This window comes from Benincasa hispida, chromosome 12, assembly GCF_027475165.1.
Source record: "Benincasa hispida cultivar pf3 chromosome 12, pf3_genome.v1.1, whole genome shotgun sequence".
Taxonomy (NCBI): Eukaryota; Viridiplantae; Streptophyta; class Magnoliopsida; order Cucurbitales; family Cucurbitaceae; genus Benincasa; species Benincasa hispida.
Genome location: NC_143489.1, coordinates 32,803,325 through 32,875,413, shown reverse-complemented (window position 1 = coordinate 32,875,413; position 72,089 = coordinate 32,803,325). Strand labels below are relative to the sequence as shown.

The 72,089-nt window shown below is 32.0% G+C and overlaps 2 protein-coding genes and 1 pseudogene across 10 annotated transcripts; all 3 read left to right on the top strand.

The window, feature by feature from the left end:
- The first annotated feature begins 34,689 nt into the window (after positions 1 to 34,689).
- On the top strand, positions 34,690 to 42,418 carry LOC120092544 (glutaredoxin-like protein). The gene is made up of 6 exons (XM_039050661.2): positions 34,690 to 36,014; positions 37,248 to 37,303; positions 38,594 to 38,824; positions 39,897 to 40,188; positions 40,712 to 40,908; positions 41,959 to 42,418. The coding sequence occupies exons 1-6, from the start codon at positions 34,875 to 34,877 to the stop codon at positions 42,113 to 42,115; spliced, it is 2,073 nt and encodes a 690-aa protein (XP_038906589.1). The 5' UTR covers positions 34,690 to 34,874; the 3' UTR covers positions 42,116 to 42,418.
- A 3,167-nt stretch (positions 42,419 to 45,585) lies between these two features.
- Positions 45,586 to 51,102, top strand: LOC120068015 (uncharacterized). 8 transcript variants are annotated; one of them, XM_039019678.2, is made up of 10 exons: positions 45,586 to 46,137; positions 46,231 to 46,276; positions 46,703 to 47,098; positions 47,581 to 47,680; positions 48,089 to 48,142; positions 48,758 to 48,860; positions 48,978 to 49,066; positions 49,780 to 49,841; positions 49,924 to 50,019; positions 50,495 to 51,102. In XM_039019678.2, coding segments are annotated over exons 3-10 (840 nt in total). In that variant the 5' UTR covers positions 45,586 to 46,137; positions 46,231 to 46,276; positions 46,703 to 46,763; the 3' UTR covers positions 50,496 to 51,102. The 8 variants fall into 8 exon arrangements, with proteins under 8 accessions (XP_038875606.1, XP_038875607.1, XP_038875605.1 ...); XM_039019679.2 differs by having other exon boundaries at positions 45,631 to 46,137; positions 48,984 to 49,066; XM_039019677.2 differs by having other exon boundaries at positions 45,631 to 46,137; positions 48,758 to 48,875; positions 48,984 to 49,066.
- A 14,878-nt stretch (positions 51,103 to 65,980) lies between these two features.
- Positions 65,981 to 68,828, top strand: LOC120068154 (phytosulfokine receptor 1 pseudogene; annotated as a pseudogene). The gene has a single exon (XR_016525614.1). The product of XR_016525614.1 is annotated as a phytosulfokine receptor 1 pseudogene (transcript).
- Positions 68,829 to 72,089: the final 3,261 nt, after the last annotated feature.

Genomic DNA, 72,089 nt, shown 5'->3' with positions numbered 1-72,089 from the left:
TTGATAGTCACTTACAGTGATAATTGCTCATAGCATTCTATTACTGATAGCTTTACGTATTAATCTTTCATAGTTAATAACCACTTTTAGAATCATGAGTGATTGCCATGATATAAGATTATCAATGATTACCATTGATAGCTTTGTGTGTTGGTCTTTAAAGTTGATAGTCACTGATGAAAGTCTATCAATGATAGTCAAGGATAGCCACTGATAGCAATTATCAATGATTTGACTTAAGTAGATATCAGTGACATCAATGATATGAAAGGGTTCTACTTGCAGTTCATTAATCAGTTGTGGAAACAGAGTGTCAGATGAATAATAAACCTGGCAGAACGACGGCCCGACCACAATAGCCGTATTCATAAAATTTTCGGCTTTAAACTCTCAGGCAGTCAGGTCTAAACTTCTTTGAAGCTAGATTACACCAATTTCTCCCACGAGCGACTCGATGGCTTAAAATGAACATTAGCGGACAAAACTTGAGGTCAGTTAAGTTATTTTTCGACAAAAAGATTATCTTCGGAAGGAAAAGGAAGCCTAATTAATTTCAGTGGACAAAATCAAATGAAGAAGAAGAGTTTGGTTTGGTTGTTCGCTATTTTTGTGGAAATGCCCTTGAGAGGTGTCAAAAATAAAAGAGACTATACAAATGTTTGGAAAGGACAAAGAAAGAGACAAAAAGGTGGCCAGTGGCTATCATTGATAGAAGCTACCACCGATAGTATGTTATCGGTGATAAAAGCTAACACTAATAGCATGTTATCAATGATAGAAACTACCATTGATAGCACATTATCAGTGATAGAAGTTACCACCAATAGCACACTCTCGGTAATAGAGAGCTATCATTAATAGCATGATATCAATGAAGTCACTGATAGTATGATATTAGTTAGATCATTGATAGCATCTTATCAATGAAAAAAGTTATCACAGATAACCACGATATGAGTGATATTAGTGATATTAGTGATATCGATAGTAGAACTTAGGTGATATCTATATATTGAGTTTCTTTCAAAGTTGATAACCAATTATAGAAGTCTATTATTTATAGACTTAAGTATTAATATTTCAAGGTTGATTCTAATTGATGAAAATCTATCAGTAATAGCTACCGATAGCAACAATTAGTGATAGCTACTGTATTAATCTTTCAAAGTTTATAGTCATTTATGAAAGTCTATCATGATAGCCACTAATATTTTTTCATCACTGGTATAGCTTAATCTTTTAAAATTGTTGGTTTATTTCAAAGTTGATAACTACGTGTAAGTCTATCATTGATAGCCAGTATTAATATTTCAAGGTCGATTCTAATTGATAAAAGTGTATCGATGATAGCCATTGATGACTAAGCAAATTGAAGACTAATATTTCAAGATGGGCTAACGAGAAGAATAGTATATTTTAACTTTTCATTTGTAAAAATAGCAAATCAACATTTCATTCATAAAAGTAGTAAAACAAATTAAAAATAAAATATAAACAAGATTATAAAAGTCTAAACTACCATTAGCTATACAAATGAAATTGCAAATGGCTTATTAAGAAATATTCGTAATTACATTGTAATTAAAACAAATATCTTAGTCAAATTTTAGCACTACACCGACCTCTTTTCTAACCAAGTTGCCACCATTTTCCTCTCTGAAATCGGCTCCTCTGCCTACAATGGTGCGGTCATGGAATAGAATCCCAAAAGCAATCTATTTAATGCCAACATCTTCCACATGCTTTGCATACCTTTTCACAATGGCTCGATAAGAATCACTTTGGAAAGAAGAGACTTTGGGACTTGAACTCTTGGTAAGTTGAGTTTTTCATCTATGCACCATTGGATTTGATTGGTTAAATCAAGCCACTAAATTAGACTTATCGTCGATTGAGAAAAAAAATTAAAAATAGAATCAATAAGAAATAAATGAAAACTGAAAATTTAGATAAAATAAAGAATTTAAAATTGAAGATAACATCAAACATGATATTTGGAAAAAATATATATATATACTCGATTTTTAAAAAGATTACATTCAATTTTTAAAATTCGAAAGTGTAAGAGATAATTTAGGAGAAAATCAGGATTTATGTTAAAAAAAAAATTTGCAAATGGCAGAATTAGTTGCAGCACTGGAAATCCAGATTGGGGCATTTTAAGGTTAAAGAAAAATGAGTTACATTGTAATTCTGATTAGGGTTTTGTAATCATCAAATATCTTTTGAAAGTTTTTGGCGATACTTCTTATGAGATATTTAGGTGACCTACAAATATAGTGTAATTAGTTTCCAAACTATGGCCAATAAATACAATTGAAAATCACTTAACCAAATCATCTACATCGCTTTTGAACTTACCCAAAATTTTGTATCAATACTTTTTCTTGGTTATAGATCAAGATATTAGTTTAGTAAGTGAAGGCTGGATTGATAAAAACTTTATCTAGATAATTGCATTCATGAAGAAAGAAACTGATTTAGATTGGAGTATGAAAATTCCAATTAAAAATCATCAATTGAAATTACTAACCAATCATGATGTGACGTTGATGTCAATTGTAGAGATCTCATGAATAGAAGAGAAACAAACAGTCTTCGACAATGGTACATCATTCTTTGATCAAATCAAGGTGGATATAAGATACCCAAGGCAAATAGGTTAATACTAACACCGTCTATATGCTTGACCTACCTTTTTACAATGACTTGATAGGAATCACTTTGGAAAGAAGAGACTCTTCGACTTGAACTATTGGTTGTGATCGATTAAGTTGAGCCTTTCATCCTACACCAGTGGATTTGATCAGATAGATCAAGCCTCCAAAGTAGACTTGTCGTCGATTGAGAACAAAAAAATAAAATTAGTAAGAAAAAATTAAAATTGAAAAATTAGATAAAACAAAATTTGAAATTGAAGATAAAATCAAATATGATAATTGAAAAAAAAAAGTACATTCGATTTTTAAAAAGATTACATTCGATTTTTAAAATTCGAAAAGTAACAAAATCCGTGTGAGACTGTATTTGCTATAAATTTGATGAAATTTCTATTTTGCTATTCTTCCCAAGAAAATCTTTTTTAAAAAATAATATGATTCAAAATAAAAAAGACTAAGTAATAAAAATGAGATTTTTTTTTATATCCCATGTTAATTCTTATAAATAGAAAATTCCTAAAAATATTTATATTTCATAACAAAAAGTTTCAAAGTGCTTTGTACTTTTGAAACTTTTTGTTATAAAGTATAAATATTTTTAAATATTTTTTTATATTTAAAAAGACCCCTAAAACAAATTTATAATAAATATAATCACAAAAATAATTTCAAAGACGTATGATTTAATTATGATTAAGAGAAAATCTACTATAAATATAAAAAGTTAGTTAGAAAAACTAATATAATATAAGATTTTATAGAAACAATTTAAAAATAAGATAATAGGATATTTTAAATTTCAAACCAAGATTTGAAAATTAGTTGGTGTAGAAAATAGAATATTCAAACTAACTATTAAATTTGATACAGAAATTCAAAACAAACATTAAGTCACAAGATTTATAGAAAATTATCCGTTTGAAATAATGCATTTTAGGATTTTAAAAAGTTGGACTCACATGATATCATGCGTTTTGCTATAATTCAAGAGTACTCCACCTTTTGCTATTTTTCCAAATGATAGTGTAATTACTGCTATACCTGATTATTCATTTCAAGATTGTATTAAAATTTATCAAATTGAAAGCTACCACTGATAGCAATTATCAGTGATAACAATTGATAGCAGCTATCAATGACTACTATTGAAGCGAGAAAGGTTGGGCGTGAGTTTTTTAGTTTTTTACCATTTTTATTCTATATATGCAATTATTTTATCTTTGTACTACATACTCTATGATTTTGGGCTTGAATTTCATTTATCTTAAATTTAATAAGTACATATACATTATTTGAAATTTAAAAGTTTCTGGACTAAATTAGAGTAAGGGAAACAAATTTGTTACTATTATTCATGCCCTGCACCATTTTTTTAACCACCATTAAAAACTTAAAAGGTATTATCTTTTTAATTCAAATTACAAAATTTGGTTCCAAAAATCAAGTTAGAATTTAATTTGTATAGTTTAAAAAATTCGATTTTAATTTCTATGATTTGATCAAAACTCATAAATAATCCTACTATAAGGGCTAATTTATAACTAAATTCAAACTTTATTCAAATATTTTTTAAAATTTTTCATTCAAATTATAGGAATAATTTTCCAAATTAACCTTTATACGATGGTTAGATGATAAAGATTTTGACTATGGGTTGATTTGTTTAAGGGAATATAACTTTTCGGGGGAAAGGGAAAAGGTCGATATTTTATTTGTTAATATTTTTTTAACCTTTTGTTAGATATTCTGACATGCCTTTACGGGCTTTTAAATAAATAAAAAAAAAGATTATTAATTATTACAATAAATAAATAAATAATGTTGGAAATTCATAAGATGTTCGGTGGGTTTTTTTTTTTTTTTTTTTTTTTTTTTTTTTTTTTTACTTTCGTACCTTTTCACCATGGAAATTTTAAGAAATTCAAAAATTAGATAAATTATTCACACATGATAGCAAAATTTAATTATTTTAAATTTTAAATTTCTATAAGTTTCAATCACTAATAGATATTGGTAGTCTTCTATCAATCTCTATTAGTGATAGATTTTTATCCATTTCAATTATTGATAGATACTGATAAAAATTTATCGATGTCTATCAGTATTTTTTTTTCTATTTCTGTAAATAGTTTGATTTTTTTTATCTGTAGAAACCTTCTTAAATAATAAATAGAAATCTAGTAATGATTAAAAAAAATATCTCACACATAAATGATGGACGGATTGATTAATAGCTATTTATATTGGTTTGAATATTTAATGCTTGAATTTAGACCATACGAGTTTAGAAGGTTGTTTATTAAGATTATTTATTAACCTATATTGATTTAAAATTTGAGAGATTAAGTAGAGATGAAAGAGGTAAAAAAAAAATATATTTTACCATTTCTTTTTCTTTATTTTATTTCTTGTTTAAAGAAATATACTCCAAAAATAAAAAACCAAATCAAGGGGGCAACGGACACACAAAAAAAAAAAAAAAAAGTAAAAAAAAAAATATCATACATCTTTTTGTTTATTAATGTTACAGACTTAGTCAACTGATTATTAGTTATGTGGTTCCTACTTCATATATATGATGAAATCCATGGGAACATGTGGACATATTTATGATCCATGTACAATTTGTTTTAAAGTAAGTTTGAGTTCCAAAAAAAGAGCTTACTTAGATTCTTTTAATTGAATATTAAATTACTTTCAAAAAGTAATTTACTCGTCTCGAGAGAGACACGTGTATGATTAAAATAAGACCATGAAGATACTTAAAATAATGTCAGGTTGTTTGGTTCACCAACCTTTTAAGTTGATATGTAAACAACTCAGCTTTAATGGTAAATATTATTGAATTTTGTAAATTTATCTAAACGACCTTTGTTAGGACTTCAACAACCAAGAACTAGTCTTTGCATTTTGCATTTAATTTTAGAAAAAATAGAGTATGATGGTGCTAACATGATGTATAAATGGCACTATATTTCTTGATTTGCCCTTTTGGGTAGATTAAAGTTGTAAATTTACTAGTTTAGTTATTGTAGTATGTCTTTTTAAGTACCATAGGTTCAGTGTATTCAAATTACATATCTCATAGTCGCTAATACATATTATATGTAAGTTGAGTTATGCTTGTTCTGACAAGTTATTATAGTTTGTTAGAACAAAATATTACATAGAAATCATGCATATATGATTTTGAAAATGATTCTTATTGATTTGTACATCAATATATAATTTAATTAATGATTCTTTGATTACAATTAATCAATACCTGAATGAATAATCAAAAATAAAATTGAAAGTTTAATGGACTTAGTAGGCACTAATTTAAAAAATTGAGTTTAGACTTGTAATGTATTTTTCATTACATTTAATGCATTGATAAATAATATTTAGACTGAGTAATTATATATATTAATGCATTAAAAAAAATAATTGTTATGAATAGTTTTTAGGTTAAAGAATGAAACAGACACATAAAGAAAAGGAAGCTACAGGGCAAGAAAGCGATGATAAATGGACAAGTCACTGTACCAAGAGAATGAAATGAGTCAAAGAAAGAGGATTAATTTGGCCCAAAGCTAAATTAGTCAAGTTGACCTTGGCCAAGGTCAAGATGAAGGTCGAGCCCATCATATCATACCTCTCACGTATGATACGAGCATACATGAGTCATTAAAAAAGAGCTAATTTGGTCTAAAACAAATTTAGTCCGATTGATCTTGATCTCGGCAAGGGTCAATCCACCGAGTCAAGTCTATTTCGCATAATGTTGCCCTAAAAAGAAAGATAACATCTGGAGATCTAGAGAAGAATATTCAAGAAGGAAGAATTCAACCACTCAACCTTATAAATAAGGAAAGACGGAAATAGAGTATGTAAGTGAATTCTCTACTAACAATCTTGTTATACAGAAATCTTGTGGGGTGGTTCCAAAAGTAAAACCACGAAAATAGAAAACCATTTGACATTTGATCCTTAAACCCGTTTGAAAAGAAGTAATCTATAATATCCAATCAACTATCAATTTTGACATTTAATATTATAATGGATAGAAAACTACACATACATATTATATATCAAAAGTAAAAATTTGGCCCCCTAAATCAGCGCAAGTTGTTAGAGTTTTCTATGTTCTTTGAATTCATTTTAATTATTTAAATAGTAACTTTTGAAAGCAAAGTCCTTTTCTTCCCCAAAATTAATTTTGATCTTAGAAAGCAAGAATTGTAAATGTAATGAGTCTCAAATCAAAGAAAATTATAGCTAAAGAGAGTGAGGATGATCATAAGGGCACCACAAGTAGTATAATTGAGTTCATAATTTGTAGGGCTACAACCTTTAACATTCATTAATTAAAAGGAATAATATTGAACCATCACATGGCTTCCAATCACTCTAACAATATTCACACTATATCAATCTCACATTTTTAGATAATAATAACTCATCTCAAAGTTTTTGAAGTATTTTTTTTTCGGGAAATTACTCGAAGGAAAATCACTGACAAAAAAAAATATACTATGTGAAAAATTACTATGATCACATATAATAATTCTCTCTCTCGATCCTAATTACAATCACTTTCTCAAAACTTTTGGCTATTCACACATTTTTATCATTCTCAAACTAGGGAATACAAAAGAAATTTAATTAGAGTTAACACATTGAGCTTAAGTTATTTCTAATTAGGACAACTAGAAACTAAAGCCATGAACTCTTTTATAGTGCACCTCTAATATTTTGCTAAAAACTCAACAATTTGTTTAATTTTAGTCTCGAATAAATCTTAGATTTAGTCAAGTTAATTTTTATAAAAATTTGTTAACTAAAAATAATATTTTTTTTTCATGCAAGAAAATATAATATTTGAATATATTTTTAAATTTAAAAATGCTAATAAATAAAAAACAATAAAAAAAACAATAAACAAGTATAGGAACTAATCTGAATAAACTTGAAAGTACGAAGACGATGGAAATAATATTTGGACCTTAATATTACATTTAATCTTCAACTGTTCAGCATGATATTTTATTGCAATGCTATGTTTTAAAAATTAGGGGTGGCTGTATTATTAACGAAAAAGATAACCATAATTAAGCCCGTGTCATCCACTTTTTAAGTTTGCAAAAACAGCAATAAGATGAAGTCCATCCCAATTACCAATTTGGAAAAGTCCAAAAATTCCTCCAAGTAGTTAAAACACGTACTTACCATTCTGGACAACTTGGATTGATATTCGATGTACCATTTATATACTTAAAAGTTGTTAGATTTTTTTATATACATACTTGAAATTTGGTTGATGTACGATAAACTGTTGAAATGTTTGAAAAGTTGTTTGATAACTACTGTATGATTTATTTATTTGAAATTTGATTGATATCTGATATACTGTTGATATACTAACAATACAAAAGATAGATTTCTGATATACTATTGATATCTTATATATTGCCTATATATTTGAAATATAGTAATGGATGTTTGAACTAAAATTGATACACTAAATGATGTATGATATACTATTGATATATTGATGGATGTTTGATATATTATACATTGTTAATATATTTGAAATTTGTTTGATATCTGATATACATCTAATAATTTTTTTAATATTTTTTTATCCTTGATATACACTTAATACACTTAACTGATATACTTGATAATGATGCGTTTGACTAATATACTTGATATATTTGTCAATTATGCACTTGTTTATATTGCTAATAAACTCGATATACTTAACTAATATACTTGATATACTTGATAATGATGCACTTGACTAATCAACTGTTAATAAGCGAGTCAATCATTCACTCATTTATATTGCTGATAAACTTGATATATTTGGCTAACATACTGCTGATAAATTTGATAATTATACACTCTTTTATAATGTTGATACACTTAAATGATATACTACTAATACACTTGTTGATGTGAAGTTGATAAACTTGATAATGATGCATTTAACTGGATTGATATACTTTATCATACACTTAAATTTTTTTTAAAAAAAATGAACTTCTTCACATGCAACCAATATAAAATAGATTTAAGATTATCCACAAAATGCTCTTATACATTATAAACCGGAATTCATGTTAATTTTTTAGAGACTCAAATCAATTTTACATGCAGTGCATGGATGAGAAAAGAAAAAATTACAAGAAGAAGAGGAATAAAAAATAAAAGAAAAGAAACAAATGAAGTTAACTTCATTACTAATCTAAATAGAGTTAGAAAAGATTAAAGAAAAACTGTGCAAAATGTGTTGCCTGTGAAGTACTATGAGAAAGTAAAGTAAGATGATGAAGACGGTGTTGAGGATAGCAGCCTTTGGTAGAAGCTATCAACAATAGACCTCCTTCGGGGCACACGAGGGTAGTGATAAGCTTAATCCTACTTTTAATTATTTTTGTATTAAGCCTAATTTTTTTTCCTCTGTTTGTTATCCGGTTTGACTTTCTCCCTCTTTTCTATTATTATTTTGTCTATCAGTGTCTATCAGTATTTATTCTACATTCATTAAATATCATTGTTTTGGTCTCAGGTTATTCATTGAGCCTTTCCCAATTTAGTCTATTTTTCTTCTTCATCTTACTCTTTCATGGTATTAGAGATTTAGGTTAAAAAAAAATTATGGCGTCAAGCTCAAGCACCTCAAAGGAATAAACCATACAGCCGATAACGACTATTCTAAGTACCATTTCTACTATTTTGCCACCAATTTCACTTTCTGCGTCTTCACCTTCTTTTACCTCACCTGTAACCCAATGGATTCTCTCGCCGTCTATTCGAAATCCGCCTATACCCCCTCAAATATCTCCCTCTTTTCCTTTTAACTATGGTCTAACAACTTTTCCCTATCCTCCGTTGTACATTGGCTCACTCACAAATCTTCCCTATCCACCCCAAATGTCGTCATTTCCTTCCACTATTCCCCATGCTCAAGTGCCAAATCCACTTCAAGTTCTATCTACTCCTCATCACTGGTTGCTAACTTCTCTCACATGTCTCAGTCCCTTACTATTAAACTTACAAATTCGAACTATTTTCTATGGAAGAATCAGCTTCTTAATTTGATCATGAGTTATGGTCTAGAGAGTTTTATTGACGATACGTTTCCTCAGCCTCCCAAGTTCTTAGATTCCCAAAAGACATAGGTTAATCCTTACTTTTCGTTCTAGCAAAAATGCAATTGAACTATCAAGAGCTGGTACTATTCATCTCTTCATGAAGATAAAATGGGTGAGATAGTTGGCTACGAATCTATCTTTGAAATTTGGGAGGCTCTGCGGACTGTTAATGAGTCCTCGTCTACAACACGTATTATGGGTCTTCATTCTCAACTCAAAAGATCAAGAAGGATGGACTGATTGTGTCCCAGTATTTAACTCAAATCAAGGATGTTGTTGATAAGTTTTTAGCTATTGGCGAACCTCTATCTTATCGGGATCATCTTAGCTATATTCTCGAAGGTCTTGGCAACAAATATAAACATTTGTGACATCCATTTAGAATCAAACTAATCGCCCATAAATCGCCGATGTTTGTAGCCTTCTTATTGCATATGACTCTCGACTTAAAAAAACAGACAACACTCCACCTCATCCAGGCGAATGTTGCTAACCTCTTAGTTCATTCCCCCAATCAACGTCCACCATGGCAACAGAATAGCAAGTCCTATGTTCGATATTTTACACCTCAAGTGGGGTCTTCATCTCCAGGTATTTTTCTCAACCCTCATTCCATTTTTGTTAATCCCATGGATCCTGTTTCTGCTCATCCATCACCTCGGAACCAAAAATGGTCATCCAACCAATCCTACGCACCCCTGAATCTTCCCCAATGTCAGATTTGCAATAAATTTGACCACACTGCTTTGTCCTACTACAACATTGATAATTCAAGATACCGAACCTCTAATTCTCTTCAGGCTCACTTCACTCAAACCTCCCATGCCCCTAACCAATCCTTGACTTATATCAATCCCTCCCCTGTTCCAAAAATCACTCATTCAGATGAAGGTTGGTACATGAATTCCAGAGCTACTCATCATATAACTCCTAATCTATCCAACATTTAGCATCCCTCTCCATACTATGGTGGTGAACAAGTTGTGCTTGGCAATGGCAAGTCTCCTCCTATCTCTCATGTTAGCTCCTTCGAATTTTTGTCTCCTCTATCAAATACATTCGTTCATCTTCATTCTATCCTTCGCACACCTTCTCTTTATCATAATCTCATTAGTATTGGAAGGTTATGTTATGACAATCATGCTTACGTTGAATTCTTTCACGATTCCTTTGTTGTGAAGGACCTCCGAACTTAGAGTTCTCTTCTTCATGGCAGACTTGATGGTCGTCTCTACAAATTTTCTCTCCCTTTCGTTGCCACTTCTCCACCACAATCTCACATCCAACCTAATGCATTCCTTTTAACTTTCACAAATATCTCTTTGTGGCACCACCGCCTAGGTCATCTATCAATTCACATTGTTAAATTTGTTTTGTCGAGATGTAAATTGAAGTTTAAAAATAATGATGTCCTTAAATTTTGCAAGTCCTGTCAAATGACCAAGAACCATCGTTTATCTTTCCCTACTTCTATTTCTCGTGTATCCTCTCCTTTTGAACTTGTTTATTCTGATGTATGGGGTCCTTCCCCTGTGAATTCAATCAATGGAAACAAGTATTTTCTCTTGTTTGTATATGTTTTCTCTCGCTTTACATGGATTTATATACTTAAAATCAAATTCGAAGTGTTATCCTCATTTACTCACTTTCATGCCATGATTTCAAATCAATTCTCTACCACTATTAAATCTCTTCAAACTGATAGAGGGGGATAATTTTGCGCCCTTTTCCCCTTTTTGGAAATCTTCATAAAATGTCTTGTCCATATACTCCAATAAAAAATGGTAATGTTGAACGAAAAAATAGGTATTTCATTGAAGTTGGTTTATCCTTGCTTGCTCAATCTTCTATTCCTACAAAATTTTGGTCCTTCGTTTTTCAAACTGTTGTATATCTTATCAATCACACACCTACTTCTACTATTGAAAACAAGTCTCCTTATGAAGCCCTTTATGTCAAACTTCCTGACTATAATCTTCTTAGGGTTTTTAAGTGTGCGTGCTTCCCTTTCCTTTCCTTCGTCCCTTTGATGACAATAAACTCCAATGTAGATCTCATGAGTGTCTTCTTAGGATAAATTTTGCTTACAAAGGATATCTCTGCCTTCACCGATCGTATTTATGTATCTAGGCATGTTATTTTCAATGAAATTTCTTTTCCTTTTGCTACCCTACTTCTTCACCTCAACCTTTCTCCCTTCCTCCTTCCTCCGTCTCTTTTCCTATTCTTCTCACCCCTCCCCCTTCCTTCAATCCTACCTCCGGTTCAGGTCTTACCATTATCCTTCACAAGGATGTTCACCACCATTCCTCATCACCTTCTTCATCCAATTCTTTCACCTTTGACATTCACAATCCCGCCCCAATCACCAATCTTCCTCCAATCGGCAGTCAACCTTCAGCCTTGCACCCATAACCCTATCCCTAATAATCAACCTTCTTTTTCACCCTCAATATTCTCATCTTCCTCTTCCCTCGTCTTTATTCTGTTGGGTTTTATGTCTTAAAATTCATGGTATGTAAACAACGGAACTTATTCTGAAAATTCAATAAGGTGTTATTGAGTGGAGGTTTTGCTTGATAAAAGTCCGATAAACCTAAAAGTCCCTTGACTATTGGATGAGTACTTGAACTTTATATGGAGACATAAAAGTGGACCAGGTTTGAGTAAATAGTCAAAATGATCTATATTATATAAATAAGGTTGGGTACCTTATTTTGGTAACACTATTGGATGCGGTCTGCTCTGTAGTTGTTACAAAGAGTTGTAAAGTACTACAAATGAAGTGGTCCTAATTCGTTCATGTTGAAACATGAGGAGTGGGGGTGTCCTTGTGCAAAAGGGTTTGTACAAGATCGGACCATGAAATTAGTCACTCTTACTTTATAACGTTATTTACTGTTTAGGACTGACTATTTCAAAGCGATGACCTAGGTAACTTAACCTTAATCCTGAGCTAACTATGAACTCATATTTATTTGAAATTATCCTTAAATTTGCATAAGTGAGGGTTGGCTCAACAGTGTCGACTCAATAACCCCCTATTTCAGGGGTAAGACCGGATAGGTAGCTAGGGACATAGGGTGCAAGATGGAATTCGCTCTTAGCCGCTTTTAGGGATAGTAGAGAGGTTGTTCCCTTAAGTGCTAATTCTGGGTCTTGAACAAGGGCCCCGCCCTTTCATGGACCCGAGAGGGACTCAGTTTTTTTTTATTGGATCACAAAACAATTGTTTATTAGGGGATCAATGGGACTTAATGAACAAGAGGTAAATTCAGGGGTAAAACAGAGATTTAACCTAATCGTTATTACGAACAACCTGTGAAAAGTTAACTTACTAATCATGATTATATCGAGTGGATATAATATATCTACAGTGAGGGGAGTTCAACTATGGGCTTTAGTGAAGTGACCCATTAGTTAACGAATGGGGGTTAGTTCAGTCTAATGAATTTAGCCGATTAATCTCGATCGTTGGAGCCCATGATCTGTAGGTTCACGAGGTCTCCCTACTAGCTCGAAAATGGATTAGCTCTAAAGTAGCGTGATAAGTTAATTTGAAACGTTCAAATTAGAATTAAACGGAATTGGAGAATTTATATTTAAATATGATTTAAATATATGAAGATGGATTTGTGTAAAAATTAATTTAATATTGGATATTAAATTAATTAGAATTATTTAAATTATTTAAATATTTATTTATTGATTTTATTAGAAAATTAATTTATGAAATTAATTTTTAAAATTAAAAAATCTTGATTTTAGAATCAAATATAATTTTAAAATCAAATTTTAGATTTTGGAAATAGAAAAACACAAAATGGAAAATTTGGAATTTTTCACCTTCATCTTCAAGTAGCTCACACTAAACCCACCATCTTTATCTTCAATTACTCCAAGCATGAGCTACAACTCATGCAACTATCTTTATTACATGATGGTCTGCAATATATTGAAGAGATTGAAATGAATTTGAGGTAATGCAATCATAAGAATTTTTGCTGAAAAATTCAGTTGAAGAAGGAGTTCTTCATTTGGGTTGCTGTCGAGAGCATTCTCCAAGTTCCCTTGAGTCCAGCTTATTTTGAGTCCCAAACTCAATCTAGAGCACAAGAATAGTAGAGAAGATCTTGTGGTGGTCTGCACAAAGATTTGGAGAGGATTTGGAGCTGAAAATCGAGATTTCAAGAGTTCTTCAAAGGTATGTCTTGAAACCCATTAATTTTTGTTATAACATGCGTTCGTTTTTGCCAAAATTAATAAATTAGAGTGCTTATCGGTCCTTGTCGCTTCCATTGTGTGCTGGTACAATCCAATAATTGGTACCAGAGCATCATATAAGCATTCAATTCGATTTAATTTTGGTCTGGTGGGTGTTTTATATGAGTTATATGGAACTGCTGCACTGATATGGTTTTCTAAGTTTTGGCTTTTAATTTCTCTTTGATTTCTCAATTAAATTTGTAATTGGCTCTTGTTTGATGAGCTATATGTGTTCCTAAGAGTCTGTAATTTATTTGGAGTAATTAGAGTTGAAATTAAGCTGTAATTCGAAGAAACAAGCGAAGAAGCCAAGTTGCAGATTCTAGTTTTTCAGCCTCTGTAAATATCGTCGTTGAGCTTCAGTAGCTAGACAATCGCTTAGCTTCATGTGTTAGATGATGTGAAGAATGTAGGATTGTATCAGTAATAGTGGAAGCACAAGGATCATCTAAGCACTCTAATTCACTAATTTTGGCAAAATATAAAGCATGCTCTTGCAGAAAACAAGTGAGTTTCAAGACATACCTCTTGTAGAACTTTTTCAAAGCTTGTTCTCCAGCTGCAATCTTCTCTAAATCTTGTTGCAGACCACCTCAAAATCTTTTCCATTATTCTCTTGGTGCTCTAGATTGAGTTGTGGGATTCAAAACAAGCTTGAATCAAGGGATAAAAGAGAAAAGCTCACAACAGCAATCTTGATGAAGAACTCTTTCTTCAACCCAAATTTTCTCTTAAATTTTCTCTTGATTGCATGCCCGAATTTCATTCTAAACTCTTCATTATATTACAGATCAACATGCAAGGGAAAGAGTTGCATGAGTTGCAACTCATGCTTGGAGTAAGACAAGGCAAAGTGAATGCTTTTTGTGTGAGCAAGTTAGGAGATGGATAATGGAACAAGTTTTCTATTTTGTGCTTTGTTTTTCTATTTTCCAATTTTATCTCAAAAATCAAAACTTGATTTTAAAATCCATTTTGATTTAAAAACTGAAAAATAAAATTAATTTTTAAATAAAACTTAATTAATTTAATTTCAAATATTAAATTAATTTTTTACACACATCTATCCTTATATATTTAAATCATATTTAAATCTAAATTCTTCTATTCTGTTTAATTCTCAAATTAAACACGTAATTATATCTCATATAATTACTAATTCCCTTAATTCTAATTTGAACGTTTCAAATTAACTTATCACGCTATTCTAGAGCTGGTCCGTTACGAGCTAGCAGGGGGACCTTGCGGAACTACAGATCATTGGCTCGACCGATCCGAGATTAATTGGCTAAACTCATTAGATCAGATTAATCCCCATTCGTTAACTAATGGGTCACTCCACTAAAGCCCATAGTTGCATTCCCCTCACTGTAGATATATTATGTCCACATGATTTAACCATAATCAGCAAGTTGACCCTTCACAGGTTGTTCGTAATAACGGTTGTGTCAAATATCTGTTTTACCCCCAAGATTACGTCTTATTCCTCAAGTTCTTACTGATCCTCTAATGAACAACTGGTTTGTGATCCAATCAATAAACTAATCTCTCTCAGCCCAGTGAGATGGTGGAGCCCCTTATTCAAGACCTGGATTCAGTACTTGAGAGAACAAGCTTTCTCCTATCCCTAAATTGAGTAGGCATGAACTCCATCTTGCACCCTATGTCCCCAACTATCTATTAGGTCTTACCCCTGAAATGGGAGTCTTATTGAGCCGGCGCTGTTGAGCCAACCCTTATCTATGCAAATCTAAGGGTAATCCCGAATAATCAGGAGTTCATAGTTAGCTTAGGATTAAGATCGAGTTACCTAAGTCATCTAGGTGAAATGGTTAGTCTTATACAGTAAACATGCTTAAGTATGTCTTAAGTGATAAATCTCTGGTTGTCATTATGTAACTTAAGCACGTATGTGGTGACATACAAGTGAATCATGTCTTAAGTGATAACCAAAATGGTCTGTAGTATATAGATATAGGAGGAAAATCTAATCCTAGTAACGCTACAGATGCGACCCGCTTTGTGGAATGGTTACAAGTGTTGTGGCTTGTCACATATGGTGTGATCCTGATCATTCGTGTGAGGACATGCGAGTGGGGGCGTCCTATACAAAGAGTTTTTATAAGACCTGACCACGAAGTGTTAACATCTCATCATATAACGCCATTCATGACAGAGACTTCACTTCACTAAGATGACCATAAGTGACATGACCTCAATCGTGAGTGTTTTAGGAACTTCTGCCTTTGATGGCGGTTCTTTGATTTGCATGGGTGCTAGTAGCCAGGTCGCCGACTCAAACCTACCACTTTAGGGATTCATCTGATTTGGGAGCTGGGAACTTGGTTACACAAGATGGAATTCACTCTTTTCCCGAAGCAAGGGTAAATAGATAGATTGCTCCCTTAAGGGCTGATCTCGGGGTTTGAACAATGTGGCACCACACACCTTCTCATGGCCGGAGAGGTGTTCACATATAGTTGGACTATGTTGTGTTGTTCATTAGAGGGATTAGTGGTACTTAAGGGGTAAGATGTAACTACAGGGGAAAAACGGTAAATTGGCTCAGCTGTACTTACGAGCATCTGTGAAGGGTTATCGTACTGATGATTGGTTATATCTGATGGACATAGAAATATATCTGTGGTAAGAAGAGTTATGTTGTTGGTCTTTAGTAGAATGTCTAGCAGTTAACAGGTGGTGGATGGTGTGACTGAAGAGTTTAGTCAGCTATTCATGTACTGTTGGAACTTCGAACCATAGGTCCATAAGGTCCTCTGCTTAGAAAAAGTTGAGAATCAGTTTTTGGATCAGTTTGAAATGTTTAAATTGACAAGAGGAAGTTCGATTGTATATGATATAATTGAAATCGAGTATCAGAAACCTGTCTTTGATACCAATTGAAGGATCTCAAAACGAGAATTCCATGAGCGGGTTTAGATCGCTCCGATTTCACAGTGTCCAGAATATAAACGATATACATTCTATACTAACAGTTATGCATAATAAAACTCAACAACAGCATGCTCAGAATACGATAAAACATAGAGAAGGGGTTCATTACTAGAGAAAGACGATCTTCGATTATATATGAACCCACAACAGCGGAAAACTCCACTGATCTACTAGCACCCGGCGAGTCTCTCGTCTGTTACTGCAAGATCCAAACGTACACGAACAAGGATTCGGGGACAACACCACCACCAGGGAGACCCAAGTATCCTCGGCGTAAAAAACCAGAGAGTGGGCTCTGGTGAATTTGGTAGAAGACGGAGGAGAGTAAATTGTGCAGACAACAAGCGCGCATGGAAGGAACTTTACTATCGTTTAACGGGGATGCTTATCGTATAGTAAAACTACACGATCGTTTTAAAAAAAATGGACGATCGTTTAGGGAACGCATAAACTAGACGATCGTTTAGACGACTGAGAATCTATCGTATAGGCTCTCGGCGATCAATCTTTCACGGTTTCTTTAGGACGCGAGATTTCGATTGCACGAATGAATTATTATTTTTAATTGAAAACGATTTTCAACTTTTTATCCCGCCAGTTACCTTAACTCTTGCTACCCACGTTCCCACGTTCAAACGTGAAATTAGTTAATTATTAATAATTAATCAATTAATTTATTTAATAAATATAATCATATTATATTTATATCCTATAGTTTTATACCATATATCTACTATAGTATTTTTATTATACTTGATAGAAATTATATTTATATCTAATTTCCTCCAAAATAATGTATCTCATATATTTAGCCAATTATATCATATATAATTAGTCATTCCAATTATATCATATATAATTGTACTTTCTTTTGTCAATTTGAACATTTCAAATTAACCCAAACACTGGTTCTCGACTTTATCGAAGCTACCCAGGTGACCTAATGGACTTGTGGCTCGAAGCTCCAATGGTACGTGAATAGCTAACTAAATTTTTTAGCCACAAGATTCACCATCCATTAACTGTCAGTGATTCCACTAAAGACCAACAGCTGAACTCTTCTTACCACAGATATATTTCTATGTCCATTAGATATAACCAATCATGAGTACGATGACCTTCACAGATGCTCGTAAGTACAGCTGGGCTAATTTAAAGTTTTGTCCCTGTAGTTACACCTCACTTTTTAAGTACCACTGATTCCTCTAATAAAAAATACAACATAGTCCAACTATGTGTGAACACCTCTCGGGCCAAGAGAATGTGTGTGGTGCCACATTGTTCAATCCCCAAAATTAGCCCTTAAAAGAGCCATCTATCTACTTACCCCTGCCTCGGGGAAGGAGTAAATTCCATCTTGTGTAGTTGAGTTCCCAGCTCCCAAATCAGATGTATCCCCAAAATGGTAGGTTTGGATCGGCGACTTGGCCACTTGCACCCATACAAATCAAAGGACCGCCTTCAATGGCAGGAGTTCTCAACTCACTCAGGATTGAGGTCATGTTACCTATGGTCATCCTAGTGAAGTGAAGTCTCTGTCATGAACGGTGTTATATAATGAGACATTAACATTTCGTGGTCAGGTCTTATACAAACTCTTTGTATAGGACGCCCCCAGTCGCATGTCCCCAACACGAATGATCAGAATCAGATCATCTGTGGCAAGTCACAATACTTGTGACCATTCCACAAAGTGGGCCGCGTCCGTAGCGTTATTAGGATAAGGTTTCCCTCATTTATCCATTTACTACAGACCATTTTGGTTATCTCTCAAGACATGATCCATTTGTATGTCACCACATACATGCTTGAGTCATATACAGATAACCAGGGATTTTATGTTTATTGGTTCGTGGTAAAGCAAATAAAACATATAAATGAGTAAAACAACAAGATGTGAAGTAAATATCATATATTAACAATCACAGGTGTTCATATATACTATTTACAAACTACAGGACACGAGACTTTAGGGCATCAACCCCAACAAAATGTGAGTGGAATCATTGACATTTAAGATATATCTCTTCCTCCCACTGAATATTTTATAACCTAGAGTTTAGTTTACTTAGAAATAACATGGCTAATTTTATAACCTAGGGTTTAGTTTTCCCAAGAGTAACTTTTACCTTGGATAGTTAAACAACTTTTAATCATCATCCATTAAACTCTTTAACGGAGTCTTGACCAACTGTCGCATGCTTGCAGAAAATCTATCTAATCCACCTTTCTAGGTAGGTTCCCAAGTAGGGGTGTTTCGTTTCCATCAGCTTAATTACCCCAGCCTAGACAGAACCCGCCTTAGACAAAATGTCCCTTATAGATAGATTTAATACAATTTTAATATTGTATTCCAATCAATTTAATCCTATTAAATCGATTTTAAAAGATTAAACTAGGTTGCTAATCCCATTAGAACCTTTGAACTTAGGTTTATCTCAATCCAATTTTAAAACATTTTTAAAACATGAGTTCGCTTAAGTCCGCGTGCAACTCTTTCTTATCGGTTTTAGTTCTAATTTCTATTATAACGATTATAACATAAACAATCAAAACCATTCACAACGTAAAACAAACACATACAAGGCATTCATAACAATTACAAATAGCCTAAGTGTCATGCTCCATGCATTATTCATTTATTGCTACTTTTTATATAACTCTTATACAAAACAGTAATGAACCAAGGAAAATATGCTTCCATTCACCCTTATACTATAACACTTATAATATAAGATGATGCATGAATATGCTTACTGCATGCATAAATATAACTCTTATATTTTCATGATGCATGTGCATGTTCTCTTGTAATTTCATCATGCCATATTATAACACTTATAATACATGATGTATGAATAATTGCACAACCTAAAGTGGGTTTTAAATCTATATGTCATACATTATGCCATATAAACCACATATATCTCATGTATATTAAGCAAAAGTTGATGAACTGGGAAAAATTGCCTCAAATCCTCAAAACTAAAAGCTAACTATTATAAAAGCAAAGAGTCTCTGGTTCAAACAGGCAAACCGGGACTTGAACCTTTCAGTTGAAGTTCGCGTCTCCATTGATCGTGTACCAAACACCTCGCGATCATCTACACGAAAGAGTTAACGCTTTACTCAATCGTTTACCAATGCTTCCAAAGTTAAACGATCATTTAGCAATGATCGTGTGACTTTTACTATGCGATGAAGCACGACGTACGCGATCGTGCAGCGCACTTCGTAATGCAAGCCTTATACGATCATCAACAAAATGGCTACCTTGGTATTCTCAGTGTGAGAATCCAAAAGTGTGGGTTTTGTGTGGACTTGGTTAGAAGAAGAGACTAGAGGAGTAACAATTGTGTAAACGATTGAGCAAGTGGGAGATGACAAAAGTCTATCGTATAGACGAATATCCAATCGTTTAACAAATGCTCCACGATCGTTTAGCAAAACTCTGCGATTGTTTAGCTAATGGCTAGCTAAGTGAACTATCGTGTAGTGTCACTCCACAACCGTTTAGTCTCTCTTTAGCTATCGTTTGGTGAATCCTATTCACTTGACAGCCTTTCCATGATTACTTGCGAAGAATAGCAACTCTCACACATCTTAATTATTCTAAATTTAGGAAAAAAAAATTTCATTTTATCTCACGGTTATCATGAAACTACCAATAACCTCCCACTCAATTGGTTATTAGAGGAAAAGATATAATTATCCAATAATTAATATTATTATAAATATATATGATAACCAACTTACCATATTATATTTATAACCTAAAGTTCTAATATTTCATCTCATGAAACATATAAAACCATAGTTCTTTTTCTATTTCATGATACTTAATATAAACCTCATTACATTAATCCTCCACTTGATGTATCTCGTACATCACACCGATCATATCATATATAATCGAATTTCCTCTTGTCAATTTGAACATTTCAAATCAACTACAAGAACTGATTCTCAACTTGAATCCATTGAACTACCAAGGGGACCTTATGGACCTGTAGCTCGAAGCTCCAACGGTACGTGAATAACTGACTAAACTCTTTAGTCACGGGATCTACCATCCGTTAACTGGCAGACACTCCACTAAAGACCGACAACTGCACTCTCCTTACTATAGATATATTATGTGTCCATATCAATCAATCAACAATATGATAACCCTTCACAGATCACTCGTAAGTACAGTTAGGCCAATAACCGTTATGCCCCTGTAGTTACATCTAACTCCATAAGTACCATTAATCCCTCTAATGAACATAAGTCATAGTCCTACTATGACCTAGTCCTCTCTTCCAAAGAGAAGTTGTGGCCACTATGTTCAAGACCCGAAATCAACCCTTAAGGGAGCAATCTATCTACTTACCCCTACTTCGGGGAAGGAGTGAATTTCATCTTATGTAACTGAGTTCTCAACTCCCAAATCAGAAAAATCCCTAAAAAGGTAGGCATATTGAGTTGACAATCTAGTCATTCTCACCCATACTAATCAAAGGACCGCCTTTGAAGGCAATAATTCCCAAAACACTCAGGATTGAGGTCATGTCACTTATGGCCGTTTAGGTGAGATGTAAGTCTTAAGTATCAACGACGTTATATACAGAGACTAGTCATCTCGTGGTCCGATCTTATACAAACTCTTTGTATAGGATACCCCCACTTGCATGTCTCCACATGAATGGTCAGGATCTACCATCTATAGTAGTTCACATAACTTTCAAACCTTTACAAAGCGGGTCGTATCCGTAGTGTCACCAAGATCAGGTATCCCTCCTTAATCCTTATACTATAGACCTTTTTAGGTTATCACTTAAGGCATGATCCACTTGTATATCACATATGCATGTTTAAGTTTACATACAATAACCATGGAGCTTTTTTTATTGGATATGAATAAATGCCAAATAAAATAACTCTTATTTTATTCATAACAATGTGTACAGATTACAAACTATGAGACTCCAGGAGAATTAGGATACCAATCCCAATAGTCCTAACTCTTAACCCTGGGTACACCTCAGCAGAATGGTGTATAAAAAAGGAGAAATAGAACCCTGTTGGATATGGTTCGGTCTATGATGAGTTATGCTCATCTTCTAAACTCGTTTTGGGGATTTGCAGTGGAAGCTGCATGTTACACTTTGAACAACGCTTCTTCAAAGAGTGTTTCTGAAACACCTTTTGAGCTGTGGAGAGGCCATAAATGTAGTTTACGCCACTTCAGAATTTGGGGATGTCCAGCCCACGTGCTTGTGGCTAACCCTAAAAAGTTGGAATCGCGTTCGAAAGTTTGCCTCTTTGTAGGCTACCCCAAGGAAACGAGGGGTGGATACTTTTATGATCCAAGTGAGAATAAGGTATTTGTGTCGACAAACGCTATCTTCTTGGAAGAAGACCACATCAATGATCATAAACCACGAAGCGAGCTCGTTTTACATGAGATTTCTAGTGAGACCACTAAGAGTTCAACAACAGTTGTTGAACAGACTGATAGATCAACAAGAGTTGTTGATATTAGTTCATCTAGTCAACCATCTCAAGAGTTGAGACTGCCTCGACATAGAGAGAGGGTTGCGAACCCACCGGAACGCTACATGGGTTTGGCTAAAGCCCAAAACATCATGTCTGATGATGGAGTTGAGGATCCATTCTCTTATAAGCAAGCAATGGAGGATGTTGACAAAGATGAGTGGATTAAAACCATGAATCAGGAAATGGAGTTTATGTACTTCAATTTTGTTTGGGAACTAATGGATCTACCTGATGGGGTAAAACTTATAGGGTGTAAGTGGATCTTCGCGAGAAAACGAGGTGTAGATGGAAAGGTGCAGACCTTTAAGGCTAGACTCATGGCAAAGAGTTATACCCAGATCAAGGGAATGGATTATGAGGAAACTTTCTCACCTGTTTTCATGTTGAAGTCTATCAGAATACTCCTGTCCATAGCCACATTTTATGATTATGAGATATGGCAAATGGACGTCAAGACTGCCTTTTTGAATGGTAATCTTGAGAAGACCATCTACATGGCTCAACCAGAGGGTTTATTGTTCTAGATCAAGAGCAAAGGGTTTGAAAGCTTAATAGGTCCATTTATGGGCTGTAACAGGCATCTAGATCGTGGAACTTTAGATTTGACAGTGTGATCAAATCATTTGGCTTTGATCATAATGCTGATGAGCCTTGTATTTACAAGAAAATCAACGGGTCAATAGCTTTTCTAGTACTGTATGTGGATGATATCCTACTCATTGGGAATGATGTAGGTTTTCTGACTGACATTAAATCGTGGCTAGCCGCCCAATTCCAAATCAAAGATTTGGAAGAGGCGCAGTATGTTCTAGGGATCCAGATTATTCGGGATCGTAAGAACAAGAGGTTGACTTTGTCTCAGGCATCGTACATTGACCAAATGTTGATCAGGTACAGGATGCAGAATTCCAAAAATAGTTTATTACCCTTTAGGCATGGAATTGTTTTATCTAAGGAACAATATCCTAAGACACCTCAAGAGATTGAGGAAATGAGATGGATTGCCTATGCTTCGGCTGTTGGAAGCCTTATATGTATGCAATATTATGTACTAGACCTAACATTTGCTACGCAGTAAGGATTGTCAGTCGTTATCAGTCCAATCAAGGATTAGATCACTGGACGGCGGTCAAAACGATTCTCAAGTATCTTTGGAGAACGAGAGACTATATACTCGTGTATGGAGATAAGGATTTGATCAATACAGGATACATAGACTCTAACTTTCAAACTGATAGATATTCTCGAAAATCGACATCAGGGTCAATGTTTACTCTGAATAGAGGGGTTGTAGTTTGGCGAAACATCAAGCAAGGATGCATCGCGGACTCCACTATGGAAACTGAATACGTAGCCGTTTGTGAAGCTGCTAAAGAGGCTGTTTGGCTTAGGAAGTTCCTTACAGATTTGGAAGTTGTTCCAAACATGTCTTCGCCGATCACACTCTATTATGATAACAGCGAGGCTGTGCAAAATTCTAAGGAACTTCAGAGGCAAGCATATCGAACGGAAGTATCATTTGATCAGGGAGATTGTGCATCACAGTGATGTGATAGTCATAAAGATCGCATCGAAGCACAATATTGTTGATCCATTTACAAAGACTCTCACGGCTAAAATGTTCAAGGTTCATCGGTAGAGTCTGGGTCTACGGGACATGCGACATCTTGTCTAGGGCAAGTGGGAGATGATACTGAGGTATAGAGTATGTCCTAGTTTATTGTATATTGTACTATTTTATGTATTGTACATTAGTCTCCCGAGGCATTAGGACAAGTGGGATATTATTAGGATTTGTGTCCTAATTCTCCCGGAGTCTCATAGTTTATAAATAGTTTGTATTGTTATTAATAAAATAAATATTATTTTATTTGCATTTACTCATATCCAATAAACTAAGATCCGTGGTTATTTCATGTAAACTTAAAGTGTGTATGTGAGACATACAAGTGGATCATGCCTTAAATAATAACCTAAATGGTCTATAGTATAAGGATAAAGGAGGGATACTTTATCCTGATGACACTACGGATACAACCCGCTTTATAAATAGTTACAAATGTTGTAAAATGCTACAAATGGTCTGATCCTAACCATTCATGTAGAGACGTGCAAGCGGGGGTGTCCTATATAAAAAGTTTGTATAAGACCAAACCACGAGATGATTAGTCTCTTTATATAACGCCGTTGATAATTGAGACTTACATTTCACTAAAACGACCATAGGCGACATGACCTTAATCCTGAGTGTTTTGGGAACTCCTGCCTTTGAGGGCGGTCCTTTGATTAGTATGGGTAAGAGTGGTTAGATTGTCAACTCAACAAGTCTACCTTTTTGGGTATTTCTCTGATTGAGGAGTTGGGAACTCAGTTACACAAGATGAAATTCACTCCTTCCCCGAAGCAGGGGTAAGTAGATAAATTGCTCTTTTAAGGGCTGATTCTGGGTCTTGAACATAGTGGCCACACCTTTTCTTTGGAAGAGAGGACTCGATCATAGTAGGACTATGACTTATTGTTCATTAGAGGAATCAGTGGTACTTAAGAAGTTAGATGTAACTACAGAGATAAAACGGTAAATTAACCCAACTGTACTTATGAGCGATTTGTGAAGAGTTATCACACTATTGATTTGTTAATATGGACATAGAAATATATTTGTAGTGTGAAGAATGCAGCTATCGGTCTTTAGTGGAGTGCCCGACAGTTAACGGATGGTGGATCCCATGACTAAAGAGTTTAGTCAGTTATTCACATACCGTTGGAGCTTCAAACTACAGGTCCATAAGGTCTCCTTGGTAGCTCAATGGGTTCAAGTTGAGAATCAGATTTTGGGGTTGATTTGAAGTGTTCAAATTAACAAGAGGAAATTCAATTATATGTGATATAATTGATGTGATGTATTAGATACATTAAGTGGTGGAATTAATGTAAATGTGATTTATATTAAGTACCATAAAATAGAAAAAGAACTATGGTTTATATGTTTCATGTGATGAAATATTAAAACTATAGGTTATAAATATAATATGATAAGTTGGTTATCATTTATATTTGTAATATATTAATTATATGATAATTATTTCTTTTTCTCTAATAACCGATTGAGTGGGAGGTTATTGGAAGTTTTATGGTAACCGTGAGATAAAAAGAAAATGATTTTCCTAATTTTAAAAGTTGCTTCATTCGGAAAGTACTCACGGAAAAGGGCTATTAAGTAAAATTTTTTTACTAAGCGATAGCTGTTGAGAGACTAAACGATCGTGTAAATAGTTGACTATACGATAGTTACTCAGCTAATCGTAGCTACACGATCGAGTAGCAAATTCCATGCGATAGGCTTCATTTTACTAAACGATCAAGTACATCGTCTATGCGATAGACAACTTCATATCTCCCACTTACTCGGTCGTCTACTCGATCGCATACCTTCTCTATTCCTCAAGCCAAGATCATACAGAGCCCACAACTCCTAGATTCTCACATCGATAATACCTGGGTAACACTTGTAGTAGTCTTCTTACTCTGTTCGTGAATCGAGTTGGACTCGATTGGGTTCGAGAAGTATCAAGTTGTTCGTGTTGTTGGTGGTCCGTTCGTTGCGTTCGAGTGTTGCTGTTTTTGGACGCATTGGACTTCGTTTGAGGGGTTCTTGAAGAATGGTTCTTCAAAGGTACGCATAATCTATCCCTTGAATCTCTTAAAACATGCTGTAATTTCGGTTTATGTATAACTTGTTAGTTTCCGTTTAAGACTATAATTGTTTGTGTTCATTCGAATGGAATTTGGAATGATCCCTTCCGTTGTTCATGGAAATCCTTTGATTTGATTTTCTTTAGAGGATTGCTAATGTTTTAACCAAAGCGCTGCCCAGACCTCGTTTTCTCAGCGTCAAAGTGAAGCTCACAGTTGTTTTAGCTCCTTGATCTTTTGCGGGGGATGATAAGCTTTATCATACTTTTAATTATTTTTGTATTAAGCCTAATTGTTTTTTCTATTATACGATTTGGGCTTCTCTCTCTTTTCTGTTATTGTTTTGCCTATCAATGTTTATGAGATGGTCATTCCACATTCATTAAATATCAATGTTTTGGTCTCAAGTCATTCGCTGAGCCTTTCCCAATTTAGTCTATTTTTCTTCCTTCTACTCTTTCTGTGCATAATTTGAAATTTGAAATACTGGAGTTTGTAGTATCGAATTGTGAGACAATGGAGAGAAAGACGAGAGAAAGAATAGGAATCAAACAGTTAATTAAAGAGTAAAATTGAAAGGAAAAAAAAAAAGAAAATTAGAAAGAGAATATTTTGATATATTTGTAAAATTAGAAACTTCAAAAACATAGTTGCAAAATACTTAATCTATCTTATCACCCATTACAATTTTCCTAAAAATTATTATCATGTGTTCAACTTTTAACGTCAATATCTCATTCTGACTTCAAACTAAATTCCATTTTTAAATTTTTTTTTTTTTATTATAACTATGTATCATCTAATTTTGACCGAAACTTTGATTCTAACACTAAGATTTTTAATTTTTATGTAGCTTTTGTTTTTTATATATTTTTTTTTCTTTGAGATATTTTAGGTAGCTTTTGTTATTATCTCAATCTTCATCCCAATCTCTAATTATTTTTAATTATTAATATGTGATCCACGTCAACTCTCTACAATGCCATGATCATGATTTCAACTTTTTAAAACCAAATAAAATCAACAAAATAACTAAAAAATATTGTTTTTAGCGACAAAATTAAAATGTCCCTGAAACTACAAAATTATTGAAAAAAAACTTTTGTGATGCAAACAATGACAACACATAAAAGTGTATATTAATACTCTTTAACGAGATTTATGAAGAAATCTAATTCGATGAATTTAAACTTTATATTTGTATTGATTTGTAGTATATACAGGTAGAGATGTCCAATTTCGAATTGATGTAGCTTTTAAATAAGGTTAAAAATTACGTTTAGTCCCGAAACATTCATAAAAGTATTCAGTCTATATACTTTGATTTATAATGATTTAGTCCCTATATTTTCAATTTTATAACAATTTAGTCTCTCATTTTACTTCAAAATATGTACCGATTTAATCTCTATCACAGAAATTAATGTTAAGATTTAATGAGACTGTTTGCGTAAATAAATTGATATACAAATTAGAGACTCAATATTTTTAATATAATACAAAGTCTATATCATAAAATATTAAAAATTAATATCTAATTTTGATGAATTTTTTTATGTTAGGGACTAAATTGTTATAAATTTAAAAGTACATGAACCAAATTGTTACATACTAAAGTTTAAGACTAAATTGTTACAACCTTGAAAGTAAAGAGATTAAATCGTCACAAACCAAAGTTCAGGTGTAACACCCGCACATTTTTTTAGTAATAATGTAATTTCAGTAACTTTATTATTTGAAATTTCAGTAATTGTTATTAGTTGGAGGGCATTTTTGGAATTTTGGACTTCAAGTATAAGTGCAGAAATTTAATTGTTGGCGTGAAATTATTCAAATTGAAAATTAATGGCAGGAATTAATTTTCTTTTAAGACGGAAAGGAAATTAATAGTAAAACGGAAAGGAATTAAATGTAATTATACTTATTTCCTTTTTTGTTTTATTATTATTGTTGTTGTTGTTGTTTTTTTTATAAAAAGTCAAATCCCACCTCCCATCTGTTCGTTTTCTCCTTCCAATGAACAACGACAATGCCCACGATCTTCAACCATTGTCTTCTGACGCTGCAACATACAACTTCAATGGCCACAACGTTTACGACTTAGATTTGAGTTACCCACTTCTTAATGGCTCCAAATTTCGAGCAACAACCAACAAAGTTTAAAGTTGTTTTGCATGTTTGTTTGATTCAAGGTTCCATTAGGCAAGGAAGAGGTTGAGCTTCTAGTTTCTAGAGTTTGTGATTAAAGGTAAGTAATCTTACTATTGAAACTGCCTATGGGTCATGTATTAGATGTATGCTAGCATGATAAATGTATGTTATGGCAGAATGTTAGCATGATAGAGTGATAGTATAATATGATCAAAGTATGTTCTAGTACGAGATCTGAATTATTTATTTACACACATGGACACTTGGATGGTAGTATGAGATGGTATGTGCTTCTGTATGGTTGTATTTGATCTGATGATGTTGAGGTTTATATGTATGTCATAGATTCGTACAATGATGATTATGATGTTGAGACTGTGCAAATGTCCTTATCGATTAGTTAGATGCCCATTAGATTTTGTGTTTCCTTTGGGATTCACCAATTTGTGTTTCCTTCGGGATTCACTAGTTTGTGTTTCCTTCGGGATTCACCAGTTTGTGTCTCATTTGGGATTCACCAGTTTGTGTCTCCTTCGGGATTCATCAGTTTGTGTCTCCTTCGGGATTCACCAGTTTGTGTTTCCTTTGGGATTCACTAATTTGTGTTTTCTTCGGGATTCACCAGTTTGTGTCTCCTTCGGGATTCACCAGAGGTAGTGGGCATACTTAACTACAGTAGGATAGGACTCAGTCTCCTTCTTATTTCATGTGCATATGTGTCCCATGAGGACTAGAGCAATTTATATGTTTCACTAGAGGTGGGTATTCAGAGGACATAGATGCCCAGCCTGACCCAGTAGTGGGGTTATTTACTGAGTATTTTATACTCATTCTTTCTCATGTTGTTGTTTCAGGTAAGGATAGAGATGCACCGGCGATGGACAAGCGGAATTCGTGATCGAGCCACTGGGACTAGTTTTATGCTTCCGCTCATGAGATTTAAAGTTCTTTTCATGTTTCTCTTAATTTTTAGTTTTGATGTTTAAAACTTATTTTTAAGAATCGTTTTTCAGATTTATTTATTATCCTTTATGATTTATGGGTACCCTGCTATTGATTTAGTATTTGAATTTAATGAAAGTCTTTTGAACTTACCTTATTTAATTAACATTTATTTTCCATAACCGAGTGTCGTTTTGAGTTCCATGCATGCATGTATTTAGTAATGGCCTAACTTAAGTCCTAGGGGGTCGGGTCGTTACATCATGGACTAAAATTGTTACTTTTATGAAAGTTTAGAGACTAAAAATGTTTTTTAACCTAATAAGTGGTAGCAGTTGTCTTTTTAGAAAAATCAACTATGAGAGGAAGTAAAATAGTATTTGATAAATTTTAATTTAATTTTATTTAAAAAAACAAACAAACAAATAAACAAGATGAGGTGTTTAGTAAATTAATATTAAATTTTTGTAATTTAGTTATATGAACCAAAATAGATTATTATTTCAATTATTTTATATTGATGTTTAATTTGTAATCTATTATCATATTATTATTTGAACTTATAGGATAGAAATTGCAACTAATTTTGTTTTAATCTAAATTGCTTGATCATAAAAACTTTTTTTTTTAAATAATTGTTTTAAGAAATGGAATCAATTAAATCTTTTATTTATTTAATTGTTTTAAGAAATAACAGTATTTCGGTGCATCTTTATGCATTTTTCTTAGTACACCAAAAAAAAAAAATAAAAATAAGAAGGTATTATAAATGTTTATAAATACGTGTAAGTATTACATATATGATATACCAATGTTTAAATGCATATAAGTCATTCAACAACCTTATTCCTTCCTAATTTTAAATTATTATTAATAATACGGTATTATAAAACGTGATAGCAAACAAGTGGAACGTGTTCAACAATATTAGACGTGATTTCCTTTGCGAATATAGACGTGATTTTAGAATGTAGAAAATCATAAGAATAATTCAAATCCACCATTTATTAAATAAAACATTACATCCAAAAAATATTTAGCTTATGCTATACGATGAACCAAAACCTTATCCGTTTAGGTTGAATTTTGATGGCTTATAAGTTTTAAGTTCATTTTATTTGAACAAGTAAAACCTTTTTTTTTTTTTTTGTTTGGAAAAAAAATGTTTCTTTTATTTTATTGTTCATCCTCCCTTTGACCCGAATAAAAGAATAATTTATTTTGGTCAAATTACCCAATTTCATCCTATAAATAAAAGTTCATTTTAGTTGAAATTTTCATTTTTGTCATTTTAAAAGTTACAATTTAACTATAAAAGTCACTGTTATAAAGGTTTTTTTTTTTCTTTTTTTCGTTTTATATGAAGCTTTACTAAATCACTTGTTAAGGCATCATAATTTTGATCAAATGGGGAAAGTTCGAATCTTTCACTCTATAAGTTAAACTAAAAGAAACAAAAATAAAATAAAATAAAATGGTTATATTATAAGTTTTCCCGTTTGGTAACCATTTTATTTTTTGTTTTTGTTTTTTAAAATTAAGTCTATATCATCTACACTTCTTATCATGATTTGCATCTTTATTAAGTACAATAATTGAATTCTTAGTCAAATTCTAAAAATAAAAATAACTTTTTGAAAGCTAATTTTTTTTAGTTCTCAAAACGTCTGTTTCCGCTCCGAAGAGGAAGGTTTGTATCTCGCTTTCTCACGCCCTTATTAGATTAGAGTGGCCTAAGCCTAGCAGGAAAGCGGCAGTGTATGGAGCGCCAAATTGAGTTTTTTTCTAAGTGGAGCCTGATTTTATGTTAGTTTTTTTAAACCATTGGTGATTAGTAAATAACAAATGAAGAAATTTGGAGGTGGAAGTAGTGTCCATAGGTTTAATTTTCAAAAACAAAAACAAAAAACAAAATGGTTACCAAACGGAACCTAAATTTTTAATTTATGTTTATTTTGGTCCCTATACTTTTAACAAGTGTCGAATAAGTCATTGAACTTTCACTTTTGTATCAAATAAGTCTATGCACTTTAAATGTTGTATCAATTGATCCATACACTTTCAATTTTGCATATAAAAGTTATATATATTATTTTTTTAAAAGAAATAAATAATTGATAATTGATCTATTAGATCTAAAATTAAATTCTATGTCTAATAGAACCCTAAAATTTCAATTTTATGTTTAGTAGATACGTAAATTTTAAAAAATAAATCGAATATGTCAAAGATTTATTAGATGCATAACTAAAACATTGAGGAATCTATTAGACACAAGATCGAGAGTTTGATGATCTATTATATGCATTTTTATTTTTTTTAGTACAAAAAACAATGATAGACATTGCTTGTCACAAAAACAAACTTTTAATATCGGGCAACTGACATTAAAGACAATCGATATTGAAGGAGGTGTTATTTAAGGTTTTTAATGCCAGTTGTCTTTAATGTCGGATTAAAGACAACCGACATTGAAAACCTTTTATAACATGATCTTCAATATCAGTTTTCAATCAACATTGTACCTCTATAATGTCAATTTTAAACTGACATTAAAGTCTAGTTTTGTAGTAGTGACATTTTTTTAACGTTCAGAGATATATTGAACATAAAATTAAAAGTTTAAGAATCTAGCTATTAGACACTTTGTAAAGTTCAGGTATCTATTCGACACAAAATTAAAAATCTAAGAGACCTATTAAAAAAATTTAAAAGACTAAAAATCAAATAGATGTAGAACTTAAAGTTCGAGCATTAAATCTATAATTATGAGAAAGACCTTGTACCACTACACATTGAATAAACAAGTAGTGCAATTACTGCCCTTAATTAGTTTTTTTTTTCCTTTTGAAGATTGTAATTAGCTATGGATATCCTTATAATTAGATGAAATTATTTTGCAAAAGTTAATTATTTTAACTGTGTTGATATGTTTACTCTACAATAAAAATCTTGAAAGTTCAATAAACTATTTAAAAATTTTCAATACAAAGACTTATTTCACACCACTTTGATAGGTTATAAATGACAAATTTGGTAGTTTTTTAAATTTCAAAAGTGACGTGTCGGTTTTGAAATTTATATTTAAATTTAATTTATTCTAATTTCTAAATAGTTATCAAGCAAAGTTGAATGCCGGTTGATATAACCAAATGATGATGTGGTAGTTGAATATGTTTATTAAACATTGTTATATTGGCCCTAAACTATCATAAAAATAATAATATAGTCCTTGAATTTTAAATGGTAATAATATAATAGATTTTAATTTCCAATTTGTTAGTTATTAAACTTTAGTATGTAACAATTTTGTCATTTGCATTTTCAACTTAGTAACAATTCAATCCCTCTCATGATTAAAAAAAAATATATATAGAATTGTCCATTCTTGTTATGTTATATAGTTATTGTAGTTTAAACACATTTTGTTCTTAATCAATTTATTAATCTATAAATATAAGAAATTTCATTATGTTTTAACAATATTTTTTATGATAGAAACTAAATTTTTATCTGTTAAAATTTAGTACCAAAACTATTACAAATTTAAAACTATAAAAATTAAACTGTTACTAACTAAAAAAAAAAACCTAAATTATTGTTGTATGAAAATCTAGAGACCAGTTTTTTTAACCTTTAGACTTAGTGCTTAAAAAAAACATTTAGATTTGGTAAGTATTTGATTTTTTTGTTTTGTTTTCGAGGATTAAGTTTGTAGATACTATTTTTACTATCAAATTTATTCCTGTGTTATCTACTTTTTACTAATAATTTAAAAAACTAAGTCAAATTTTGAAAACTTAAAAAAGTCGTTTTTAAAAACTTGTTTTTTGTTTTTTAAATTTGACTAAAAATTCAATCATGTACTTAAAAAATATGCAATTCATTATAAGAAATAGGTAAAAAATAGACATTAACTTTCAAAAATCAAAAACAAAAAATGAAATTGTTATCAAAGAGGTCTAAAATTTTCAAATGTTAATAAATATTAACTTTAAAACTTCAAGAATTAATGATTTATTTGAACCTAAACTAAAATGTAGTTTTTTTTTTTCCTTGTAGAAACCGAGTCAGAACAAATAAAAACCGATTTGGTAATTCAGCCTTCTAATGTTATTTATTTATTTATTTATTTTTTGGTGTGGTTTATTTATTTATTTATTTTAAAAAAATATATAAATTTCTGGAGTGACATGACGAGAGCGGAGCGGCATAACGATACAATACCGGGCTCGACCCCTTCGGTTTTGACGTCAAACCATAATGATCCATTATTTTCTTTTTAATTAAAAAAACCATTTTTTAAAATTTATATTAAATATTTGGATTAAGAGATTGCCACGTGGAAATTAAACGATATTTTTAAATTTAAAAAAGAAGCATCAATTTTGTCTCTAAATTTGTCACTTTCTTTTGATTTTGATCTTAAGTTTTCAATTTCATCAACTTGGGTTAGAAATTTTAACCTTAGTTCAATTTTAACTAAATCACATACTAATTTTAACCAAAAAAAAAAATAAAATTCTTCTTAAACACATCAATTTCAATCAAACAAAGTTTTACGCGAAAATAAATATAACTAACGCACAAACAAACCATTAAATAATATTTTCAATATTTATGAATTTTATAAAAATATGGATCATTGTTTTAAATAGTAAAACTTATGGAAATATTTTTAAATATAGTAAAATATCATTATCTATCAATATCTATAGATAACAACATTTTATTATATTTATAAATAACTTGTTCATTTTTCTATATTTGAAAACATCCCTAAATAATAGCTATAATATTATTTTTCTCTAAAAAAAATGATCAATTATATATGGCATGTAAATTTTATAATTCATTAAATCCATATTAGAAAGGGGGATTTTCAAAAATAGAAAAACAAGGGAAACTATTCATACAAAATAACAAAATTTAATTTTCTTTTATTGAGGTTGATAAAAGTCTATCGATGTTTATTTTGTTTTTTTTTTTTTTGTTAGTTACATAAATATGAAAATTTTGATATTAAAGAAGACATTTCTAACAATATTTGGAGGTGATAACTTATATGAATGATAATATTGCAACAATTTTTCATTTTTAAGGTTAAAGTTGCAACAATGGCTTAAATTTAGGATTAAATTTGTTGAAATTAAAGAATTAATAACTTGACAAGTTTAAGATGAAAATTGATTTTTCTCACTCTATTTTTTTTTCTTAAAATAAAAATGTCTCATCACGTGGCTGATCCGCTCACGTCACGTGACTCTCGCAGGCCCCACTCCCCCGCTTCTCAAGGGTTTATTATTCCTCTTATGCCCCGTCCCTCTCTAACCGTCTCTAAATTATTTGCAAATTATATATATTGTTTTAATTTTTACGAAAAACCTTGTAAAATTTTTGGGGTTCTCTGTGGGCCCCATTTGACCTCTTCTTTCTTTCTTTCTCCCTTAAAACGTTAAACCCCTTTCTCCATTTCCATTCTTCCCTATTTCTTCTTCTTCTTCTTCTAATTCTCTCTGTTCCAATGGCTGTTGACGTTCATTCCTCTGTTTCTCGAGAACCCATCTCTTTTCCTAATGGAGTTCATGATCCTCCTACAAACCCAGATGGAATCGATCATATTTCCACCATTTCTCAACTTCCATTGATCAATGATTCTGACAATCCCAAGCTCGCCGCTAAGCTTTCCATTTCGCCCCCTCTAGATGAAAATCAGACGAAGCTCTCTGATATCGAATCTCCTTCTTCTTCTTCTTCGTCGTCGTCGTTCGATACCGAGAAATTAGAGGATTCTACCCATCATAACGGTCATATTCCCATTCGTCCCCACCACGAATTGAAACCCAATAATGGCGAAATACGCGTATTGGAGCCTCATTCTCAACTTCCTAAACCCGAGGCCCCACCTGGGATTTCCATTTCCTCTGCTGATGAACCGCCGCCCAAACGGTCGCAGAGTTTGGCTGAGAATATCTCCGTCGACATGCCGTCGATTGGGAAGTTTATACGGGAGAGAAGCAATAGCTTATCGGCAGCGATTTTCAAGCGGATTTCGTCGCTTAAAGATGAAGAAAATGACGACGAGGATGACAACGGAAAGTCCCAAACCGGCGTCACCGAAATCAACCTCTCCGGTCTCAAAGTCGTGGTGAAACTGAAGAGCGATGAAGAGAGAGAGAGAGAATTAAAGGGAAGAATCAGCTTCTTCTCAAGGTCGAATTGCAGAGATTGTAAAGCGGTTAGAAGTTTCTTCAACGAAAAGGGATTGAGGTTTGTTGAGATAAACGTCGACGTTTTTCCTCTAAGAGAGAAAGAGCTGATGAAGAGGACGGGAAGTTCATTGGTGCCGCAGATTTTCTTCAACGAAAAGCTATTTGGGGGTCTCGTGGCGCTCAACTCCCTAAGAAACAGCGGCGAATTTGACCGGAGAATCAAAGATATGCTGAGCAATAAATGTCCCGACGACGCACCGGCTCCGCCAGTCTACGGTTTCGACGATCCAGATGAAGGATCGCCGGACCAACTACTGGAGATCGTGAAATTTCTGAGACAAAGATTGCCGATTCAGGACCGATTGATCAAGATGAAGATAGTCAAGAACTGCTTCTCCGGCAGCGAAATGGTGGAAGCGGTCATTCAGCGCCTTGACTGCGGCCGTAGAAAGGTATGCTCTGTTTTCTCCTTATGCCATTCAGAGTTCTGTATTCTGTTTTTTCTGACCGTTGGATGCAATTAAATATGACATACTTTTGACCCTGTTTTGAAATCCTACGGTCATTCGAACTTGCCATCTCATCGTTTTCTGTTCCGCGAAACATCTGATTATTTTTCAATTCAAAATTTCTTACTCCAAATTGTTTCCCTCATATTACATATATAAAATTGGAAATTTAGTTATTAGTTAAGGAATAAATAATTAAAGCTTAAATGTCCAAATCCTGACCCCCACTCCTTTCCTAAACTAAAATAGAATAAAAATTTAAATTTAGATGCAAAATCTTTCAAGTTTAGAGAATTTTTAGTATTATTACCTCTATTAAATGGCTTGTTATAGTAGGAACATTTAAAAGAAGATAAAACACAATAATACATTATTGAACAAAGTATCAAATAAATTGTGAATAGAATTTTTAATACTATCACTCCTTCTATTTATTACCAAATCAAACCTATTAATATTGACGATGATACTAAATTTAGAGTGATATGTTAGCTATACAAGAAATTATTGCAATGAAAAATTGTTTAGGCCTTGGATTTTGGGAGAGGACTTTGGTGAAAGATATCCCACGTGCCCATTAATGATGGGGGCAACTAACTAACAACAAGGTGAAATGATAAGATAAAGAAATTTGAAATTGAGAAAAATGGTTTTGTAAATTGTGGTAATTAATAGGTTGGCTCTTATCTTAAAAATGGATCTTATGATTATGGGAACTAATCTCATGTAGTTGCATTATTACTCCTATACTCCTATATTGCTATTTTTAATCTAATTTAATAACGTAGAGTAATAATGAAGAATTTATGGTACTTGTATTTGCATATACTTATTTCAGTTACATTTGTAATTTTTGTTATGAAATTAATGATTAAATCCCACGTCATTTTAAAATAACTAGTTTTTTTTTTTTTGGAATGATATAGATGGGATGCTTTTGCAAGAGGCTTTGGTTGTTAGGTTGAGGAAGAATGTATAGTATGATTGAGTTGAGTAATGATAGGGAGTGAGCGTTTGATATTCTGCTACGCTACATCTGTTTATATTTGATCTGAAAAACAAGCAATATAATATTAAACTTTAGCACAAATTTCAATGGGGGTATTAGAAAATGGTATTGTATTGTTGGTAGATGGAATTTGAATCTGATTTGTGACTGAATGAACAATATTATAGGCCGTTGAAATTGGAAAGCAGATGGCCCAGAAGCTCTTTATCCATCATGTTTTTGGGTAAAATCTCTCTCTCTCATTTTCTTACTTCGTGGTTAATGCCATTTCGTTTTTTATTTTTGATTTTTAAAAATTAAATTTATTTCTTCTCGATATTTTACATTCATTTGTATTTTTTTAAGTACAAGAATTAGATTTTTAGTCAAATTAAAAAATAAAAAAACCAAATTTTTAAAAACTATTTTTTTAGTTTTCAAAATTTGGCTTAATTTTTAAAACCATGGGTAAAAGTAGATAATAAATCAAGAAATTTAGAGATGGAAGAATTTATAAACTTAATTTTCAAAAACAAAAAACCAAATGATTAATAAACGAGATTTTAATTTTTGAAGTTAATTTTTTAGGTTAAATTACGAGTATGGTCTAAAAAGTTTGGATAAAGTTAAAATTTAGTTACCATAGTTTGATAAAATCTTATAAATAATCTATATGGTTTTATAAAATCTTCTCAAATAATTCTATCGTGAGGATTATTTATCAAGGTTCATCAAACTAGAGAGACTAAATTCTAATTTTTTTCAAACTATAAAGTCAAAATTGTAATTTAATCTATTTTTTAAGAACTTATTTTCTCTTATTTTATTATCACAATGATTCCTAGAGCAAAATAATTTAACCTTTGTTTTTGGTTAAATAAACTAAACTTTTGTGTCAATCAATAAGTTTTTAAACTTTAAAATATTTAATATACTTTTTTCTAAACTCTCAAAAAATATTTTAATTTTTTTTTTTGTGGTTTGTTTGAATGGTTCTAAATACTTAACAAATATATATATATATATATATATATTTATCAATGATAGTAAAATTTTATTATTCTTTGATAGAGTTTAATAGAAACTGATACTATTAATATTTATCAGTGATAGTTTGACATTTTTTCTATATGTGAAAACTTTCTTATATGTTTTCATTTAGAAACTTTTTTTTTTCAAGTGCCCTTAATGCAAGGTCAATATTTCTTATTGCAAAAAATACAAAACACATAAACTTTTAATTTTGTGTTTAATGTGTGAATTAAAAAAAAAGTACGGTCGAATGGATTAATGATTTATTGAATCTAAAGTTGAAAATGAAAAGACCTATTAGACTCTTTTTTAAGTCTAAAAATCTTATTTGACACAATATTGAAAGTTTGGAGATTTGTTATACAAATTTAAATGTTTTGAAAATCAAAGAAACACAAATTTAAAAGTTTAGAGAATTAAATAAGTTGATTCAATAACCTAGCACAACAAATAGAAGATTTGAGATTATATCTTATTTGATGTATAATTTGATTGTGATTAGGGAAAATGAATTTGAAGATGGGAATCATTTCTATAGATTCCTTGAGCATGGGCCATTTATAGCCCGGTGCTTCAATTTCAGGGGCTCGGTTAATGACAATGAGCCCAAGCCCGCAGCCATTGTTGCACAAAAACTAGCCAAGATCATGTCCGCCATTTTAGAATCTTATGCCTCTGAAGATCTCCAACGTGTTGATTATCTCACCATTAGCAACACTGAAGAATTTCGAAGGTACAATTCTTTACAAATTTCCATATCTTTTTATGTTTATTTTCTCTCCCTATTTTGCATTAGCATTAAACAAAGAATTAAGAACTAACAAAACAAATTCTTTTCTATATTTGGCATTGTATTGCTATTCATTTCGAGCATTGATCAGTCTTGTGATGACCATAATTAATACTGGAACTAATTACTTTATTTGATTAATTTAGTTTTAATGGTAAATCATTTGCCAACTTTAAATTTGGTTTGATTTGGTTTGAGTTTGGTAATTTAACACTAATTCAATTAATAAATAAATTGTGAAAATTAATTATCATCAGATTTTAGATAATAAATGAATATAGATATAAAATAATTATATATGTTTTAAAAAAGGAATCTAGATTTAAACCTCATTATTTATTCATATACACATTAAACATAAAAATCAGATTTCATGTAATCAGCCTCCTCAATCATCTCATCTGTTCTCAAGTTTCCTTTTCTGCATACCATATGTTTCATTTGTCTAAATAAGCACAATTATGTTAGACATGAGGGCCTCATTGGTAACATTATTAGTTTTTTGTTTCTCGTTCTTTCATGAGATAATTATGCTGTTGAGCCAAAATTGAGGGCCAAATTGGACTTTGCCCAACTTCTTAAAACTTAAATTATTTTGACGGTTTGCGTGCATCATCATCGATGGAATTATCAAAACAATTTTATTGTACATAATTTGTTGGACTCTTGACTCTCGTCCTTGTTCTTTGCTGTCTCGTTTTCAATCTCACAACTCTTCTTATTTGTTTTCTTTTAATAAAAAAAAGAACAAGAAGAAGAATGAGTTGTAAGTGAAAATAGAGAGAGCGGAGAATGAGAAAACTTAAACAAGTCAACCGAATGAAAAACCATTATTTCTTTTTAAATAATAATAATAATAAAAAATAATAACAAATCTAGTTCTCTTTTCTCAAATTTTTTTCCTTTCCTTCGTTTTTATTTTGGAAAAGAGAAAAAAAAATCCAATGAGATTGTTGTTTTTCCCCTTCACCACTTCTAAAAATGCGTCCTTCCTTCTCAAACTTATGGAATGCAGGTACATAAATGTAATAGAAGACCTTCATCGCGTGAACCTCTTGGAACTGTCACATAATGAAAAGTTAGCTTTTTTCTTAAATCTTTACAATGCTATGGTGATTCATGGGTCGATAAGATTTGGACGACTAGAGGGTGTAATTGACAGAAAATCCTTCTTCTCCGACTTCCAATACTTAGTCGGCGGACACCCATATTCACTTGTAGCCATAAAAAATGGGATTCTCAGAGGCAATAGGAGGCCACCCTATTCCTTTGTCAAACCCTTCAGCAGTGCTGACAAGCGATTGGAGGTAAAGTTTATCTTATCATTTCAACTTTTGAGGATTATGATCTGTTTTCTTCTAACCTTCGGCTGATACCTATTCCATCTCTCTGATACTTTTGTTCTGATTCTGTTTCATTAGTTTAGATCCTTTGCTTTTTTGTTGAACCACTCCCTTTAGCACCATTTCCTTGTCTTTTCTAAACCTGATCATTTTTTATTTCATTAGATATCTGAAGGGAACTGCCCTAAATCCAAAATTTTAGTAGTTATTTTTATAATTCTTGACATTCATTCTCACTGGTGGGCTGAAAAAGGTCAATTCAATAGTTTGATGCAGTATTTAAGGAGGAAATGATATCACAGTAGTTCAATGTTCCCTTATAATATATTAGACAAAATCTAAATGCCTAAAATGGTGGATTATACTTGAAATTAAAATTACGATGAAAATTGAGACTTGAAACGATTTGACGGACTAGAAGATAGAGGAATATAATGGGATGGCATCTTTTAAAATTCATATTCTGAATATGATATACAAATGTCAGGTCGCGTTTGGGGAAGTGAATCCATTAATTCACTTTGGACTGTGCAATGGCACAAAGTCAAGCCCAAGAGTAAGATTCTATACTCCTCAAGGAGTCGAAGCAGAGCTAAGATGCGCCGCAAGAGAATTCTTCCAAAGTGGAGGAGTGGAGGTTGACTTGGACAAAAGAACTGTGTATCTCACTGGAATCATCAAGTGGTTTGTCACCAAACTCAATCTTTTACTTTCTTTTTTCTTTCTTTTTCTCTTCCATTGAGTTCCATCTCTATGAGTTTCAATTTAATTTTATCCCAAATCTTTTAGTTTATTTCAAATGAATCCTTATTAGAAGTCTTAATGCTAAAACTTTTCGTCGTAATGGACGTAGTTGAAACCTAAAAAGTACTGACACTTTAATTTAGCTAGTGTGTTCGTGTCTGAAATGTATCAAATATTTGGACATTTGGATACTTGTTGGATACGTATCAGACACTTGTAAACATACATAGAACCCTTGTTTAGTAGACTAAAAAGACACATATATGATAATAATAAAAACTTTTAGCGTAAAAAACACTAAACTAAGCTTTTTAAGCATATAAATGCATCAACCCATTTATTTTGATTTTTTTAGTATAAAAATGATATATATTTCTAAAAGAAAAATACTTGAGTGCATCTCATACAACACCTATCTTTGTGCATTACACCAAATTGTTCAATCATACTTTGTCATGTAGAAAACTCTTTTTATTTATTTATTTATTTTAAAATATTTTAATACTTTTTCTATATGATTGATGAAGGATGGATGGATAAAGATGAGTGCATCAATATTACATTTTCTAAAAATATATTTTTTTTTTTGCAAACGTATTCTTATCATGCATGTCTTAGTTTTTTAAAAAATAACGTATCCCTGTGTGTCCATGTCGCATGTCATATCTATATCTATACGTTATTAGATTGAAACTAACTATACATATGCTAGGAACATCTTGAATGATTTTATTCGATCGATTTTAGTCATGTTCTTAGACTAGGTATTTTCTTCTAATGTTTCAAAAGTATAATTACACCGAAAATTGCTGACACGAAAGGTAAAATCAAAAAGCAAGATTTAATGTTTTAGTTTAATAATAAATGGAGGTAGTATGAAAAATTATACGTGGTAGCATGATAAGTAATTGTTCCTATATTTGATGATGAAGGGCATGAAAAAAGAAAGAAGTAGTGATGGAAATTTGTTGGGTTGGGGTTGGATTGCAGGTTCAGTGTGGACTTTGGGCATGAGAAAGAAATATTAATGTGGATAATGAAGTTCTTGGATGCCAATAAAGCAGGTCTTTTGACACACCTTTTGGGAGATGGAGGTCCAGTCAACATAGCTTACCAGAACTATAATTGGACTATGAATTCTTCTTGATGTGATCACTTTAATTAATTTCTCCCAATTGCAAAGGACAAAAATATCCTCAAGGATTTTGTTTGTGGGCTTTGTCATTCCTTCATTGCCAACCATTATTGTAAATTAGTATTATAGCTTTCTTCTTCTTCTTTCTCAGCCACCCCTTTCCTAAGTTTTTCTCAGAAATCCCAATTTTTTTCTGGGAATATATGGGGTGTTGTTTTGTTGTTGGGGTTTGGGGATAGAGGGGTACAATGGGAATTGGAGATCTTCATTATTTACAAACCATTAATATATAAATTTATATATTACTTATGGGAATTCATTTGTTATTAATTTTTCGACAATTTATACCCTTGAATTTTGCGAGTGTATCAATTCAAACTATTTAAACCTTGAATTTTGAGGGTTATATCAATTTAGACCCTGAACTTTGGGCTATGTATGAATTTAAATCTCAAACTAATAATTGTATCAAATTGTATAAATTTAAGTCCTAAATTTTCCTATGTGTATCAATTTAAACCTTGTACTTTCATAAATATATCAATTTAAACCCAGAATTTTCATAAGTGTATCCAAATAAAACATAATGGATGGTTTAAATTGATACAAAGTATGAAAGTTCAGGATTTAAATTGATACAATTATTAGTTTGAGATTTAAATTGATACAATCCCAAAAGTTCAACATTTAAATTGATATAATTATAAGTTTAGGGTTTAAAATAATACAACTTTCAAAGTTCATAGGTAAATTTCAAGCTTATTTCATTTTGGTTTGATTTTCTTTTTAAATGTATGTTTTAATCTACAGACTATTATAATAGAGCTACAATGATTTTTGTCATTGCTTTGCTGTAATTTTCTTAAGGTAAGTACGTAGATAAAGTGTCTTGAAATGTGTTCTAATATGTTGACGTCCATGTATGTTGTCTAAGTCAAGTATAAAATTTAGAGATATTATGTCGCATTATAATAGTAGGAACAAAAATAGTTAATTTTTAGTCAAGGTTCATTAGTTAAAGTATTATATCCATATATAAAATTATAAAAAAATTATAAAAATATATCAATTTATAGCTTTAAACTTTTGGTTTTGTATCAAATTAAATCATAAACTAATAATTGTATTAATTTAAATCTTGAACTTTGGAGTTGTATCAATTTAAACTCCAAACTAATAATTGTATCAATCTAAACTCTGAACTATTATAACCGTATTAATTTAAACCCTAATCTTTCATAATTATATCAACTTAAACCTTCAATTATATTTTATTTGGATACACTTATGAAAGTTTTGGGTTTAAATTGATATATTTATGAAAGTTCTTAAATGGATACACTTAGAAAGATTCAGGGTTTAAATTCATACATATCCCAAAATTTAGGGTCTAAATTGATACAATCCAAAAAAATTTAAAATTTAAATTGATATAACTTCTAAAGTTTAAGGGTATAAATTAATATTTTTTCAAAAAATTATTATATACATGTGTACTAAAAGATTTTTTTTAGGTTAATTATAAAAAATACTCATCTATAAAATTCAAGTTTAGATTGACTTGTTAATTATTTATCAAGCTTAATATACTTCCAGAAAAAGAGCCAAGAGGAAGGACGAATCATTTTTTTTTTTCTCTTTTGTTTTGATTTTGTTTTTGTTTTTTTATTCCACTTTTTCTTATATTTGAACAATGATAATGTATGATTTTGATTCAGGGATGGTATATGATCATAGAATTTTAGTGTGTTGATGCTCATGTAGGCTCGTCCGATAATCATATATAAAGCAATTGTTAACTTGAGTTAACTCGATTGATTAATTTAGACATGTACCTTCGACTAAGAAGTTAATAGTTCAAATCTTCTAACTCCAAATATTGTTAAACTAAAAAATATATATACAAGCAATCGTTTATAAAAATAAAAAAATGAACTCAAATATCACTTTAAATCATTTCATTTTATATGATACTGCACTATACTATATCACTGATAAACATAATGTTAATCAATCAAGTAGTGATAGATATCTTTGAACATAAACCCATGTCGATGGGATAAATTGATGGACATTTTCAACTTTTCTCAAAATTGTATCATATTTACAAATATATTTTAGCTTAGGATAAATTTACCAAAGGAGAAGAAAGGTTGGCAGCCATCAACTTTTCTTCTCTTTTTGGTTAAAAAAAAATTATGAAACATAGCAAATGCAACATTGAAATTCTAAACTATAAAAACTACCTAAACTAATTGACTAGGATTAAATTGACTATAAATTGTGATTTAAATTTAGTCCATTTTAAATACAAAAAGCAGGGTATGAGTTCCATCCTCCAACATCGTTAAAGAACTATATGTCAATTAATCGTTGGATTATGCTCACTTCGGTTGATAATCCCTTCTAACAATTTAGTAATATACTTGTTGAGAGAGCCTAAGGCAAGATCCAAGCCTAAAGAAGAACAAAAGTCCGTATAAGAGTCTACATATCCCAAAAAGAAAAGACAAATCCTTGAATTTCCAGTCGACCAATTAAACTTGTGGAGATTCATATAAGAGAAATGATCGAGCTAAACTTTCCACTAACACTCTACAACTTCGAGGATGATACCTATTCTAGCACTGCCGGTATTGCACATATTCCTAAATAGAAGATAGAATATAAACGTTATAAATAACACCACAATAGCAATCTTAAGGGGTAATCAACTCTATGCTTAGTCGAGCTAAATATTTCATGTACTAATTTAGGTATCTAATTGTATTGGTTCAGCACCATACTAGTGTAATCACTCCTACGCAGATCAATTCTAATAATGTATGTAGACTAGAGGAGTACTCAAGACCTACTTGCAAGTTTCTTGCACCAACAATTAATACTTATAAAAATTTTCTTTTGAAGAGATTAAAAAAAACATCTATGGCTATAAAACAATAGACTAAATAGCAATTGACCTATATACATACAAGTGAAAATAATCTCAAATTATCACATTATTTAAAAAATTCCCTAAAAAGTTGTTGACCAAAAAAAAATTAAAAAACATAAAACTTGTTATTATAATTTTTTTTTTTAAAAAATACATTAAAAACAAAAGTCAAAAACACTAAAAACCAAACAACATTTGCAAAAAAGAAAAAAAATGTTTATATGACTTAAAATCTCAATGAAAAACACTCTAAAAACTAATTCTTAAAGTGTTTATAATAATCAAAATACATTCTTTTTTAGCCGAAAGTGAAGTATTAAGATAGATATTTATTTTTATAAGAAGATGATAAATATTCTGTAACAGTGAGGATGCTGAATGAAGGGTGAAGGGAAAAGAGATTAAAAATGGTGAAAAATAAATGATTGGTTTAAGGTAAAATAATTTAATTTAAGAGCTCAAATATGTTGGCGTGAGACAACAGCTACTTACATAGTTTTATCACAAATGCATTCACTATATATAATCCACTTCACAAAACAATACCAAAAATATTCATATTTATACCATTTAAAGGAAAATTTTTTATTTTAAAAGGTCCCCAAAAAGAAGAAGAAGAAGAAAAAAAAAAAAAAAAAAGCTAAGGTGGAGAGTCCACAATAATTGGCATCAAATGCTTATGGGGATTCGCACTGTTGCTGAATTCCAAGATCTGCAGCAACGTATCCATTATTTATTTGAAAATAAGAAACCCCTCTTCTTCTTTCTCTCTCTCTTGCTTTAATTTTGTTTAAAAATTTGAGCTTTTTTTCCATTGGTGGAGGTTTGAGAGGATTGAAATTGAATGACCCAAATGACCCGGGGGGTAGAGATTTGTGAGTGCGTTGGATGTTGGTGGCTCAGAAAGGCTACCAATTTCAATAGTTATGAGTAATTTGTATCTGTATTTCTAGCTGTAACTGTAGCTGTAGAATCCAATTCAAGGGCTTCTCTCTCTCTACGTTTTGTAAAATGGATTTCGTAAAAGAATATTAAAGCTTTGTTGTATTGCCAAACCCAAAGCCAATCAGGGCTTCGTCGGAAAGTTGCGCCCAAAAAGGTAACCCCCACCCTTTGTTTTTTTTTTTTTTTCCCGTCTCTCTCTCTATTTCTCTTCTTTTCTCTGCAACTCTTTTCCATTTTGTGCTTTTAGGGCTTCTGTCTTCTGCCATTTCGATCGTTACCCAGATGAAATCATCGTGAGTAATTTCTCTTCTCCTTCTTGTTTTGCTTTTTCTGTCCTTTTCCTTCAACCCCTTTTGGGTTTTTCAATTGGGGTCTTGTAATTTTGCTGTTTCATGGGGTTTAACTGTGATTTGTGGAGTTTCAAGCTTAGAAAATGGTTTGTATTTTGATGGGTGTTTGCGCCATGGGTTTGTTTCTTGCTGTTTGTGGGTTTTTGTTGTATCAATTTTGCATTTCCCTTGGTTATGTTGTCTGATTGTTTTGGAATTATGGCCTTTTTGCATTCTTCTTTTTCCTTTCTTCTGCTTGGGTTGTCTATTTGTGTGCGGATTATGGACACAGAGTCTTTGATACTACTTGTGTTCTTCCTTATTTCCAGTAATTTGTGTTTTCTTTGGGTTTTATGATTCAACTATCGTGTTGTTTTCCTGAATTTATAGGTTGGATATGCTTCAGCTGAGATTCCTGTGAGAGTTACTGTAAATAAGAGGATTGGTAATCATGGCAGCAGAATCCAACACAGGGTTTCACCGCGACGAAACGTTAAGTTCCGCTTTGAATAGGCACGCTATATCGTTTCAGTCTACTGCAACAACTAGCAGCTCAGAGATGATGACAATGGGGAACTATTTTGGGGTCAACAATGCGTCGGCCATAATGTTTTCGGGGAATTCAAGTGTCGTCAACAATAACAACAACCATCCTGTTATAAGCCAAGCTACCAATTCATCTGGTTCTCTGCTTCTTGATACGGTGCCAGGGCTCAAGCATGATGCGGGTTTGGCAGTTGAATGGTCTGTGGAAGAGCAATTCAAATTGGAGGAAGGTCTTGTCATGTAGGTTCTTTCTTTAAATCTTCTAACTTATGTTCCTGTTGGATTTGTTGGCTTTAGGATTGTTGAAATATATGTGAAGAGTTGTCTTGGAGGAGGATTTTCAGTGTTATAGAACTCTGCACGTCTTTGTTTTATATCGGGTTTGTAATGTTATATATTGAAATAGTCTAACAATGATACATACAGACAGAAAGGCGCATGGATTTTATATCAGAATTGGAACCCAATAATTGTTTTATATTATCCCCTTACATGTGATTTCTTTTCCCTTTCAAGTTCTTTTATGTTAAGTCAGTCATTCTTTCTGGACTGCTTGATAAATTAAAGTTCTTCTCATGTGTAGTACATTTTTCTTTCTTGTTATATCAATAAAAATATAGAGATATCAAAGGTCGTGCTTTCTTTCTTTCTTTCTGTCTTAGTTGCCATTATCAACTTTCTTCTTACAGTATTTTCTATTTTGTTTGCTTGCCATTTGATAGGTTTGCTGATGAACCAAGCATTTTGAGGTATATCAAGATTGCTGCCACGTTACGTGATAAAACTGTCCGGGATGTTGCTTTAAGGTGTAGGTGGATGACTGTAAGCACCTCAATCTTATAAAATACTTCTCTGTATTATGATTGTGAATTAAGTATCAGCTATATCTTAATAGAAATTATTTGGAATTCATTATTTTGTTGACAATATGGAATTAGGCTGTCTTTAGGCGGCACCAAACACAACTCCCATAGTTTTCCTTCACTTGAATGTAAAATAGTTTCTATATTTAGTTAAGACTAAGAGCACTGCTTTCAAAAAGCCACTTTTATATATATATTTATTTATTTTTTTAAAGGGAATTCTGTTTGTTGCCAAATTTCATGATACCAAAAGATTTTGTGTTAGTGTTGCCTTTTCTATTACATTTTGACAAAGCTTTTTCCCTGTAAAATACTACTGATCTGCCCTCTTCAAGTTCATATAGAAGTCTAACAAACTTCTTTACAGAGAAAACGAAGAAAGCCTGAAGAACATATTGGAAAGAAAGTGAACAATCGAAAGGTACTTTAATGAAACTTTATGTGTGTTATGTTTTTTCTGCTAGTACATTTATTTGGTTGTTTTTATTTCCCATCATTTATTTTTCTATTTTGGAGAAAATCAGAATGGCTAGCACAGATGAAATTATTGAAAATCTTATAAAGTCCTGTGTTTTAACATTCAAATTTCGACAATGACAACATATAAGGTTACTTGGGTTCCATAAATTTTGAAATCACTGGTTAATCTTTTTAATATTTCCCTGACAGTTTCCTGCTTTTGCTTTATGCCGATGCCTGGAGCTTAGAACTTTTTAGAACAAGACTCATAGCTTCTGTTAGCTTTTTGGGATCCGTTGCCACTCTGATCAGACAATGTTATTAGTTGTTAAGTTGCACAACCTGTTCAAGAGAATTTTATTCTTTCAGTTAATTTCTACATTCACTACTTAATGTATCTATTTCAATAGTTTAATGTTTAAACTAACCATAGGACACTTACTATAGGTTCAAATCAAGAATTATTTGAAGTTCCAATGATAGTATTAGTGGTAAATTTTGTTAAGAGTTTCCTCTAAACCTTTACAATCTGATATCAATTTGAAGATCTAATTTCCTAATGATTTTGAATGTTCAGGATAAGCTGGTGGAGCCATCGTTAAAAATAAACACACCTTCAGCCCCTGGCCCCAGCATGGCTGGATATTCACATATGATGCATCATATGAACCGAAAAGAAGGTATGCCTTCCGAAGGTTAGCTGTCCTTGAAATTTTCTTCGTCTATATTTCTTTATAGTTGCTCTTAGCTACCACAAATTATTCAAGTTTCTATTGAGACATTTTTTTTCATTGAAGTCTCAGAGATTAGCAGTGCAGCTGCGCATCTTCTGGAACAGAATGCTCAAGCTTTTAGTCAAATTAGTTCCAACCTTTCCATGTACAAGGTGAATATCTATTAGCTTTTATTGGAGACTGTTTTCTACTAGAACCATCTGCAGTTCATATTAGTAGTTAGCCTTGAATAGGAAATTATCTTGTCTTAATATTGGACTATACTGTCACATTTCACCTGCCTAGATTACTAATTACTATCAAATTTCATAATTTGGAACCACAAGTTTACTCATTATTCTGAACTTTACTTTTTAAATTAGACTCCATATAATCTGAAAACAGATGAAGGCCCATCTGTTTTTTTATTCTTAATTTCCCTTTTGATGAAATCACATGAAGGATCTTTGGATGCAATTGTACAATTGTTGCTTGGCTAATAAAGGCATGAGAATGAAGTGATGGAGAGGACTGCTTGGATAATTTTGCAGGCAAAATGTCAACACTATACTCCTGAAGGAATGCACTTTTCTGTCACTTTCTGAGACACATAAATGATACCTCGGTATAAACTGAATATGAAGCTTAGAAACATCCAAATTATTTTCATAATTCTGGTAGTTCATTGATGTTGATTATATCCTTTCAAAGGGAGGGGGAGGTGTTAATTGTTTATTGCTAAATGGTCTATAATGTCTTCTGTTGATGGTTTATTTTTGTTTTTGAAAAAACTGCTAGCTGATACAAATGTAAAACAAATCTATACCATGAAATTATAGATGCTCAAGCTTTTTATTGGATTATGATGTATTATCTTTTCAAGCAGTTGCAGGATAACATTGATCTTTTCTGCCGGACAAGGAATAATATTGTTGCTATCCTAAATGAGTACGTGGATATTCATTTTATTTACTTGAAAGTAATTCCTTACAGACCCAGTCTTTGAGATCTTGATTTGTAACTTTTGCAGCATGAGGGACACTCCAGGCATTATGAGCAAAATGTTACCACTTCCTGTATCTATAAATGAAGATCTTGCAAATAGAATCTTACCTAGTACAACCTGGTAAGATCTCTAACAAATATGTTGGCCAGATGGGTGAAAGGGACACAGAAAGTTTCTGATTTTTGGACCATATTTTCGAGCATATTTGGAAATGATTCTCAAATTGACTCTAAAACATGTTTTTAATCATTCAAAATCTATTTTGATATGAAAATTGTATTTCAAAGTGTAAAATTGAACATGAAATTAATCTTGTGTGATTAAAGGCGCGTTTCGGGATGGTTTTGAATATGACAAAAGTGATTTTAACAATTTCAAAATCACTCCTTTACATGCATTTCATCTACTTCTTTTGAGTCAGAATTTGGTTCAGCATAGGATTATGAATGAGATGCCTATGTTATTTAGATGTGTAAGATAAAAGATAACCCCAAGTCAAAGTAAATGAAGTTAGGAAGTGAAAGAAGCTTCAGCCCTAAGAAAAGGATGGAAGTGACTTCTGATGTATTCTTCTGTTTTTGAATTGGATGGTCAGATTTGGATTGGCTCCATTCTTTTGGCCCTTGGTTGTGTTTTATGCCTACACCAAGGCCACTGCAAAGAAATACAGACAAGAAGAAGATGACGACGACGATGACGACAATGATGATGTACGGCTGATTGGTCGGTTAGCCCCTGCTGTCCCTCCTTGCTGCCCAATCAGACAAAATCAAATTGATGGCTGAGAAAAAAATGAGTGTTTGATCTTGATGTCATGTCCATGAGCAGCTCCCCCAGCACACAAAATATTAACAGGGAAGTAAAAGTGTCAGCTGCAGATATATTGGTTGGGAGATTTGAGTCAAAAGGGAGAAAATGAGAGAAAAGGGAAAGAAAAATATATTGGATCTGCTGCTTCCAATTTGTACTATTTTAGGCATTTACCTAAAAAAAATAAAATTGTTGTGCAAAAATATTTGATATGAAAGTATAGTTGGATTGGGAGGAGCTGAAAATCATTCTGTTACCATTAATTGCATTTCTGTAGTTATCTGTTTGTTTGAGGCTAATTTGGTCAATTGGGTGACATGACAATTGAAAAATAGACCTACCTTACACCATGGTGAATTATTTGATAATTCATATGAAAATATTTAATCTCTCTCTCTCTCTCTCTCGCAATCATTCACAAACATTTTATACATACACGTCTTCTAATTTGTCCTTAAATTATGAGATTACTTTATGAAACTTCTAGTGTTGCGTTTAGTAACCAAACTTTTAGAGTTGTGTCTATGTTTTGCACGTAGAGTTAACCTTTAAAATTATGGTCATGTTTTTGTACTTTAACTTGTGTTCAAGTAGAGTTGAGGCCAAGTTTTTGCAAGTTATATCGTATAAAATTCGGGCAATTACATTCGGTAACACTTTGAGAGATAATAATTGAGTGTGTAGTAACATTTTTAAAGTATTGTAAATATAGCAAAATCTATAAGCGATATATTCCTATCAATAATATGATCTATTTCGGATAGATTTGTACTAGCAATATGGTCTATCATTAAGGGGGTGTTTGGGGTAAGGAAATTTAGGGAGTTACTCAAAGTATAAGGAGTTGATAAGATATAAAATTGATGTGTTTTTAGTAATGGGATTAGGGGTGTATATGGGTTGGGTTGAGATATTTTTTGGACCAACTTGAAATTTTAGGTTGGTCGGGTTGGCTATTCAAATGACTCGAATTGGGTCTTCAACCCAACTCAACGTAATCCTTCAAATTCGGGTTGGGTTGTTAGATTATTATTTTTTTCCTTAATATGTTTTTGTATTAACTTAAAATACTTAAATTTGTCTAACACATACTAATAACTAAAAATTCATCAAATCCAAATATTTAGCAAAATCCAAAACATCTATTACAAACTTCAAACAAACATCATAAAGATGTACCTGAGTTATAATATTTATAAATTATAATATATATCTAAATTTTAATAAAGTGTAAATTACAAATTTCAAGATGACGAGACTGAGCATAATTGAATTGATTTGATAACTTTAAACGATGAAAATAGATATCCAAATAGAACGTAGTACCAAAATTTTTGAAGGATTAAAATTCGAATGTATAATATTTGAGGGAATTGTTGGCATTTGACGCGTCAGTCTTGTGGGATTCTTTCTCAACATTTCACATTACCATTTGTTTTCTTTTGAATTTAAATATTTGTGTCACTGTTTTGGTACTATTTGATATTCTCAATAAATTATAATAAAGTGCATAACAGTTGGACCATGTATTTGTTTTTATAATAAAAGGTACATAGACGTGTGTGTATCGTGTACTTAATAAAATCTCATTTTCTCAATTTTCTATTCAACTTAAGTACTTAATAAGATTATAATAACTACGTAAATATTATTTTAAAATCTCCAAACACTGTTTTAAAATTACTATTTTACATTCATCATTTTCTTATTCTTAACTACGGTATTTATTATTTTCTTTTCAAACTAAAATAGTTTACGCTTTAAATACATACCATTATAACCTAAATCAAAATAATCTATACTACAAATGCAAACTATTATAACCCAACTATAATAACCTAAGATTATAATAACCAATTCTTTGCCTCAAATGTTCTCTTAGTATTTATAATTCATTATCTTTAGTCATTTAGATTTTTGTCATATTACCATTTGTTAGTGCTTTTTTCATTGGGCGAGAGCGAGGAGAAGCACAAACGCAAGTAAGGAAAGGAAGAAGAACCTTAGCTTATGAGAGTCTTATTATATTGAATTAGTTGAATGTAAATTAGAGTGGAGAGAAGAGAAGAAATACAAGTCCGGAAGAATAATACAAGCAAAAGGTTATACATCGTCCTTATTATTATAATATGGGTCAAATGTCATTTCGAGCATAAAATTTAAGTTATTCGTACAGAAAAAAAATCTCATTATGCTGTTTTGAAGTGTTGAAATAAAAATCGAATCAATAGGCTAATTGATTTACTTTAGTCAATTTAGCTTTTACGCAATTTCAAACCCATAAAGTTTTTGCAACCAAAGAAAGTAACTTTCTGGTTGATTAATTCAAATATATATATATATATATATCCAATCCTCAGTATCCTAAAAAGAGGTGTCTTATTCCCTTACTCCATGTGTCTAATGTTAAAAGTATCTTTAGTGTCCAAATATTGCCACTACCTAATTGCCATTTGCCTATAAATAGTGGCGTGACATATATGTTGGGGATGCACATATTGGTGAGATATTGAAGGGAAATTTTCCATAGAATTTTCCACATTTTCATGTTTTTCTATTTTTCTATTTTGTTATTATCTAATATTACAAATTTTCAGTATTCGTATTGTCGTGATGCGTTATTTTGTTCCTCAATTTTATAACACATTATCAGTACGAATTTCTATCATTTCTTCCACTAAAGGTAGGTCATATGTCAATTTTTTCCTCTTCGTTATAATTAATAAATTAAATGTTGTTTTATATGTTTAGTATATATTAAATTTCTAATATAAATATAATGTTTTGTGACAGTGTTATCATGATAAATCTTGCAAAATTACAATTTGTAGCATTTGATATTAATTATAATAATTATTTGTCATGACTGTTTGATGTCAAAATACACTTGAATGCCATAAAGATAGATCATCGAAGAACAATTATTCTTCCTAAAGCTCGTTATGAAAGAATGCATTTGAGACCCCAAGATTTTAAATCAGTAAGTGGTTATAGCTCCGCATTAATTAAAATCAACTCAAAATTGTAATTATCTTGAGAGAAAATTACTAATATAAATATGTTAAAGAAGACACTTTCTATAATTCATGTCTTGAATATGTTGGGTTTTATGTTCTAAACTCTTAGTTTGTCAACTAGAAACATATTCTATTTTCAATCAAGGTGTTATTGACATTTATTCAATAAAGTTATTGTTGAATATGTAAATTGCACTTGTTAAGATTAAATCCAATAAACTTAAAGATCCATGGTTATTATATGAATACTTGAACTTTATGTGGAGACATAAGGGAGGATCAAGTTCAGTAAATAGCCAAAATGGTCTATAGTATACGAATAAGGCTGGGTACCTTATTTTGGCAACACTATTGGGTGCGGCTCACTTTGTAGTTATTACAATCATTGTAAAGTGCTACGAACGAAGTAATCCTAATTCGTTCATGTGGTGACATGAGGGGTGGGAGCATCCTGTGCAATGAGTTTGCATATGATCGGATTAAGAAATAAATTACTCTTACCTTATAATGTTGTTTACTGTTTAAGACTAACTATTTCAAAGTGATGACCTAGGTAACTTAACCTTAATCCCGAGCTAACTATGAACTCCTGTTTATTCAGGATTGTCCTTAGACTTGCATGGGTGGGGGTTGACTCAACAGCGCCGGCTCAATAAGCCTCCCATTTCAGGGGTAAGACTGGGTAGATAGTTGGGGACATTGGGTACAAGATGAAATTCACCCTTACCCGCTTTCAGGGATAGTAGAGAGGTTGTTCCTTTAAGTGTTGACTCCAGGTCTTAAACAAGGGACCTCACCCTCTCATTGGCCGAGAGGGACTCGGTTTGATGATTGAATCTCAAACCAATTGTTCACTAGAGGAATAGTGGAACTTAAGAAATAAGAGGTACTCTTGAGGGTAAAATAGCTATTGACCCAGTCATTATTACGAACAACAATATATCTACAGTGAGGGGCTGAGCTTTAGTGGATTGACTCGGTAGTTAACGAATGAGGATTAATTCGGTTTAAAGAGTTTAGCCAATTATTCTCGGATCGTTGGAGCCCATGATCTGTAGGTCCATTAGGTCCCCCTACTAGTTCACAAATGGAATAAACTTTAAAATAGCATGATAAGTTAATTTGAAAAGTTCAAATTTGAATTAATGAAATTAGTAATTATATGTAATATAATTAAATGTTTAATTATGGAATTAAACGAAATTAGAGAATTGATTAATATTTAAATATGATCTAAATATTAATTGCATGAATAGAGATTCATGGTAGTGAAATTGGTGTTTAGTTAATTTGATATTTGATATTAAATTAATTGAATTGTTTAATTAATTATTAATTTTATTTGAAAAATTAATTGTTTGATTGAATCAATTTTTGATAAGATTAATATTTACAGTTTAATTAAAGAATTAAAACTGAAAAATTAGTTTTGATTTTTTTAAAATTGTTTTAAAAAAAATTAAAAAAATAAAAAATAAAAAATTTTGAAAACCCCAAAAGTGGGATTTTCCTACTTTGGTGTTTGAACACCTTATTCACAATTTCACCATCAATCATGCAAAATCTCAAAGCAGGAGCTGTGTGTTTTGTATGCAATCTGATTGCATGAAAGAGAGATACAAAACACAAGTTCTTTTGGCTGAGATTTGGCATGTAAACTGTTGTTTTTGCTAAGAAATTTAGTTAAAGAAAGATTCTTCAGTTTTTGAAAAACCAATCACCTTCTCCTCCCAAATTCCTTTTGATTCAGCTTGTTTTGAGTCACACAACTCAATCTAAGGTTCCTAGAAGATAGTAGGAAAGATCTTCTGGTGGTTCACGACTAGTAGAGGAGTAAATTGTATAAATTGCAGTTGATTTTGTAGGAAGAAGAAGATCTTTACAGGTATTTTTGAAACCCTCTTTTCATTTGATGAACATGTTTAAGTTTGAAGTTAAGATGATGAATTAGAATACTTAATGATTATGTTTTCTTCCACTGCATGCTTGTTGAAACTAACATAATATGCTCTTGAAGTAGCAATATCGAGAGAAATATTTTAAAAAGTAGTATGAACTCATTTCATGTCTTATCAAGGCTGAACAAAATAATAAGTTATTGATAAGAAATTCATGAATCTCCGCCAACTAAAGTAACACCATTTCCTGAAGTGAATGTCGTGAACTTTAACAATTATGATCGAGGTTGTAACCGCGGTAGAGGAAGAAATAATTATTTTTTTGTGGTTGGTTGTTATAATCATCCAAATTTCAAAAGTACCATACAAAATGATGATTATAAAGGAAAAGTTCCACAAGAAAAATATAAAAAATGTGGAAGCAAAATTTTCTTACCAAGATAATGCTAAGTAAAACTTGCCTACCAAATAATGATATATTTGACGATCTAGTATGAAAAATTTGGATGTGGCAAACTTGTTTCAATCTCCTTAATAGAAAATTGGCACAATTGATGGGATAGCAAGTGCTTCTTTTAATTTTGGGAATATTTAGAATTAAATGTTATCTATATATTTTTTTAAATTCTGTTTTATTTTTTTGAAGTTTAGACTTTTATTTCAAATTTTGTTTCCCTTATTGTAATTATTATTTTTTAATGAAGAAGTGTTGACAATTTTCATATGTTGAGTAACTAAAAAATGAACAATAAAGATATATGTCTGGTAGACTGTGCAACTACACATACAATACTAATTAGTAGAAAATATTTTTCCAAATTGACAATTCTAGAAGCAAAAGTCAATACAATATCATGTTCTCTAAACCTATTTGAAGGATTTGGAAAAATAAATTATAAGATTTAACAACGTGCATGCGGAAGCAATTAGGAACTTAAACACTCTAATTATATTAATTTTGAGATAAAAGCATGCATGTTCATAGTATAGAAAATATGATTTGTAAGTACAACCTTCGTAGAACTTCAAATTGATGCAAATCTAAGCTTGTTTTTTTTTATCACGAATGATTCATAAACCATCGTTAGAGTCTTTTTCGCTATTCTCCGACCTTGTCTTTTTCGCTATTCTCCGACCTTAAAACAGATTGTTGGATTCGTGGACCACCGTTAGTCTTTTTCAATTTGCATGAAACTTTTTTCAATTAAAAAATCTTCTATTTAAAGAAGATTTTCATGAAAATAAGATGGCATGTGAAGATGACACCAAATCAACACCAATTACTTGAAAGATCCATTTAATCCTTTGAATTTCAAAAATTCAATTCAATGATTTTTTTTTTTTAAAAATAAATTCAAATCAATAATTTTAAATAAAATTCAGTTTTAATAATTAATTTATTTTTTAATTTTAATAATTAATTTTAAATATTTAATTAATCAATTAATTTAATATAAAATATTAAATTAATAAAACACCAATCCCGAACGTGAATCCTCATTCACGTGTACAATATTTAAATCAAATTTAAATATTTACAACCCTCCAATTTGATTTAACTCAACAATTAAATTATATAACTACGTTAATTATATCACATATAATTAACTATAATTTTCTAAACCGAATTTGAATATTTCAAATTCTCTTATCACACTGTCCTAAGGTTTGGTAGGGGACCTAATGGACCTACAAATCATGAGCTCCAATGATCTGAGATTAATCAGCTAGACTATTTAACCTAATTAATCAACATTCGTTAACTACCGGGACATTCCATTAAAGCCGAGTAGTTGCACTCTCCTCACCATAGATATATTTCTGTCCACTTGATTTAAACATGATTAGTAAGTCAATTCTTCACAGGTTGTTCATAATTACATTAGGATCAAAATTACCTTTTTACCCCTGTAATTAGATCTTGCTCCTTAAGTCCCACTAATCCTCTAATGAACAATTGGTTTGTGGTCCAACCACCAAATCGAGTCCCTCTTGGGCCAATGAGAGAGTGAGACCCCTTGTTCAAGACCTGGAGTCAACACTTAAGAGAACAACCTATCTACTATCCCTAGATTCGGGTAGGAGTGAATTCCATCTTGCAGGATTATGTCCCTAGCTATCTATCTAGTCTTACGCCTAAAATGGAAGGCTTATTGAGTCGAAGATGTTGAGTCACTCTCACTTAAAAGATAATCCTAAATAAACAGAAGTTCATAGTTAGCTCAAGATTAAGATCGAGTTACCTAGGTCGTCGAATTGAAATAGTCAGTCTTATTAGTAAACAATGTTATAAAATAAAAGTGACTATTGAAGGAACTCTTAACGAAGAGCATCCATGAGTGCGTTCAGATCTTTTCGATTTCATTGTGATCGAAATACAACACATACATTCCAACAAATAGTTATGAAAATTAACACTAATTAACGGCATGCTTCGAATAATAAAGCACAAAGGAAAGAGTTCTCATACCAGTTGAAGACTCTCTTCAAACGTCGAACTCAAAGCAGCGGAAGAACCTCTACACGAACTATCGCCCAACAAATCAGTCGGCTGCGGCAGCAACACGAACAGTCACAAACAAGTAAACAGTAGGAACGACACCACCAGTTAGAGCCCTTGGTATTCTCAGAGTGAGAATCCAAAGTGTGGTCTTTGGTGAATTTGGTAGAGGTAGGAGAAAAGACAGATCGTGTAGATGATAAGCAAGTGGGAGAGAAAGAGCTATCGTATAGCAGAGATGCTTGAAGCTACACGATCGTGTAGGTTTTACTAAGCGATCATTTAATAAAAGGTAGACGATCGTTTGGAAAACGCAGCACGTTATGCGATCGTTTAGGAAAGCTAAGTGATTGTTTAGGGACAGACGTGCAGTCTTTTAGGTGCTGGTATGCGATCGTTTAGACAATAAGCTACTATCGTATAGGCTCTCAATCTAGGCGATCGTTTATGTTTTCACACCGATCGCGAATTTTCGAACTTTTTGCAAAATGAAACCAATTTTCATTTTATTCATCGGTTACCATAACCGAATGCAGTTGCTCCCATTAACGCACGATTGAGGAGAATAAAACGGCTATTTATCTCTTAATTAACTAGTTTAATATTAAATGAATATAATCATATTATATTCTTACCCCATAGTTTGATATCACATATCTACTATAGTATTTTCTCCTCTACTTGATATAAATCATTCCAAAATAATGTATCTTGTATATTTAGCCAATTATATCATATATAATTAACCAATTCAATTATATCACATATAATCGAACTCCCTCTTGTCAATTTGAACATTTCAAACTGACCCAAACACTGATTCTTGACTTTATCCAAGCTACCTAGGGGACCTAATGGACCTGTGGCTCAAAGCTCCGATGGTCCGTGAATAGCTGAGTAAACTCTTTAGCCACGCGATTCATCATCCGTTAACTGCCAGACATTCCACTAAAGACCAACAGTTGAACTCTTCTTACCACAAATATATTTTTGTATCCATCGGATATAACCAATCATGAGTACGATGACCCTTCACAGATGCTCGTAAGTACAGCTGAGCCAATTCACCGTTTTTTCCCTGTAGTTACACCTATTTCGTGGTCTGATCTTATGAAAATTCATTGCATAGGACGCCCTCCACTTGCATGTCTCCATATAAATGATTTAGGATCACATCGTTTACATCTAATACAAAGTGGACCGCATCCATAGTGTCCCCAGGTTAAGGTACCCAACTCTATCTCTGTACTATAGACTGTTTTGGCTATTACTCAAACTTGATCCACTCCTATGTCTCCACATAAAGTTCAAGTATTCTTGTTATAGCCAGGGGTTCTTAGTTTATTGGATTTAGAGTAAAAATGTGCAATTCACATATTCAATAACATTTTTTACTAAACAACCTCAATAACATCTTTATTGTCAAATTGAATATGTTTAATGTTTACAAATCGCGAGTTTTAGGACATACAACCCAACACAAATATTATTTTGTTAGAGGAACAAAATTTACAATTGACAATACATTGTTCTTTAATCAATTAAAGAGAAATCTACCGAGTTTTAAAGATATATGTTCCAATGGTTATCATATTGAGACTGATAGAAAGAATGAGATAGAATATCTTTATATTATATCTAGTGTCTCACATGAAAACATATCTGGAAAAGTTGTCTGCTTTATTTTCTGGATTATATTATACTCATATATGAGTAATTAAAACATATGGAACAATGAACCCAAAGTTCATGAATCCAAATATATTTACAATTTGGCATGACTGATTATGTTAAGATCTATAATGATGAGAAGAATTATTGAGAACTCACATGGACATCCATTAAAAAGCCAGAAGATTATTCAATCTAATGAATTATCACGTGATGCTAATTATCATGTGATGCTTGCTTTCAAGGAAAATTAATAATTAGACAATTACCAACTAAAGTGGGAACTGAAAGACAATTACAAACTAAAATGGAACTGAATCACTTGCATTTTTAGAACCAATTCATGGTGATATATGTGGACCTAACCTATTAACCTACCAAGCAGACCATTTAGACATTTTATGATAAATAGACACGTCTAGTAGATGGTCACACATGTTTTATTATCAAGTTGAAACCTTACATTTACAAGATTACTTGCTCAAATTATTAAATTAAGAGTTCAATTTCCTGATTATACAATTAAGACCATTTATCTTGATAATGATGGTGAATTTATATCTCAAGCTTTTGATTATTATTGTATGTTAATTGGGTAAGTGTTGAACATCCCTAGCTCATGTTCATACACAAAATGTTTAGAAGAATCATTTATAAAAAGTTTGTAATTAATCGCTAGACCACTGCTTATGAAAACTAAGCTTCCTATTGGGTCATGCTATTTTGCATGTTGCGTCACTTGTACGTATTAGGTCAGTAGCTCATCATGAGTACATGCCATTACAATTAGCTTATGGTCATGAGTCAAATATTTTCCATCTGAGAAAATTTTGATGTACAATATTGTTGGGATTGGTGTCCTAATTCTCCCGGAGTCTCGTTGTTTGTAATGATACACATTGTTTGATGAATAAAATAATTGTTATTTCATTTTGGCATTTACTCATATCCAATAAACAAAGCTCCATTGTTATCTTATGTGAACTTAAGCATGTATATGTGATATACAAGTGGATCATGCCTTAAGTGATAACCTAAATAGGTCTGTAGTATAAGGATTAAGGTGAGATATCTGATCCTGGTGACACTACGGATATGACCCGCTTTGTAGAGATTTGCAAGTGTTGTAAACTACTACAAATGGTAGATTCTGACTATTCATGTGGAGATGTGCGACAGGGGTGTCTTATACAAAGAGTTTGTATAAGACCGGACCAAGAGTTGACTAGACTCTGTATATAACGCCGTTGATACTAGAGACTTACATCTCACCTAAACGACCATAGGTGACACGACCTCAATCCTGAGTATTTTGGGAACTTTTGTCTTTGAGGGCAGTCCTTTGATTAGTATGGGTGAGAGTGGCCAGATTGCCAACTCAACATGCCTATCTTTTTGGGGATTTTTCTGATTTGGGAGTTGGTAACTCAATCCACAAGATGGAATTCACTCCTTTCTCGAAGTAGGGATAAGTAGAGAGATTGCTCCCTTAAGGATTGATTCCAAGGCTTGAACATAGTAGCCACAACTTCTCTTTGGAAGAGAGGGCTCAGTCATAGTAGGACTATGAATTATGTTCATTAGAGGGATCAGTGGTACCTAAGGAGTTAGATGTAACTACAGTGGCATAATGGTTATTGGCCGAGCTATACTTACGAGCGATCTGTGAAGGGTTGTCACACTGTTGATTGGTTAAGATGGACATATAATATATCTGTGGTAAGGAGAGTTCAACTGTCGATCTTTAGTAGAGTGTCTGACAATTAACGGATGGTGGATCCCATGACTAAAGAATTTAGTCAGTTATTCACATACCGTTGGAGCTTCGAGCTACAGGTCCATAAGGTCCCCTTGGTAGCTCAATGTATTCAGTTGAGGATCAATTCTTAGTGTTGATTTGAAATGTTCAAATTGACAAGAGGTAATTCGATTATATATGATATGATCGATTTTAGGGGTGGTCATTCAAACCTAAAAAACTAAACCATTTCTAAAAACCAAACCAAACCGAACCGAAAACACAGTGAAATCGAAAAATGCGGTTCAATCCGGTTTGAAGAAATTTTGAAACTAAATTAATTCAGTTCGGTTCGATTTCACTTTTGAAAATCGAATTTAAAACCGAACCGTTTTTAACTAATATATATTTTTTAAAAAAAGAGTAAAACCAAACAGCTTTTAATTTAAAGAACAAAACCGAATTTAAAACCGAACCGAACCATTTTTAATAAAAAAATATAATATGGATTTTTTAAAAATGCCAAAACTGAATTTGGAACCGAACCGAACCATTTCCACCCCTAATCAGTTTGATGTATGAGATACATCTAGTGGAGGATTAATGTAAATGAGATTTACATTAAGTACCATGGAATAGAAAAAGAGCTATAGTTTATATGTTTCATGAGATGAAATATTAAAACTATAGATTATAAATATAGTATGATAAGTTAGTTATCATTTATATTTATAATAATATTAATTATTGGATAATTAAATCTTTTTCTCTAATAACCAATTGAGTGGGAGGTTATTAGTGGTTTCATGGTAACCGTGAGATAAAAAGAAAATTTCCTAATTTTAGTAAGTTTTTTTTTGCAAAGTTGAAGTTTGAGTTTTTGTGTTCTCTCTCTCGGAAAATAATCTCACGGAAGTTGTCAAGTAAATAGGAATTACTAAGCGACAACTTAGAGCAAGATAAACGATCGTGTAGTGTTTGTAGGTGATAGACACGCAGCTAAGCGATGAGTTTGTAAACGATCGCTTAGCTTTTGCTCGACGATCATTTAGCTTTTTCTAAACGATTGGGCATCGACCTATACGATAGGTTTTGTCTTCTCCCACTTGCTCAATTGTTTACACGATTGTTGTATCTTTCATCTTCTGTCTCAAACCAAGTCCACACAGAGCCCACCCTCTGGATTCTCACATCGAGAATACCAAGGTAGTCTTCTTGGAAGTACCATACTCAACTCAACACCGTCAAGGTTCTGTAGAGGTTGTTCGTGCTGTTGAGGTGTTCGTGACCGAGGCGATTACCGAGTTCGAGTGCGCGGTGTTCGTGCTGTTTAGTGGTCGTATTAGACGAGCGTTCGAGGTTGCTGTGTTCTAGCGTTCGTGATCAAGAAGCATGGCTATGAGTCTACAAATGTGTGTAGACTTCTCTTTGATTATTTGTATTTTCATGCTGTAATTTCTGTAACGAATGCATAACCATATGTTTCATTTTATGACTGTATTTATAAGGTTCATATATGATTATCATTTGGAATGATCTTTCTGCTGCTCATGGAAATCCTCGTGATCGATTTCCTTGAAATATATGTTCCAATTGCTCCATTACAACGTAATAAGATATGTTAGGAATATATGTTAGATATGATTTCCAATCAATTAGTAAATATCTTGAACCCTTGATGGATGATATATTTACTACACGATTTGCTGATTGCCATTTTCATGAGACAAAATTTTCAACATTAAGGGGAGGAATTAGGAAGTTGGAAAAATAAATTACATGAAATGCGCCATTATTATCTTATTTAGATCCCCATACAAATGAATGTGAACTTGAAGTTCAGAAAATAATTCATTTGCAAAATATAGAAAATCGATTACCAGATGCATTTATAGATGCAAAGAAAGTAACTAGTCACATATACCAGTTGTATATGTTACATTGAAAATTAATATCCCAGTAAAACAAGTTATCACTAATGAGTTTGGAACACACCAAAAATGTGGTAGACAATGGGTTCCAAAGATAAAAATCTTCGAAAAAAAAAGATAGTCAATAGTCCAAAGGACTTAGTTGAAGATATAAATACCCATAAAGAAATAATTGACATGACTTGTAAGAAATTTGAAATACCTAAAGATAATAATGAAATTTCAATGAACTATGTCATCACATTTTTTTGCATAATGTTGCTCTTGATATTATATATGAAAATGAGAATTTTGAATCAAAATCCGCGGATGGATGTCGACATAAAAAAGATTGGTTTCAATGAAAAGAAGCAATCAAGACAAAATTAAACTCACTTTCAAAATGTCAAGTTTTTGGACTAGTAGTTCGAATACTAGAAGGTGTCAAGCTTGTAGGATATAAATGGGTATTTGTGAGAAAAAGAAATAAAAATAATGATGAGATCGTAAGATATAAAGCAAGAATAGTTGCATAAAGTTTTCCACAAAGACTTGGTATTGATTATGAGGAGACGTATTCTCCAGTGGTGGAGCAATTATATTAAGATATTTAATGGGTTTGATTGTGTACAAAAGTTTGGATATACATCTTATAGATGTATTCACAATATATTTATATGGATCAATTGATAATGATATTTATATGAAAATCCCAGAAGGATTTAAGATAAATGAAACATATAAATCAAGTTTCCAAGAATTGTATTCAATAAAGTTACAGAAATTACTATGGATTGAAACAATTAGAATGGATATGGTACAATAGCCTGGATGGATATTTGTTAAAAGAATGATATTAAAATAATCCAATATGTCCATGTGCTTTTATAAAGAAATCATAGTCTGAATTTGCTATTATAACTGTATATGTTGATAAATATAATTGGAACTCCTGAAGAGTTTTTAAAGACAATAGAATATCTTAAGAAATAATTTGAGATGAAAGATCTCGAAAATTCAAAAATTTTTCCTTGGTTTGCAAATTAAGCATTTAGTAAATGAGATATTTGTTCATCAGTGAACTTATACAGGAAAACTTTTGAAAAGGTTTCATATGGACATTAAACATTCCAATGAAAGTCCATACATTGGACGTAAAGAAAGATATATTTCGACCTTGAGATGATAATGAAGAACTACTTGATTCTGAAGTATCATATCTTGGTCCAATTGGTACACTTATGTATCTTGCTAATAATACAATATCAGATATTGCATTTTCAATAAATTTATTAACTAGATATAGTTCTTCTCCAACAAAAAGACATTGTAATGGAATTAAGCATATACTTCCTATCTCCGAGGAAGGTTTGATATGTGTTTGTTTTATTCAAATAAATCAAATTTTGATCTAGTTGGTTATGTAGATTCTAGATATTTATCTGATCCATACAAAGCTTCATGTTGAAATTCTTACAATTCACGAGACTAGTCGAGAATGTATATGGTTAAAATCAATGATTCAGCACATTCGTGGAACATGTGGTTTGTTTTCTAGTAAAATTCTTTGTTTTCTAGTAAAATTCTTGTAACGCTATTATACGAAGACAATACATGTATAGCCTAAATCAAAGGAGGATATACTAGAGGTAGAACAAAGCATATTTCACCAAAGCTTTTATACACCCATGATCTTGAAGAAAATGGTGATATTACAAAAGATAACCTAGCAAACTTATTTACAAAGACATTACCTATAACAACCTTTGAAAAATTAATGCACAACATTTAAATGTGACAACTTAGAGATCTTAAGTGATCTTTCAGTGAGGGGGAGCAAACATATCCTATTCTTTCAGGAGTATAAATCATATAAAATATGTATTATTTTTCTTTCATTATGATTTTTTTTCCCATTAGAGTTTTTCCTACTAAGATTTTAATGAGACATATTTCATATATAATGGACATCTAAGGAGAGAGTATTATATATATATATATATATATATATATATATATATATATTACTTAGTGTAATATTGCCACCTCCTAATTGCCATTTACCTATAAATAATGGCATTATACATATATTGCAAATGCACATATTGGTGAGATATTGAACGGAAAATTTCCATAGAATTTCCCACATTTTCCTACTTTCCTATTTTGTTATATTATTATTAATATTATTTAATATCATAACTTCTCGGTATTTGCATAACCGTGGTGCGTCGTTTTGTTCCTCAATTTTACAACATTTTGATTGTGTACTTTAGCACTTGTTCTAAGATTTTAAAAAGTGTCTAAATTCAGTCTATATATTCTACTAAGTGAGATTTTTAAATTATTAAAATCACAATTCTTAGATTAAAAATCATTCTGAAGATGCTTCTAATCATGCAGAATCAATTAATATTTAATTTACACTTTTAAATATAGATTTCAGATCATCAAAATTGATTCAGAATAATTAAAAACATGTTTGAGAATAATTTTGAATCGTGATTTCAACTATTTGAGAAGTTTATAGTGTTAGCTTGAAGTTAGTCTGAAATTTTTACTTCCTATTTTGAGTTTAACAAATATAGAAGTAGCAGATCAAACCACTCCAGAAATGAAAATTAATGTTAATATCTACTGACACTTGGGCACTATATCCATAATATTAATACTAATGGTTTGCAGCTAACAACCCACCAAATAATATTATCTCGGTCCAGAAGGCATAGTAACAGGTAGACAAAACTATATGAAAATGGACAAATTCAAAAGTTGAATTGAAAGTCATGAGAACGACTCCTCCATTATAATAATATAGGCATTTACTTACCCCTTGGACTTGGGGAGTCTTGAAGTTTTTAATTTCACACGCTGCTGCCTTTTCCCCTTCTTTACACGCCATGCCTCCGCCGTCCCGTCATCTGGAGAAAACCATATGTTTCCCCCATAATCCAAAAGCAATCTGCTCCACCAACACGAAGTTGCAAGTTGCTTCTCTTTCACCTTTATCATAAATGGGTACAACAGTTTTGTTCTTTCTTCACTCGCTTTGCTGCTGCTGCTTCTTTTTTTATGCTCAAGTCTCCATCTCTATTGAAGCAAAATGCCACCCTGCTGATTTGAAAGCCTTGAAAAGCTTTGTCAATGGCCTTCACTCTCCAGTTCAAGGTTGGGATATTAGCTCTTCTTCTGATTGTTGCAGTTGGAAAGGAGTGACCTGCAATCCACCAGCTTTGAAGTTCAATAATTCTAATGTCTTTTCCAGAGTTGTGGCTTTGGAACTTCCAGGGGAGAGATTAAGAGGAAATGTTTCAGAGTCATTGGCAGATTTGGTTCAGCTTAGAACTCTTAACTTGTCAGCCAACTTTCTCACAAATTCTCTTCCTGTGAATCTCTTCTCTTTGCAGAGTTTAGAGGTCGTTGACTTAAATTCCAATGGCCTCTCTGGATATGCACCATTTAATATCACTTCATCCTCCATTACGTTTCTAGACATTTCTAGGAACATGCTCATTGGAGATATTGACCCTGGTTTCTGTCAAATTGCAAAACAAATTCAAGTATTGAAACTATCTTCAAACAGATTTCATGGGAAAGTTTTACCAGGTTTTGGGAATTGTAGTTCCTTGGAGAAACTCTCTCTGGCTTCCAACTTCCTCTCTGGGAATTTGCCTCAAGATCTGTTTGCCATGTCCAAGCTCAAAGTTCTTGACCTTCGTGATAATGGGTTTTCTGGGGAGTTGAGTTTTCAACTTGGGAACCTCTCAAATCTAGTCTACTTGGATATTTCATCAAACCAATTCTCGAGATTGCTTCCGGATGTCTTCTTCAACCTACGAATGCTCGAGCAATTTGCTGCATCGTCGAATAACTTCACAGGCGCTTTGCCAGTTTCGTTGGGCAATTCATCAAGCATTTCATCGCTTAGTCTTGACAATAATTCCCTCAGTGGTTCAATCGATGTTATTAACTGTTCAGCCATGGTTCGTTTAGCCTCTTTGAATCTTGGCTCTAATCATTTCATTGGCCAAATTGGGAGTCTCTCATCTTGCCACAAACTTCGGATTGTAAATCTTGGCAAAAACAGACTCGATGGTGATTTCCCAGAAAGCTTCAAGAATCTCAGATCACTTTCCCACTTCTCGATTTCAAGAAATGGCCTTCGTAATCTCTCAGCAGCATTGACAGCTCTCCAACATTGCAAGAACTTAACTGTGTTGATTCTGACATTCAATTTCCATGGGGAGATTATGCCCACAAATTTAAACTTAAGATTTGAGAATACGAGACTGTTTGTGATTGCAAATTGTCAACTCACGGGTTCAATGCCGCCATGGCTGAGCAGTTGCACAAAGCTCCAGATTGTAGACCTCTCATGGAACTCTTTAAGTGGAGAAATTCCATCTTCCATTGCTGACTTGCGATACCTCTTCTACTTGGATTTGTCTAACAACTCGTTATCCGGTTCAATCCCTAGCAGCTTCACCCAATTTCTTAGCCTTCTCAATCTCAACAACTCGTTAAAAGGGGAAATATTCGAGGGATTCTCGTTTTTCAGTAGAAAAAGCCAAACAGCAGGACGACAATACAAGCAACTTTTGGGGTTTCCGCCATTAGTGGATCTCAGTTACAACGAATTGAGTGGAACCATTTGGCCGGAATTTGGGAATCTGAAAGATCTACATGTATTAGACCTAAGCAACAACAAATTAACAGGAAAAATCCCAAGTACTCTATCAAAATTGACGGATTTGGAATTTTTGGATCTATCCTACAACGATCTAACAGGAACGATTCCACCTTCCTTGGCGAATCTTAATTTCCTTTCAATGTTTAATGTGTCCCATAATCACCTTCAGGGCCGCATCCCTTCCGAAGGACAGTTCCATACGTTTCCGAATTCGAGCTTTGTGGGTAACGATGAGCTCTGTGGGTTTCAAACTTTTCCTTGTAAAGAAGAATCTGAATCTACAGGTGAAGAGAATTCGACTGGTGAAGATGAGGATGAAAGCTTGAGGTCTCTTATAATAGTGCCACTGATTGTGGGAGCTGCCGTCGGATTCGTTTCGACGGCCGGCATTTGCTTCTTCTCCGGCATGGTGTTTCCGACGGAAAATAAAATGAAACTCCGATGAGTTCTTTGAAACGGGTCAAATTCTAGGGAAATTTGGGATGGAGAAACTCATCACAGTGAATGGTCTAATTCTTACACTTACCTATTGGTTTCAATAATTTGAGATTTTTGTTAGATTACCAATTCCATTAACGACCTGCCTGCTTATTTCAGTATTTTATAAATATTAGGTTAGGAATACGATCTTATAGACATGACATTCCTGTACTGCATTTTGAATTTAACATAAGCAGATGATTAGATTTTATTGACTTTTGAGGGCAGATGATTAATCATTTAAGTCGAACAAAAATTCCTAATTTGAGCATAGTTTTTATTTAATGGTTAGATTTTGGTTTGTTTGAAACCTATGAAAATTTGAACATTCAACTTCAATCAAGTCAACAGTTTTTTTTTTTCTTTTCTTTTGTTAACCATAAGCGTTCTTACGTGCACCTCAACTAATTTCATCCACTGAGCCTACACAAATTTTATGTCAAAAAAACTCATAAAATATATTAAGTCATGAGTAGGTGACCACCAAAGATTGTACTCATGACCTTATTTACCATTAAGTCAACTCAAAATGGTTAAAAAAGTTAACATGTTAATTTTTTAGCTATTTTATGCTAACATATAGATTTTAATTGAACATTACTAGTCTATTCCCATGGTGTAAAATCTCGATTGATATTTTGAGATTTTGAAAGGCTCAAAATTTCGTAAGTGGAATTGTGTTTTCCCCCTATTCCGATGAAGTATGTTTCTTGAAGTCCATTTCTTGAGTGTTTTTCTTTTTTAGGAATTAACTACATTAGTTAGGTTTTTTCAATTTTATGATCATGATTACACACCAATATCATTTTCAATCAATCATGAGAATATTGCAATGGTTTGTTAAAATATTGCCAAAATAGCTTAACAAAATCTTGAATATACTGTCGAAATATCATAGAAATATCGAATAATATTGTAATTCTATCAAAATTGTCAAGATTCTAGATTATATGCTCCAATGTCAATTTTTTTTATTAGACATGCACATTTATAATAAACAATTTATAATTAAATTCTGTATGTAATTATTTCATGTCTCTTTTAATTTTATAATTAAGTATCAATATTTGATTTTATTTTGTAATTATTTTTTCATTTTTTTTATTAGATTTATGCTCTTGGATTGACATGTATACAAAGATTTATAATAAACATCTAAATATTATCTTATTTTATAAAATTAATGATTAAAAATGGTCAATTATAATTTTAAGACACAATTAAAGTTACAATAACTAATTATAATAATTTTTATAATGTTATCCAAAATTTTCTTCGTTTCATAAAATCAAGACCTCATTCGTTTTCCACAAATTTTTGTTTTTTTTAACCCACTAATTTTTACTGTTGTTTTCAAAACTTATTAGAGAAATATTGTTGTTTTGAAACTTATTAGAGAAATATTGTTGTTTTGGGAGTTTGAGGCTAGAGGTCGAACTTTGAGAACTCGACTAATGTGAAGGTCAAACGTTGAGAACTCGACGAACAAAGAAAAACTTGGAAACAATACATAGGCCGAAACTTCAACCCTCAACAAGAGAAATCTCGCAAATCTCGCTTAGGTTGTCGAAGGTTGAAGTTTTGACACACATCCACCCTTGAGATTGCAGGTTTATTACTTTTCTTTTTCCCTCATATAGGAAATAAAGTAATGAGATGGTATACTATATGTATATGTGTACTCGAACTGCTTCTAACAACCTATGCATTTTTTATCATTTCGAATTAGACAGAGGCTTGAGGGATTGACGTGAGGGGGTGGGGATGGCTATATTTCTGGGAGTGAACTCCAGGCGAATATAAAGTGCATGGATACAAGTTATGCTTTGAAATGAAAGACAATTTCGAATTAGCTTTGTCTACGAACAAAATTTTGTATATTAGGTTGTCGAAGGGTACACACATGTCGAAACTTCAAAGTGATTAAGGAGATAAGTAGGCTGAAGCAGATTAAGAAGAGAGCGAGATTCAAAGCGAGATAGTAGGAGAGAGCGAGATGTTGAACGAGATTTTAAGAGAGAGCGAGATTCAAAGTGAGATTTTAGGAGAGAGCGAGATTCAAAGCGAGAATGTTGAAGATAGCGAGATTTAGTTTATATTGACTAATCTGACTAACATTGAACTTGGTAAAATGAAATGGTTGAATAATTGAAAAATGAGATTATTCAGGAATACGCATTGAATGCTAAGATTACGCATTGAGTTTCTGGTAGTAGATCCATAATCAAAAAAGTGTTTGTGATTGTTCCAGAAGAAATGAAAGCTAGTAATCATTAATGGACAGAGAGAGCGAGATCTTAGGAGAGAGAGAGTGTGAGTGAGAGAGCGAGATCTTAGAAGAGAGCGAGAGCGAGATCTTAGGCGAGAGTGAAAGAGCGAGAGTCTTCACTTTATTTGAACTTTCCATAGAAATATATATAAAAAAAGAGAAAAAAGAGCTAATAATCATACTATAATTGAATAATCATTAGACTATAATTGAATATATTAGATTATTATACTATAATTGAATAATCATTAGACAATAAATTGAATATATTAGATTATTATACTATAATTGAATAATCATTAGACAACAAATTGAATATATTAGATTATTATACTATAATTGAATAATCATTAGACAATAAATTGAATATATTAGATTATTATACTATAAATTGAATATATTAGATTATTATAATGTAAAACTTTATTGATTACAAAAAAAAAAAAAATTGAATATACAGTAGATTATTATAAAAAAAAATGAATATACAATAAATTATAATAAAAAATTGAATATACAATAAAATGTTATATAATAAAAAAAATTATTTATTATTCAATCCCTAACTATCTGGAGCCCGTCTTAGTAACGAAGGACACTTCCTTCGATTATGTCATAACTGGTTACAAAATCCACATCGTTGTCAAGTGACTGGTTCTGTCCAATCCATCTCGTTGTGATAACATGAACTTTTCGGTCTACTAGGTCTTCTCAACAACGATGGATCAGGATGTAAGACAAGCATATTAGGGTGCGTGATCCAGTAATCTTCATGCGGTATAGGTTGAAATTGAGGAGAGTAACATTCAGCATACGTTGAAAATTTGTAGTAGTCCTCAATAAAATCTCCGTAGTTCATGTTAAAATGTGAGCAAACGGCCATAAAATGCAAGCATGGAATGCCGAATGCTTGCCACTTGTTACATGAATAGTACCGCTCGGTATGATGGCTTGTTCGAGATCACTAAGTATGAAACACCTGAGAGAAATTGTAACACACGAAGAGGTGTGTTTAATTTCAGATCAACATGTTGGTATAATTGCAGCAGTGAACAACCCAACAAATGGTTGGACGGGACCGAAATGTCACCATCTTTTATGCTTACGACATATCGTCAGCAGCTTCAATAAAAAGTATAAATTTAATTCATTGAAAAATTATGTTTATTATGTCGGGTGTCAGTTTCAAATTCAAAAGTTCAACAAA

Coding starts and splice junctions, on each gene's coding strand:
- LOC120092544 (XM_039050661.2), top strand. CDS start 34,875: ATGGCTGTTGACGTTCATTCCTCTGTTTCTCGAGAACCCATCTCTTTT. Junction 37,304..38,593: donor TTTATCCATCATGTTTTTGG/GTAAAATCTCTC, acceptor GATTGTGATTAG/GGAAAATGAATTTGAAGATG. Junction 40,189..40,711: donor GTGCTGACAAGCGATTGGAG/GTAAAGTTTATC, acceptor TACAAATGTCAG/GTCGCGTTTGGGGAAGTGAA.
- LOC120068015 (XM_090308641.1), top strand. CDS start 46,764: ATGGCAGCAGAATCCAACACAGGGTTTCACCGCGACGAAACGTTAAGT. Junction 47,099..47,580: donor TTGGAGGAAGGTCTTGTCAT/GTAGGTTCTTTC, acceptor GCCATTTGATAG/GTTTGCTGATGAACCAAGCA. Junction 48,876..48,977: donor AGAAGGTATGCCTTCCGAAG/GTTAGCTGTCCT, acceptor TTTTCATTGAAG/TCTCAGAGATTAGCAGTGCA.